Here is a 72,089-nt window from a genome sequence, read left to right as displayed (position 1 = left end):
CCACACTATAATCAATAAAGCAAGTGTAGAGCGGCCATGAGGGGTTTTTGGCAGCTCTAGCGGCCAAGTAGGACAGGGCAATCACGTTGTCCAGTGTTGAGGCATTCGGCATCCCTACCCTTTGGAATCTGTAGAACACCTTGGGCCAGATTTATAATGCCCTAGGGCCACCGGAACGTCACCTTTAGTGATGCTCCAGCAGCACCATTTACCTCACCATATTTACAAGGAGGTGTTAAGCCACTTTTCACTGCTTAACGCCTCCTTGTAAATATGGGCCCCTCTGACGCAGTTTTCTCCAGCAGAGGGCCGTGCAATGGGTGTTGCTGTGGGCGTTCCACCGCAACACCCATTGCTTTTGACACTGCCCTAGATTTATGAGAAATCGTAAATCTGTGGCAGCACCAAAAACTAACACCACCCCAGGGGTGGCGTTAGCATGGCTCAATGAAGAGGAATACTTTTATTCCTTCTCGTTTTTGCTTTAAATATGTGTGCTGCAGTCTGCAGCACACACAGTAAGAGCAAGAGGCCATGAATGATTGTTTATGTGCAGGAAGGCACACATTCCTGCACATAAACAATCACATCCCTCAAGGATGCCTCCATTGGCAGCTAAATTTAGCGCCAGCGCAGGGGAAAACACAGGAGTGCGCCGTATATTTGTAAAAACAGCACATCCCTGCCTTGCAAAACTGGCACAGCGAGGCAAATTTAGTCGCAGCACCGCGCTGCACCAATTTTTTGTAAATCTGAGCCCAAGTATGCTGTTGCCCAGCGTTGTTACTGGAAAGGCGAATGTTAGTAAGGCCTCTGTTCCTGCTGCATGGCATAAAAACATGTAACGAAACTGAAGCCCATGTACGGTAGTATTCACCAAGAGCTTGTGATTTTGTAGCTGTGTTTTTGGTTTTGTTAGAACTCCATTCGACTGCCTCCTTTTCTCTCTGTGGGTTTAAAGGCCTTCCCCACTTTATTGGCCTTGAATTTTAAAGACATCTGTGATCGCTGGTACTGCACATTGCACTTTATGCTGGAAGCATTACTCTAGTAAGAGCATGCATTGCACTGACTTAACTATCTAGCTTTGAGGTTGTCTGCTTTTAACCTGTTCCTAACAAAATACGCTCTTGAGAATTTGCAGACTTCTTTATGCCGCGCCCAGAAGTGCATTGTTTTATTGTTTTTAGAGATACTTTTTTTGCCAGCTACAACATAATTTGGGTACATATTAGGACTGCATGCTGGAATCTGCATCAGCTGTTCACCCCTCAACAGAGTTTTTTAGTACTTGCCCGTTTGCCAAGCACCTTGAACCTCGAAGCACATTAGCGCTTACTTTCTCTTATGTTGCATTTTGTGTGTGTTGACTTTCATTTGCCCTCGCCATTATTGGATCTAAAGGACTTTTTGGGGTTCTTCTAGGACTAAATGTTATGGAAGGGACGTAAGCAGATTTTACTGACAACGCGATCATATGTTTGTGTAGCTGGATTGCAAATGTTTGACTATTATACTATATTATGGTTTTGTAAAGATTTTAATGAATCATACAATAAACACTACTACTAAGTCCCTGCTGATGCCTGTAAAGGGAGACTACAGTACAATTGACTAGCAGACAGAAATTCCAATTCATCGCTTACGTTTTAAATATCCCAGTGTTCAGATTTTCATTGTGCCGGAATTCAGCCACAGCCTTAATCTCTCTCTCCTACTTGACTGGACCGGAACAGATTTGCATAGGTGGGCAAAACTCCCATTCATTGGGATCAGGAGGGTGTCTTTTTAAAAAAAAATGATGGTACTTCCACGCTTCATATATGTTCTACAGAATTCCCCTTCCTGGTTTCAAATGCGTGGTTTACTGGAGAGACAGCTGTAATCCTCCTTTATGGAAAGGCCCGCCACCGCTTATCGCCTTCCGCCTTCGACAAATGCTGTAAATCAGAATATGATGGTGGGATGGTGGCAGCAGATGTTCAGGCTTACTACTGGGCCTCACAACATTTAGCGAACAAGGATTGGTTGAATAGTGGTGGAGAGTCCCGGCATACAGGGTTGAGCTGGACATCCTAGGGTTAGACAATTCTATGAATATACTGCATGGGACAACCATCCTATCCCCTACACTGGAGAGCACTAAGTTTGTATTTCTCGCCTGGTGAGCTGCTAATAGATTCACAAGCTGGAACAAAAACCTGACACTATGGTCTCCTCTGTGGCTTGGCCGATGGTTGAGTTACAGCTGAGCTGGAAGGCTTTTGGAAATGGGATAAAATATGAATTTCCACATTGGGGGAGGTACGGGGTGGTTCATACATGAAATCTCTTAAGGAGCTGCAACAAGACTTTCGCATGGCACGTACCAGTTTCACAAATATTTACAACTCTGGCATGCCTTAGTGAGTCGCCACTCTGTACTCACTGATGTCCCTGAATTCAGCCCTATGGAAACCAAGTTATTCATGGGCAGTTTGGGCAAGGGTGGAATATCTTATATCTGTTGCTCACTTATCTGCAACAGCCCGCTACCCTTAAGCACCTTAGAAGCAAATAGGAAAGTTGGATTGGAGCATTAGAGGTCACGGAATGGCAGGAGGCCTGAATGGTCCCTCAGGAATTTGCCACCTCTTCCCGAATCCGGCTGGTCTAGCTACACTACCAACATATGACCTGTTTCACTTCACAGCGTCTCTGGTGTGTGGGCATAGTTACCAAGCCCAAATGTGCCCAGTGTAGTTACACACCAGCAGATTTCTTTCATATGGTGTGGCAATGCCCCAGCAATGTATATGCTATATATGTTTCATGTGGTATGGCAATGCCCCAGCACTCCAAGTATTGAGGTCGGAGAGCCACAGCCCTTAAGCGGATCATAGAACGATCAGTGGAACTGTCACCTAAATTGGCCTTATTAGGGCTTCTAGGGGATCTCGGGGATAGTAAAGGGGACAGGGTGCTTGTGGGCTTCACAACAATGGTCGCTAAAAGGGACATAGCGTGCAAATGGAAGTCTTCTAATCCACCTACATTAACAGAATGGCATTCAGCAAAGGATTGGTGTGCCAAGCAAGAGGAACCTATCTATGTGGAGCAAGGTTGTCAAAAGAAATTTCATTAGACATGGGGGAGATGGTGGAAATTCTATGGACTGATGAACTAATTGATATATGCAGTATGAAGGATGGATGGAGATCATGATAATTTTTAGAGTAGGGGATGTTCTGTCGATGCCATGTTATTATGTTGGGCTGATGTACACTTGCATACTAAAATAAAAAAATGTGTTTATAAACAAATTTTGTAGTACATTCTTCTGATCATGGCATGTCAGCAATTCTTGACTATCAGATTTACTGTCTCACACAGTTCAGGTCTCAGGGTTAAAGTCCGGTGCCAGCAATGGGTGCCTAGAGCATGTCAGCATGTATCTGTCTTAACTCCCACGTATAGGAGAGACATGCCAGCTACAGGCATGATCCACATTTTCAGCGAGAACCAGAGCTGAACATCAGTGGTTGCCAGCCTCTGGCATCCTGACCTTTAGGTGTCAGTTCCAGCTAGAGAAGGACCTTGTTCCGTGTCACAGGATAGCTGAGGTCAGCAGCCTTCAGAGTCAAAGATCATATCGGCGCAAGGGCAACTCCCACATGGGGCACAGTTGTTCAAAATACAGCAGCCCACCTGGGCACAATCTTTGGAAAGGTAGCATATTCCGTCATGGGCAAAGTAACTTCTTGATGTCAGCAACAACCTCTTTGGGATAACTTCAGGATGAGGGTGAACTCCACCATGACATAAGCTTCCGGTCTGCAGCATTTTTCATCTGGAAACAGATTCCTCCAGGAGTTGTCCTCACACAGACTATATTGTCCACATGCCTCTGGGCACACAGATCACTCACCTCAGCCTTCCCTCGGTTAGTGGACCCACACAGTCAAGTTGTTCTGATGCTTCAGGGTCTCTCAGCAGGGTTGGAAAGTTTCTTCCTTCCGTCAGCAGCAAGCTGGCTTCAAGGTGCCTAAGGTCAAAGGTTCAGCTTCTTCCAGCAAGGCCATTCTCATGGTGATGTCCCTTCGCATCTGGGAAGCTGGCTGCCAGGCAGACCCCAGCTCTGGTTTCACAGCAGCCCTCTAAGTAGTCTACTGAGTACTCCCCTCCTTGTCATACAGAACTTCAACCTGGCCACACTGACAGTGATTAGGGAAAGAGTCAAAAGCTTGCTTCTCCTAAAAGACCCTTCTTACCCTTAACAAAAGAGACTGAATTCATACCCTTCACCCCACATCTATCAAACAGCAGTGCTCTGGAAGATTAATCAGCAGCCCCTATCAACAGAAGGGCTTAACAACATTTCTAAATGAGTTATGTCTCCTCTCCTCACTGTAGGTATCCTCCCTTCAACACTCTGACATAGCACTGATTGAATGAGAAACCAGTGAGAACCATTAGTGCAAAGAAAGGCACATCTCAGTCCCCAAGCACTGATCCAGGCAGGAGAATTACAACTGAAAAGGGAACAATGTCCCAGTATACCTCAAGGAAGGGGGTGTGGTCCCCCAGGCATGGTAAAAGCTAACCCAATTTAAAATTAAGAAACAGTTGTTCTGCTACCGGAGGTGTGTTTGGAGGGATAGCCTCAATTGCACAGAGAGGGGCAGAATGCCCACTTAGATGCCAGGGTTTAAAAAAAAGGAGTGGGGCAACCCACACTAGCATAGGGCCGTGATCCCACACTAAATGGCCGAGTTGTTCTGTTCCCTGAGTAGCAGAGAGGGGGCTGTGCAGTCATCTTGTCCCTCTGGGGCGCCCAAAGCCCACTAGACACCAGGAAAACAATATAAAAAGCAGGGTGTATAGGCAGCTGACCCTGGCATCAGGCCGTGCCCCTATCTCACAACAGCACCAAGGAGGCTTTTTGCCCTCCGTGGGACAGATTGGGGGAATTTACCCAGAACTGCCTCAGAGGTGCGGGAAGCCCACTAGACACTAGGGAAATTTTGTTTTTGAAAGAAATGTGTGGTCCGATGCCACCCAGGCATCGGACCATGCCACACCCCATAATAATGAAACTTAAACCCTTTGTTGTATAGTAATCATGGACACTATTGCTCCAGAAAGGGACCAAGCCTACAAACAGTACTCAATCACATTTGAAGAATACATCTCAACAAGATGTTGTTATTTTACAAAAACGTTTTTAAATTATTTTTGCAATTACTTATGCATGTTACACAAGTACCACTAAGAAAGAAAGCCACAATCACATGAAATAAATCGCAGTAGACATAAAACATTACAAAAGACAAAAAGCATACAGTATAGAACCTTGCAGCTACAATGCAACATGTCTCACTGGACATCCAATCGTATAATCTAACTGTGCATTTTTTTAAATCGGAAGGTTCGGAAAAATGTAGAAGTTTTGGCCCCTTGTAATTTCTTTTCGGAACATTTTCAAGAAAAAATGAGAGAAAGGTCCTGCCACCACCTTTCAAATAACTGTGCCCCCGTGGTAGCTGCCCTTGAGTTGGTGGGATCTCTGACACTGGAGGTTGCCCACTCCCCTGGGTGTCTAGTTTTCAGAAATGTCTGAGGTTAGTAGGTGCCCCTGGGCGATAGTCGAGGCCAGACCTAAATTCTGCAAAAATTCACATTGCTAAAATGGGTCAATTTAGAGGTCTTAATATACCAGAAGCAACTAAGAAAAACTATGCAATTGTGGATGAAGTACTTAAAAACTCTCAAGACAATATGTGAGACGTGGAAGATAACATTGCTGTCTGCACAACGAGGAACTGTTCAAGGGATGCCTCGTCTGTCAGTGGAAAGTGAACATTTTGCATTTTGATCCAGTTACTGGACGGGTGACGGTTTATTTCATTCTGGCGCTATTATGTCTTCGAAATTTACCAGAAATATATACCTACCTGCATCCTCTCACTCATCAATGTAGCCCATATCTTTAGAAGGAATTGCTAGGAGGGGGAGCTAAGGAAGTGCAAGTCGGTCTTTTCTCTACAGCGTTTGTTCTTCTGGAGGTGTAGGACTATCAGGACTAATTTCACATTGTTAAGGGACTGGCTTTGATTCTCTCTTAACTTAGCAGAACTTAGGCTGCCTGGGTGGCTGTTCCAGGGGATCAGCAGTCATTTGGCCCTGACCTGGGTTTTTCACGCAATGGGATGATACATGAGTGAAGGTGCAGGACTCTGTCAGTTTCGCTCCAGTATTTCTGAGAGAAGATAGCTGCCAGTATCAACACATTGTCAGGCTCTAGTGGTGAGAGCACGAACACGCATGTACCAGAGTATAAACGAACACATGCCTACCCCATTTCCTGACTTCTCCAGAGAGACCAATATCCTCCAAGCCCTGGGTCCGCGGCGCTGGTGACCTGGTCTCTGAGGCACCTGAAAAGATGAGAACATAGCCTACCTGTGCTTAATTTGTAAAATAATGAATACCGGTGCCCAAAGCCCTGCTCAAAAGCTGGTGGCACACTCTATTAATGTCAATTAACCAAACTACCATAGGCAGAGCAAGGCACGCACACCTGCTCAGCGCTAGGATACTCTGACGGGTGATAATGTGCTTTACAAATACACATATAGCACAGTGTTGTCTGCAAGTGGGGATAGACATGGTTGGTAATGTGAGTGAATTGCACAATGTTATGCTATGGGGATGAATGTTAGTAAAGAACATATGGGGATCCATGTTAGCTGGTAACACAACGTTATCTTATAGGGTGGTCAATTATTATTATTCACAGAGTTATCCCTTGGCAGTCAATGTTAGTCATTAGTACAGTGTTATCCTACGGAATCCAATGCAAATCAATAGCATGATGTTATCCTGTTGGGGTCAATGTTAGTTTAGTGCACGTTAGCATCCTATGACAGTCAACGTTAGTCAACAGTGGATAAAATCCTAAACAGATTGCCTGAAATGGAGACACCCAGAAGAGGGACAATTGGCATTCTCTGAATGGACATAGAACAGAGTCTAATAGAGTGTAAACTGCTTTGCCTTCCCCACAAGGCAGTGAACCATACTGAGCCAGATTATCTGAAAACGCTGCATCGGAAAATCTTTACTGTTGGAGCTTAGGCATGTGCCTGTCATAAAGCGTGTGGTGTTTACATGTGGTCTACTATGTTAAAAAGTTCACCCAGAGGCGCAAAGCTGAGAAACTTCTTCTTTATCTTGTGGTTAGCTAGGGAACCAAGGGCCATATGTATGAACACTTTTTCCCATAGACACAGAATGGGTAAAAACCTTTGATACATCTGGCCCCAAGACCCTGAAAATCACTAATTAGATAACATTTCAAATCTAAACTCTGCCGGATCCTATTTCCTTTAAATTGCATGTTTATATGCCTTAGTGTATTTTATTGCTTGTATTTGTCGGTGTATGAATTTCTGTCTCTTAAACAGCACAAAACACAGCAGTAACTGCAAAGTCATTTACAACCACATCCTGGGTCCAAGAGACGTTTGACTAACCAACCCTTTATTCAATTAATAGACGAATCTCACAGAGTGGTCATTTGGAAACGAGTAGTATTTGCAATAATATTTGCATTCTGGCTGAGGGCAGGCTTCCTTTCAGAAATATGAAAGTCACAGAGGCTAAGGGCAGTAGCACTTGTAGTTTAACTATTTTTAAGAGTTTTGATTACACAGTAATATGGCCCTAATTCTCCAACAACTGGTGGGTAAAAAGCGGAAACAACAAATTTGCCTACCCTCCTGCAAAACTGTTGAATTCCTAACTCCCTCCACCCAGGCCCAACCATCCTCCACCAAGTCCAAAGCCGTGAGAACATATGGCTACACATTTCACCTCCTTTAGAACTCATAGGGAACGGTGAAAAGCATGAATGGCTGAAGGTCACACATGTCCACTAAGTCGGCACTCTAGGGCCCAGATTTTCACTTTTTCACGCAGAACTGTGCTAACGCAGTTTTGCGTGAAAATGTTTACCGCCAGCTAGTGCCATTCCAAGATGCCAGCCGGGTGCCATATTTATGCAATGAGGGTAGCCGGTGGTAAGGCCCAGCTAGCGTCTTGAAAAAGGATGCTAGCCAGGTGGGGGAGGCGTAGGGAGAACAGGAGGTTGTGCGTCAAAGGATGACGCTAGTCTGGTCAGAGCGCGTGAACCCCAATGAGACTATTGCATTGTCCCCTATGTAAATGTGGCTGTTGTGAGTGGATAATTGTACATCTTTATACCTTGTCTGCTTAGCTAGCTAAGGATCTTCCACAGCAGATATGAATCACCTCTGTTTCTCCACTTGCTTATTGCACCATTTTGTAATAAAGCACAACTTTGCTGCTTGTAACTCTGTTGTTATGAATGCTGAGACTCCAGTCAAGCAGCCAGGTCCTACAACATATTTTGTCCATGTTTACCCGTGTTCTTCTCTTGTATGTAGTGGGTTAGGCCCTGGATGTCTTTGAGCACAGCTTTTTCAGCAAGAAGGCTCTCAAGAAGCCTCCAGTATCTCTGCCATTATTCCAGGTTATCTAGTTTGAGCACCAAGTCAATGTGGATATGATCAGAGAGCGTCATGTGGCTAATATTTGCTGAACAGACAATTGTTGCAAATGTATCTCCCACTAGAAACGTTCTACATGTTTGTGTTTATGTGCAGCAGATTATTTGGTGTAGCCTGTCAAGTCTTTGTGTGTTTCCTCTACATGCCTGTTAACCCTATGAATTTCATCTGCTCCTACCCTTTTATGATAGTGCTCCCATATCTGCTAATCTGGACTGTGGTGTATCTCTTCGCTGTTCTATGGTCAAGTTTACGTCCCCTCCTACAAAGATTTCACCATCTACCAGTTGGATTGTTTCTAAAAAAACCTTGATTTCGAAAAAATGTCCATGTTTGTTGGGACCCTAACTTGTCATGGCTGTGTACATGTGAGTCCCTATCGCTACTATAGTAATGTCAGGATCGGGGACATTACGCAAGTGTCTGGATCCACATGTAGCATTTTGTCGATGAAGCTTGATGCCAACAGAACAACCACTCCCCTGTTTCGTAACAATGCAGGAGGATAAACATTGGTCGAAAATCAATTGAAACAAAGTTCACTCCCAATTTTTCCTACATACGTCACCCTCTGTTTCTCACAGAATGCATTGCATTGCTAACCACTTATCTTGGGCCCTGAGCACTCAAGTGTTGCGATTTCGGAATGCAAATTGTCCCTCCTTTAGAAATAAAAGTGTGTACGTGCATTAGATCCACATGGCTTCACTATTATGAAATGTTTAGTCGGAGCCTGTGACCCGATTGACAACCCTTTCTCCCCACCACTTGAAACTAGACACAGCTCAAAAGACACTCATTCAGGAGAGCTGTGTAAAAGAAATAAAGAACGTTTCTTCTTCCCACTCAGTAAGCGTGATTGAGACTCGTCATCACTTTCAAATGTGTCTGCTTCTACCTCTTCCTTAGCAGTGAATTTCTTTCCGTACTGTAGAGTCTACGCCGCCACCAATCTTTGTCAGAAGGCACACCTCTTTTATGTGCACTTCTGGCTATTTTCTACTGTGCGTACCACCGGCGCTACCACCGCCTATGGCATGTTGCTCCTTCTCATCCCCAGGTTCTCATATGCTTACTTCAAAAATTGCATTCCCCTTGTATTTTTCTCAGGTGAAAGAATATAAGTGTGAAATGGTAGCTCCAAAGGTAAATCATCTTTTTTGCCACAGTTATTCTGCAATGAGGTATACTTTTCTTCTGCAATGTTGAGGACACATCCTGAAAGAGTTGGCATGTGTCCCCGTTCTAGACTATTACTTCCTGAAAGCATGATGTCTTTCCTTCCCATAAATAAGTAGATGTTTGGAGCAAATTTCAGGATGGCGGTCTCCTCAACCCTATGTGATGATACCCCTTTGTGTTTGAACTAGCCAGATTGCAGTTTTATTGGACCGTTCCTAGTCGAATTAAGCACATTTTGGGCACATTTGTGAATATTTTCTCCCTCTGCTTCTCATGGAGCTTTGTGGATTCAAAGGCTATTGCACCACAATACGTTTCCAAGGCCTCCTTGGCATGATTGGAGATCTATGTTCTGTCCTGCCAAAGCTAACATCTTCATCTGCATGTGTATATACTCCTCTGAACTCTTGCCTATAGTAAGACATTACAATCAAAATTAAAGGAAAACGGGTTTACATTCAAGATTCTAACTAAGCGAACACTCGTATGAAAATGCAAAGCATGCCATACTTAACAGGCTGAATGGATACAGATAGTGCAGGAAGAAAACCTGATAACTTAAAAATGAAAAAGTGTCCTATAAAAACTATGGGCCATATACAAGAAAGGACGCACTGCTGCATTACGGTAGTGATGCGTCAAAATTAGTTACGATGCGCAGGAATCCTTTATGACACCATGGATGCTCTGTATTTACAGTAAGGGGCACCATGGTGCAAGGACCCAGGGTGCGTCAGAAATTCTGACGGATCTGTAGGAACACTGCTTTAAAAGTGATGCATTGCTGAAGTTGGCCTCACAGCTGGCGCAACTTCAGCGATGCGTCCAAATTTAGAGGTGCTGTATCGGTTTCAATTGACGCAAGTAGCTTAATGTTCTGAACCCATGTAAAGGACTGTAAAATGGTGGAATATCGCGTTCTACACTTTTACATTGGTCTCGGATGTAGAAGGTTATGTATACAGTATGTCTATGTGTCACATTACAGTGGGCATAGTGTACCTATGTGTATGTAGAGACCTGAGTATGTGTGACATAGTGAGTGACAGTGTAATGTACGTGAATACAAGTATATGGTGGAATGTGTAGTGGCAATACATGTTTGCCTATGTTATGTCTGTACTTACCAGGCCTGGACTTGGGGACCACTTCCTCCAAGGAGAAGAGACAATCCTGGCCTGTCCCTTACAAAATGTATGCAACGTCACATAGTCTTGCTGTAGGGAATGATGAAATCATAGGTGCCATGGTCCCAGCTTGCTCAAGAGGTCCTACAACACGATTGTCAAAAGTGTTGACCCACTAATAATAGAGGGGAAGTCAAATAAACATATATTCCAGTGTATAAAGTGACTTCAGCTGGTCAGATTCCCCTTGAAAAGCCACTGTGTCATTTTTACCCCTGAGTCATGGAGGCGTAGGAATTTTGACATATTTTGGACTGTGTGCGTCATTTGCCAACGATGGGTCACTTTCCTAAAAACTTGTAAGTATAGATGTGTCCGTTCTGCATGGGATATTAAGAGGGAACACCTACCTTACAGTTGATTAACGTAACTTAACAGAGCCGGTTATAGTGTAGGTAAAAAATGGCACAGGACAGAGAAAAGTGACACACTACGGGCCATAATTATACTTTTTTTAGCACCGCATTTGCGTAATTTTTTTAAGCAAAAGCAGCGCAAACTTCCAAAATACATTTGTATTTTGTACGTTTGTGCTGATTTTGCGTCAAAAAACAACCCAAATGCGGCGCTAAAAAAGCATAAATATAGGCCTAAGCATAATGCTTCACTTTGTAAATATGGAGCACTGAATGCACCGTCACTAAAACAAAAAAAATGATGCATTACAAGCTCCTTGTAAATATGCCCCTAAGTGCAATCAAACTAGTATACCTCTTTTATTGAAACAGCTTCAAATGGAGCCAGGAAATGGTTGGAGGATCAAGACCAAATGCAGAAATTTGGGACTTCCTCATACCAACATTTGTGGGTCTCAATGGTTTCAAAAGAAAAGGAAGCTGTCTGTTGGCCTTAGCGGTGGCATAGGATCAAATGTTGGTGCCCTGTGCTGTCAGACCTGGAGCCAGCACATAGTAATTTGAAGTAATAGCTGGCAATCCAGGCTACACATGGGAGCTTGTAATCACTGTATAAAAGCCACATGCCTAATCTAGGGGGAGTTAGTGACTTTACAGCATATTGCAATGTTTCTTTTAGCAATGATCATTGCCAAGTCAGCAAATCTACATACATGTTTCGTTTTCTTTGACCTTGGCATTTGACCCAATAGGCACATCATTGGGGACATCTCAAATTTCCTACCCCTTACACCAAACACCACAATGACAATCTATTTTCAGTAGTCTTTGATGAAATCACAATCTCAGACCATATAAAAAAATCAGCCTGTTTTGACTGAAATCTGGAACACTGATCCCTTACATTTGGAAATATGTGAGCTGACGTAGCAGAAGCGAGATAGGTCTGTTGCAAATAACTGAACTGTGTAAATTTGAACTGCGGTTTCTTGACACCTTTTTAATATATGTCAAAGCCACATTTCATCCACTTCTCATTAATTCTCTACCAATTCCTTCATCCCATTTTATTTTCACTACAACAGTATCCGGGTAAGAGCCAATCACCTGTATAGCATGGTTATTGCATGTTTAGTACTCCCAGATGTTAGGGTTATGTCTCCTATTTATCTGGTCCCCTGTCTTCCATACCCCTTGTGAGCATAGCATTCCTAACACAGATGCTATGGGGCATATTTATGAGCCCCTGAGCGCCGCCTTGTGCCATATTTACATCATTTATTTCGATGCATATGTGGCGTTAAGGTGGCATTTCCCATGTGCCATATTTACAAAGTGGCGCGATGCTTGCAGTGCACCACTTTGTCACCCCTTTCGCCACATAATGCCTATGCCAGGCACACAGTGTGCAAGGGACATTCTGGCACTGGGGGGGGATATAAAAATGGCACAAAGGAATCTATAAGATTCCTTTGCGCCATTTTTATCAGCATTTTTAATGCCTGCTAAGTGCAGGTGTTAAAAAGAGGCTCCCATTGATTACAACGGGCCTCTGGGTGCTTTGCAGGATTAGTGCCATAATTTGTGATGCTAATCCTGCAAAGCGCCAGACTAGCATCACAAATTATGAATCTTTTCATCCTAACTACCGCCATGGTGCGCCGTATTATAAATATGGCGCTACCATGGTCGCGTTGTGGGGGGAGCTAAGGGGCACTTTTCATAAATATGCCCCTATATGTGTTGAAATGCCCTGGTCCCAGCCCGTAATCCTCTCTTGAACGCTGATATCTATAAAGAGACCCATTCTAATAGAGATTTCCAACAGCACTACGCCTGCTTCTTGCCAGATGCTCCTATTTTGTGCAACTGCGATCGGCCGAAAGTTGGGTGGGCATCACAAGAAGGTCTTTGGTGCACATGCCGTCTTCTTAGTGTTCTACTTCAGATAGCTCTGTAAACAATGTCTTGCCACGCGAACAACCCTACGAAATCTTTGCAGCGAGCTCACCGCCCCAAGCAGAACATTATATATTTAGCCGTCTCTAGCCATTGTGAAGCACTGCACACGATCCAGGTCTCCTTCCTTCCCAGCCACCACATTGCCCCGCTGCAGTTGAGTAGCCATGACATACATCTCAAAATTCAGGGCGCCTAATCCTCCTCCCTCCAGAAGCTTCCACGAAGTACAGGATCCACCCATATCAAATATTATAAACGAGAAATCAGACCCTTAAAAAACGATCTCCTAGTTACTAGAAGAAGTGCCATAAAACAGCATAATATTCGAGGCAGAAAGAACATTTTAGCTATTGCCACTCGATCCACAAGAGAAAGCAGACTGCACCCAAAAGGGATGGCTGGCTGGCTGCACAACTGCAGTTGCCCCGCCCAGATTACCAGCCATTCATTTTTCATCCTTACAGCACACCGGCACTCCAGATCCCATTTGAAACATTCAAACGTGTGCTCGGCTAACTTCGGTGTAATTAAAGCGTAATTTAGTAACAAAGGTGCATTATCCACGTACAGTGACACAGCACCGAGGCTGTCTAACCGCTTCATACTCCAGTGGACGCACACCAAGCGCTCCATGGCTATCCTGAATAGGAGGGGTAAAGTGGACAGTCCTGCCTCGCCCCTCTACACATGTCCCGTTTTGTTGGGAGGATTTGTACCGTCCCTAAGGGTTGGGCAAAGAGTATTGCAATCCAGCATCCAGTGCCTAATCAAAGGCGGCAAATATTTCATTAATGTCAGCCTGTACATTAGTGACTACACACTCTGTGTGACGCGTTGAACGGACGGGCTGTTTGGGAGTAGTTGATGCACATCCTGCATACCACTCTGTGGCCCAGCTGCTGTGAGTCCCTTCTTTTTCACTGAAATAATAGACTGTTTGGACTCCAACCTCTGTCCCAAATGGCTCATTATGCAACACCTCCACCTGCAGCCTCCAAATAAGCACCACTGCTCTCACGTAACCACAAACAATTAGTGGTTTTTGATCCGACTCTGTAGTGGTCAGATATGTGGTTTCCTCAGGCTTACTCTGTACTCCCTCACCTACCAAGAACGCGTATGTACGGAGGAGCATTAGGAGCACTCCAATGTGTCAGGATTAAGCATGCAACATATTCCACTGCCTTTGCTGGGTCCACTCTTTAAACGTAAGTGACAGTGCACCACTTGGGATCCTGATGATGGCGAGGCAGATCTATCCCACTGCCCTACCTAGGACTCCAATAAAGTTTCCAACACAGAGCTTGGACCAGTTCTGGACTCCGACCAAAGTGGGTGTGGGGTTATTATGGAAGTCCATTTGATTTCCACTGGGACTCTACCGTCACATTCTCGCTATTCAGTTTCCCCTCGATATGGCATATCTGTCCCCTTCATCTCGATATTTATTCTGGGCCTCGAACGGCACTCCAGAAGCGATCCAGATTAAGTACACCTCTTGAGTAGGTAGTGCCTAGCATCTGCTCCTTCCACTTTCTTCTTAGCTTATCTAATTCTTGTCTGGTCAAATGAGTTTCTTGTAAACACATTAGAGGTATATTTACAAGTTTTTGGCACCAGACAGTGCCACAAGCCTTCTTATTGTGCTGCCCTGCATCAAAAGGAAAGGGCAGGAATGTGCCGTATCTATAAGATATGGCACATTGCTGTCCTTTTCCCATATGTTGGAGCACAATGGCCTGCCATGCGCCAATGCAGCCACCCTTGCACCATGGTGCAAGGGTGCCTGCATTGCTGGAATGATTGTTTTTGTGCAGGGGCACAAAGGGACACCTTCCTGCACAGAAGCAATCACAAGAAGCGTTTGCCTCTTTCTATGTGTGCTACAGAATGCAGAATACATTGAAAAAGCACAAGCATTTGCAATGCAATGGTTCTCACGTTTGCTGGAGTTAGAGCTATTAGCATTGTAAATTCCTAACTGGACTTTCTTGCCACATAAATTGAAAATGAAAAGTAAAACAGTTGACATAAGCAAGCCGCTTCAGAGTGCTATGGCCAACATGAGCGCGAGAGCGAAGGAGAGACAAAAAAAGAAGTTCCTTCCCAGTCAAACATTTTAGCAAACGTGCAATTATTCACATAACAGGGTCGGTCCCAAGGTATTAACCAAACCGTCCCAAGAAGGGACAAACGTAAAGCATTTACCAATGTTATTAAAGGATTTTTGAAAGGCAAGCCCATGAACGAGTGATAGTGATGGGTGTGCAATGGACGTGGTTAAAAGTCCATATAGATACCAACATGTTGGAAAAGCAGAGCTTGCGCACTGCTGTGCTCAATCTAAAAAGCAAGGAGAAATAAACTTATTTTTTCTCGTTGCACCTCCCTTACGCTTCCCCTGGCGAGACGTAGGCATTTGACGCATTCCCAGGTTTATGAAATCTCGTAAATCTAGAAATGTGTCAAATGCCATGGATGTTACGTGGGAACACCCACCATAACGCCTATTGCATGCCTCCCTGCCGCAGGGTGAGTAAAGGCAGCGACTTGCTCTGCATTGACTCAGTCTATATTTACTAGGCCATGAAAAGCCACGCAGGGTGGCTTTATGTGGCCCTGTAAATATGGCCCTAAAAAGTGATGTTCCAGTGGCGCAGAGGGGCTTGTAAGTATGCCCCACTAGATGTATGTTCTAGCACTTCTGCGCAGCTTGCACTCTGTATCGTTTAACAGTATTGCCTTGTCCCCTCACATTCCAGGTCAGGTAGTTGTATTTGGAGGCCATGTATGACAGAAAGAAGTATGCATCCTCTGTCGGAGGCCCACCACCACACCCATGTGCTTCACCACCAGCCTTATTCTCACCAAACATGTACTATCCCTTTGTAAGTATTGCCCTGCTCCATCCCATCCTCTGATTTCAATGGTGCATCACTCTTTGAGATTTTCTCTACCCAACAGGAACTTCGCACCCCAACAACGCAAAAATATTAAATAAATTGCTACATCCTCTTTTTGAATATCTTAATCCATCTGGCCAAGGGGGTTGCATTAAATAATCATTGGTATTCCGGAGGGGGACCATCGCCCTTTCTATATATTTAGTGCATTGCACCAGCACAATCTACATTGATAGCTCCATGTTTAAACCCACTCCCTGATTTTCAAGTGTATACTCATCTCCACTACTGATTTATAAGCAAATATGTGCAAACATTAACTAGGTAGTATTCCAGGTACCGCCTCAGGCGGGGTCGTCTGCAGTCATAGGTGTGACTTCTGGGCTGATGAGAGACTCCTCAGTCTGGCTTCCTGTGTCACAGCTCTCTGCTTTTTTGGTAACATCTGTACCAGCTACATAGTCTTGTTCCTTAGTGTGTCAATATGTGATCACATGTGACAATGCGAGCCATTTCAAGTGCTGCTTTTTCTTTTATTAGCTTCTTGTACACATTCCTTGTGCAGCTGTTGTGATTTTCTTTGAGGTTTTCGCTTAACAGGTTCACTCAGTGTATGGTTTCCTGCATGAATGTAGATTTTCCAAGTCTATGACGGAAAGTCTTAATTTTATCAAAGACACGGAGGCGAGTATTATGCGTTTCTTTTCTTACTTTATTTAAATAGCAGCAGTCAAGAAACATACTACAAATCCCAAGAGGCGTAGGAAAAGAGCCAATGGGAAGAAAAACGTAGTCATACCATGGTAACCTATCAGAATGCAAACATGGTATTATGACATCACTTGACTGCGAACAGCCCTCTTTTCTTGCGAAATAAGTCAAACAGAACTAAATATGGAAAATAGAATAAGAATAGCCAATATAAAGGACAATAAGTCAGAACAAAAGTTCAAAAACCCAGGAAGTTCAGAATGGTCCGGGAAGACAGGATCAGCAGCCAATCCAACTGTTGTAGAAGACGATGAACTTTGGAGTCTGGAATTCCAGGCAAAGGGTGATGGTTTAAGAGGAAGTTTGATTGGTGGACGATGATGCTAAAAAAGGGTGGGAGAAACAATGATTTAACAATGTGGTGGGATAATACTCGCCTCCATGTCTTTAATAAAATTAAGACTTTCCGTCATAGACTAGGAAAATCTGCATTTTATGTCAAGACCGGAGGCTCCTATTATGCGAGTTCAAAGCATATTAATTACATTCAATGTAATGTTATCAACACGTTTGCAATAAAAAACCTTAAATACATTATCATTAGACTAGTCTGCAGATCTAAGAATGTCCTATAGACGGGAACCTACCCAGAAAACTTTAGAAGCCATAGCTCCTCTAGAAGAGTAAGCCCCAAACATGGAGGTGTCAATACCCGCCAAGGACATAATCCATTTGACCCATTAAGCCAGAGTGGTGGCAGAAACAGGATTATGTTTTTTTTTTTAAAGGGAATAAGAAGTTGAGATACAGAGGGCATTCTTAAATCTGCAGTCTTTTGTTCATACACTTTTAAGCATTGTCCAACACATAACTTAGTGTGATCTGGAAAATAAGGGTAGAAAACCGAAGTTAAATTGGTCTTAGTTCGACGAACCACTGTAAACAATACTCCAGATGGAGTAAACTGGCGATTAGAAATGTCTAAAGCTTTAACATCAGAAAGGCGTTTGATAGAAATAAGACATAACAGCATTGTCAACTTAGCAGACAACATTTTCAAGGAAAGCATGATATTATCAGGCCATGACAAGAGAAATTTTAAAACTACATTACCGTCCCATAATTGTCTGTATTTGGGCATTGGAGGATTAGAAAACTTTACTCCCTTCAAAAGACGGCAAACAAGAGGATGTTCTCCCACTGGTTTTCCATTCACATAGGCATGGCTAGAAGAGATAGCTGATCTATATAGGTTAATGGTACGAAAGGCTTTGCCTTTGCTGGCTTTGGCAGCTAGGAAATTGACGATAAAAATCACATCTGCTGTGTTTTCCAAAACACCAGCTGTGCCATAAAGAACAGGCTGATTTGTAAGCCTTCTTGGTCCCTGGAGCCCAGGATTGTGTGATGTATTGTGAAGCTTCTGATGAAATGAGAGGGAGAGACTGGGAGTTCCTGAGATTTTCCATGCTGACAGAGTCAGGAGGTGGTCCAAAATGAGGGTGTGAGGACGGTGAAGCGGATCTAACAAGAGGTTCGGAAAAGAAGGTAGAAGGAAAGGAAAATCCACTGAAAGTTCCAAAAGGGATGGAAACCAGATTTGGGATTGCCAGTATGGAGCTATGAGTAATAAGGTGTCTTGCTGTCGTCTGAGTTGTGCAAGCACCCTGCTGATCATGAGAAAAGGGGGGAAGGCGTAATTCAGGGTGATAGACCAATCCTGTAAAAAGGCATTGGATACCAAGGCCAAGGGATCCGGCCGCCAACTGTAAAATTGAGGAAGCTGAGCATTGAGTCGGGAAGCAAACAGGTCGAATACCTTGTTCAGAATTTTTGGGAAAATTGAGGAATGAAGTTTCCAATCGCTCGAATCTTGAAGATGGCGCGAATGCCAATCTGCTACTGAGTTGAGAGCTCCTGGAAGATACTCTGCATGAACCGAAATATGGTTTGAAAGGCAAAATTCCCAAAAGCTCTTGGCTAGTTCTGCCAAGGGTTTGGATTTTGTGCCCTCGAGGTGATTTATATAACAGACTGCTGAAATGTTGTCCATCCTGAGAAAGATAGCACAATGAACTTTGTTCTTTGCGAGGCTTCTGATTGCAAAGAAGCCGGCAAGCATCTCTAAACAATTGAAATGCAATTTGAACTCCTCTAAAGACCATGCACCTCCAGTCGAGATTGGCCAACATCAGGACCCCAGCCTGTGCGGCTTGCATCTGATTCTAACACTAGATCTGGGGCTGATGCAAAGATAGTTCTTCATGTCCAGGCGTCTAAATGGTCTATCCACGATTGGAGCTCTGTACGCGAATCGAGATCTAGCGGGATAGTGTCTGAATATGATAAGCCTTTCCTTAAATGTTGAATTTTCAATCTCTGGAGAGCCCGATAATGCAGGGGGCCTAGAAATATTGCTTGAATAGAGGAGGAAAGATGACCCACTATTCGAGCCAGCGATCTTAGGGAGATCAATGAGCTGCGTAAGATCTGAAGAATCTCTGATTTTATAGATTTTATTTTGGCAGAAGGGAGAAGGAGGGTGGTCGAAACTGAATTTATTTGGAAGCCTAAGAATTCTATAAGTTGGGTCAGAATCAGAATGGATTTTTGTTTGTTGATGATAAAACCTAGGTCGGATAAGAGAGAAAAAGTCAGTGTTATGTGAGACATAAGAGATTGGAGAGACTGGCTCATTATGAGAATGTCGTCTAAGTAAATGATGAGTCTCACACCTTGAGCTTTGAGAAAAGCTACCACCAGTTTCATGAGCTTGGTGAAACACCATGGAGCCGACGATAGACCAAAGGGTAGACAGGTAAAATGAAATTATTTGTCTAGTCACTGAAATTGGAGAAATTTCATGAAGTCTGGATGAATTGGAACAACTAGATATGCGTCTTGAAGATCTAGACGAACCATCCAATTGTGTTGGAGGAGCGTATCTCTGAGGTGAAGGATGGTTTCCATTTTGAAATGTTGATAGACCACAAACTGATTGAAGTGCTTGAAATTGATTACTGGCCGCATCTTTTTGTTCTTGTTTTGGACCAAGAAAATGGAGCTGGCTCTTACCCAACCCCTTTGGAGGATGCGGTTGGGTAAAAGAAATGGCCTGTTTGATTGGACTTTTAAAGAAATGAGATCGGACATTTCTGTGGAAAAACATGGGAGGAGAGGTAACTCTTTTTGAGTAGGGTTTGAATAAAGATTGATAATAAAACCTTGAACCGTTTTCAGAATCCAAGGGTCTGAAGTGATTGATGACCATTTTGGAAGAAAATAACAAAGGCGACCCCTACAGGGATAGACCCAAAAGGTAGGCTTACCTGATTGATTGGAAGATCTGGATTTCCCTTTAACCCCTGGAATGGAGACCTCTGCCTCTCTGCGGGTAGAATATTGGCCTATATTCCTGATAGGATGCATTGCAGTACCACAGGAACCTTGGTTGGAATAACCACGGCTGGCAAAGCAGTTCCTGCCTCTGCCGGCCCTGGCAGAAACACGTTGTGTAAACATTTTCTTTAAGGATTGTTGAGCCTTATCCAAAGAAGTGAACGTGGCCACATATTTACTCAGTTCTTTGATGAACAATTCTCCAAAGAGTAAACCTTCAGTTTTGACATGAGGATGTACAGTTTCTAAATTGACCAATTTTAGATCAAGTTACAATAAAAGGCCTTTCCTCCTTTCGTGAGTAAGCGCAGAATTAGCATTTCTGAGAAGACAGAAAGTGCGCTGAACCCATAAAGAGAGTTCTTCAGGATCGATAAAGGTACCATCAATTCTGGCTGCCTCCGCCAGATCAAAAATGCATATGAGGGGACCGACCACATCTAAAAGTTTATCTTGACAAGATGACCATGCCTTGTCCACCCCTTTCCGAGGATCTTTGCCAAGTTTTGTAAAAAATGTTAGTGAAGGTTGGTCAATTGAAAGGGTAATTGTGGCTTTTTGAGAAAGGGAAGGGCATTCAGACTTTAACTTGGCCCTGGTCTGTTTGTCTAAAGGGCAATTCAATTTGGCAGATACATATTCGGCCACATGGTCCGCAGGTACCCACTCAGTAGAGTTGGGGTGAAGAATTTGACATGGGTCATACAATGGTAATCCTTCAGATTCCAAGAGAGCCATGGGTTTGGAAGTGTCAAAGGATGATAGTCTGGGGTTTTTTGAAGTGGGGGAAGATAAGGAACTTCTGTCAGATAAATTAATATCTGAATCCATGTCAGGCATGTCATCATCCGTATCAGGGATGGAAGTAATGAGAATAGGAGGTATAATATTTTTTTATTTAGATTTACGTTTTAAAGACATTTTTACATTAATCACATTTTTATTCTCCTTGGAAGGAGCCCTGTGAGGAACCGCGTCCTCTGCCATGTGTGAGGAATCCTCACTCACCTTTAGTGGCACTTTTTGTAATTTCTTGGGTTGTTTAGAGGGTGAAAGGCACTGACTGCTTTCCCCCGTAGCCTGGGCCGAAATTGTCTTGGTGATCATGTTAGAAATTGAAGATTCCAAATTTTTTGATAATTTTTTGATAGAACAGGAAACTGCCTGTCGTACAGAGCTTTGGATAAAAGGGTTAAGCTCTTGTCTGATATCATTAATATCATAAGGGGCATCCTGCCCTAAAGGAGAGCTGTCAATCTCCATACTGTAATGTAAAAATGAAGCTGCACTGAAACCTCTAATGAAACCAGCAAAAAAGGGGTTAAATTTGTGAAGGGAAGGCTGAAAATGAAGACTCCGCCTATGGGCGGTACTTGAGGAAGAAGGGAGGAGGGAATCTCAGAAAGCGAGCGACCAGCAGAGGTAAGGCGAACACAACAATCCCAAAAATATACACACCGTGCGGAATGAAAAAGATGCTCCTCTCGCTTCCTCAGACGCAGTAAAAATGGCGACCGGAGTCTGAGGAAACAAGAGAAACGGTTGGAAAGGGGGCAGCGCTCAGAATAAGCGTGCAGCAACGTGCCGGCTGGGGAGAAAAACGGTAGAAACACACTACCGTATAACCTGTAAATACAAACAAGGCAATAATGCAAAATATATATAAATACAACGAAAAACAAATAAGTGTTAAATAAGGAAAGTGTGAAGGTACTTAACTTGACTGCGAGCAGCAAGAAAAGAGGGCTGTTCGCAGTCAAGTGATGTCATAATACCATGTGTACATTCTGATTGGTTACCATGTTATGGCTACGTTTTTCTTCCCATTGGCTCTTTTTCCTTCGCCTCTTGGGATTTGTAGTATGTTTCTTGACTGCTGCTATTTAAATAAAGTAAGAAAAGAAATGCATAATAGGAGCCTCCGGTCTTGACATAAAATCTCAGTTTCCTCCATCAAGGACCATGTGTCTGTTGGAATGGTGAAGGAACGCATGGATATATTCGTTGGGACTGTCAACGTAGGTGGAAACATTAAATCAAACTTGAAACCTAGTTGACTCAGTTTCTTCTTGGCTTCTTGTAATGGCGTACGTTGTTTCTGCACTATGGTTGTGTAATCCGAGAATATATGTGTTTTATGCGCTTCTAACTGCCATTTCTATGTACCCTTGCCTATTGCAGGAGGTGATCCATGTCTCTAAAATTGAGAAGCCTTGCCACCATAGGACAGTGAGGAGCTTCGACAGGAAGCTGTCATTCTGGAACACTGTGCATCCGAGCCACTGAGAAAAACTTGGATGGAGAGCCATTTTGAATGAATAGATCAGCAGTCTGACTCTCAATTCTGTCCGGTAGCCCAACAATGCAAAGAATATTTCACAGTGACTGCTTTTCAGTATCCTCAGCCCTTTCCTGCAACAGCCACACAGACGCTGAGAGCACCTTCCTTTGGTTGTGAAGTTCTGTTACAGTTGGTTTCTCACTCTCCAGTGTGGATTCAGATTCCGTAACTCACTCTGTCAGTCTTCTGTGATCTCCCCTCAAATTCCTAGACCAATAGCCACAGGATCAATTTTAGTTTCAAGTGGTGAATTTGTCTCCATAGTAGCTTGTGGGACCTTAGCAAACTTTTCAATGTGCTTCACAAGAGTCAATTCTATGGGTTGTCTTTTGTTTTGCCACCAATTAACAGCGATTTCATGGCATCCCTATTTGTCTGCACCTTTGCTCCCTTCACTTTAGCCATCTTCCATAAGGGTGTGCAATCTGCCTCCTTGTCAACACCAGTACCAACTTGAGTCCCCAATACGGCTCATCACCACTTGGTATCATCCAGAGTTAATACCATTCCAGCCCTCAAGACACCTCATACCTCATCACAGTAGCATTGTCATTGTCATTGGAGGTGTCAGCCAGCTGTCGTCTTATTACCTCATCTGCATGTATATTCAGTGGCGTGTCTCCTCACCAATGAGACACAGCTGACCTTGCTTCTCTCAGGAGAGCCTCACCACAGTCCGCCCCACTGGAGGTAACACAAGAGAAGATATTGTGAGAATATAGATACATTCACTCGTGCCAGGGCATCTTCCAAAAGTGCAGCCAGGATAAAGGAAGGGCCAAGTCTTATCAGTCCTACACGGTCCACCCCGTATTCATTACTCGTTAACCTCAATTTGACAGCACGCAAAATAGGGCAAACACTCACCAATAGCTTTCAGCTGTGAGTTTCACATGAAAAACAACTCAGTAGCCCGCCCAGTGCATTCTGGTTAAAGTGGTTCATCTTTTGCTAAGCTGCAGTTCATCCAGTGAAGCAAAGCTTGATAACTTTTCATTTCTTTCAATATTTCATTTTCTTACCTTGTTAACTATTTTCTTCTTCCTATCTGTCATTTCCTTAGCCCCAGACGCATGTTTCCGTCTTAATGAGCTCCTCTGTGGAACACGGCAGGTACTGAGTGCCAAACTTGTTTGCAGCATAACATCGAATGCCCAGTACCTTCCTGACTTTTCATCAAACAGCATATTACTGCATGAGTTATCTCTCTCTGGTGCATAACCAGTGGTCCCAGGAATCATTTATGCAAAAAGCAGAAACCTCCATTTTGCAGCACGCACAACAGGACCGTCACTCACATACAGCTTTCAGCTTTCGGTTTCAAGTGAAACATGACTCAGTAGTCCTCCGGTGCATTCTGGTCAATCTGTTTCATCTTTTGCAAAGCTGCAGTCCATCAAGTGAAGCAAAACTTCATAATTTTTAGGTTCTTCCAATATTTAATTTTCTTAGCTTGATAACTATTTAGTTTTTCTAATCTTTCATTTTCTTAACACCAGAAATGTTTCTTTCTTCATGAACTCTTCAGTGGAGCACAATAGGTACTGAGTGCCAAGTGTGTTTGCAGCATGACATTTAATGACCAGTGCCTTCTGAAGTGTTCATCAAACAGCATATTACTGTCAGGGTCATCTCCCTCTGATGCACAGCCATGGACCCTGGAAACAATTTTATGCAAAAAACAGAAACCTCAATTTGGCAACAATTAAAACATGACTGACACTCACCAATAGCCTTTAGTTGCAGGTTTCAAGAGGAACACAACTCAGTTGCCCTCCCAGTGCATTCTTATCAATGTGGTGCATCTAAAGCAAAGTTTGATAACGTTTCATTTCTTTCAATATTTCATTTTCTTACCTTGATAACTATTCATTTCTTCCAATATGTCATTTTATAGTCCCAGACATGTGCCCCTCTTCATGAGGTCTTTAGTGGAACATAGCAGGTACTGGGTGTCAAGCTTGTTTGCAGCATAACATCCAATGCCTGGTGCCTTCTTAACTTTTAATCAAACAGCATGTTCCTGAAAGGTCCAGCTCCCTCTAGTGCACAGACATAGGCCCCTTGTATCATTTTATGCAAAAAGCAGTAAGCTCTATTTTGCAGCACTCAAAACAGGACCGTCAATTACCAATAGTCTTCAGCTGTGGGTTTCAAATTAAGCACTACTCAATAGCCCGCCCAGTACATTCTAGTCAATGTGTTTAATCTTTTGCAAAGCTGTAGTTCATCCAGTGAAGCACACTCATAGGCAACAATATAGTACATTTTCACAGTATCAACCGGAAGTCAGCAAAATTCTTCAGCCCCTTCATTGATCGTATCATCTGAAGACGAAAGTCCTCCAAGCCAGCACATTGCAGGATGTCAGGCATAGTAGTCACAGGAATCAAGCTGGCCCTGTCACATTTAGCATAGGTTTCAAATTGTAACCAAATCATTTCAAACTTAAACATTTTATCATTCCGTAATGCAGTCAGGAGTTCCATAACACAAATGTGCCACACCTTAGTCCACTACAGTGTAAGGCCCACAGGGAGTGGGTTCTTCCAAACGTGAGCGATCGTGAGGCATGCTGCCAAGAGGAAGAAGGTAAGTAGCTGGCCCCTAGGTGCCATGTATGGGTAGACTGATTTTTCTCCTGCCTCATCCAAAATTAGCACTAGGGGGTCCAGTGGCAGAATCACTGAGCAAATTAGGCAGATCTGCTGGAGCACCTCCCTCCAGAACAGTTTCACCTGCGCGCACTAGCACCACATATGGAAGAATGTGCCCCGCTCTGCGCAGTCCTTCAAGCGAAGGTCAGAAGCCCCCATCATGGCATGTATGCATACTGGAGTAAAGTACCACCTGGTGAGTACTTTGTAAGTGTCAGCTGTGTGTTGAAGGCAAACCGTTATCCATGCCGCCCGCGTCCACATTAGCTGTCAGGTATAATCCAATATTGTTATTCCAAGGTCATGCTCCCAGTGTGATTGATATGCATGGGTATGTGGCTGTGAAAAACTACAAAGGGCTGTGTATAGGTGGGTGATACCCTTCCTCGGAGAACCCTAGATAAATAGTTGCTCAAGAGGTGCCTTAGCCCTGCTTCCCTTTTCTTTAACAGTTTCTATGTTCACCCAGTGAAGGAGTTGGGTAAGGCAGAACTCATCTACGTTGGATAGCTGGAAGCATTGTCTAAAGCATGACTGTCTACTGTCGCCTCCTCACAATATAAGTCATCCAGTAGCAGGGGCACACCCCTCTTCAGTCTTCAAAAGTGGTACCCATCATACTCGGTAGGAACTCCGGGTTCCGCGTGATTCCATGTGATTGGGAAAATGGGGAAGGATATGTCATAGCGACCTGACGCTCATTGATTTTGTCCCAATGGCTTAAATGATTGGCTGTAGCCTAAGGGCCTTAAGTGAGGCTGGAAAACCTATTCCTGGTGCTCATCCAGATGATGCAGTTTAACGGAATGGGGGAACAGCACCCAGGGTTTAGTGTAGGGGAGACAGTGCCAATCTAAGGCCAATTGGAGTTGGACGGCATGAATATAGTGTGCTACATTGGGAAATCTTAGACCCCTATCTACCATGCACTTAAAGAGAGTCCGTCTTAGAAATCTAGTAATGGAGTTTTGCCACACAAACTAGAACAACTGTTTCTGGGTCTGAAGCATGGTCTCAGTGGGCATCAATAGTGGTAGAGTGTGGGTGACATACTGTAGTCCGGGGAGGTAATTCATTTTAAGGTTATTTATGCGGCCAAGCCAGGAGTCCTTGAGCCTCCCCCATTGGTATAAATCTTTGTGAATCGCCTCTAACATTGGTGGGATCTTACTAGCATGAAGAGTGCGGGTGGAATTTGTGAGTGTTATCCCCAGGTAATGCAGGGAGAAGGCATCCTACGAGAAGCCCAGTGCGGTAAATAATTGCTGCGAAACTCCAGTAGGGTTCGACACTCTTATGCTTATGGACTTCGTGTAATTAATACGAAAGACAGAGGCCGCTTCAAGTTGTTTCAGCCCACTCAAGAGGAGTGGAAGGGACGAGGCAGGGCTTGTGAGAATGCACAAAATATCATCAGCGAAGAGTGCTACCTTATATTGTTCACCAAATACCTTCATCTCTCCAAGTACTGGGTTAAATTTTAAATGGTAAATTAGGGGCCCCATGGTGCGTGCAAAAATAAAAGGCGACAAGTAGCACCCTTGTCTCATGTTCCAATGTAGTGGGACGGGGCAGAGAGGATGCCATTGACTCTGAGGTGAGACCTCTGGGCTATATCATTTACCAACAAATACATCGTCACATGTGGTACAGTTCAGTCTTTGAAAAGACTGCCCAGAGGGATTGCCAGTCCACCCGATCAAAAGCCTTCTCCGCATCAAGCTAGAGAAGGATAGTTGTAATATGGGCGCGCTCTGCCATGTCCACAAGATGTACTGCCAATCTGACAGTATCCCTAGCCTGTCAGTTCCTTATAAATCCTGACTGGCAGCTGGATATTAGCAATGGGCAAATTGTGTGTAGTTGGGATACCAAGATAGAGGTGAACATTTTTATATCAAAGTTGAGTAGTGCAATGGGGCGATAGGATGAGCAGAGGGTGGGATACTTACCGGGTTTCAACAGTAGGGTAACTATTGATTCAAGCATGGTTGGTGTCACACGTTTAGTCTGCAGGAAGGAGTTATAGGCCATGGACAATGGTTCAGCGAGTAATTTGCAGTATGTTTTATAGAACAACACTGAGAATCCGTCAGGGTTTGGGCCTTATTGGTTTTCAGTTGCAGAATAGCTGGCCTCACCTCTTCTGGTGTGATGGGGTCTTCTAGCTCTTGAAGGAGTGTGGTGTCAAAGTCCTGTAGATAGTCATCACAAATGTCAGTGGAGGGGGGTTGGGTTTGGTATAGTGTGGAGTAATAAGATGTGAAAGTTAAACAATTTTAGATGTGTCTGTGCAGATGTTAACTTCATCTCTAATGGAGGAAATATAATTCCTCATCTGTTTTAATCACAGCTTACAGGTCAATAACCTGTGAGCCATATCGCCTTATTGATAGTATCTCTGCTTAAAATTAGTGCAGCTTCCCAGCTGCATCAGACATGTATAGCTGTTCCAGTTCTCCACACACCCATTGCAGCTCCCCGTAGACTCTACGAGAGCTTGTAGTTTTGTTTTGGGCCTCGAGCCCAGCAAGGCCCTCTTGGCCTCGACCAATTTGATAAAAGTAGACAGTTGTTTTTTTAACTTCCCACGCAATACTGCCTTGGCTGCATCCCACAGGTTTGCATATGTGATGTCTCCGGTATTGTTTTCTTCAAAATAGAGTTTAAGAGCTTCCCCTATTGAGGTCCTGAGATATACCTTTTGATGCAAACCTGCTTTAGAGCAGGTTTGCGTCAAAAAGTTTACCACCGGCTAGCGCCATTCCTGGACGTCAGCCGGGCGTCATATTAAAGGAATGACGCTAGCCAGCGGTAAGGCCCGATTAGCATCAAAATAAATGACCCTAACCGGGTGGGGGAGGCGTAGGAGAAACAGGAGGTTGTATGTCAAAGAATGGCGCAAGTCGGGTTAGAGTCAGAAAAATGACGCTAACCTGACTAGCGCCATTTTTTGATGCACAACCCCCATGGACATGACTCCTGTCTTAGTAAAGACAGGAGTTATGCCCCCCTGCCCAATGGCCATGCCCAGGGGACTTATGTCCCCTGGGCATGGCCATTGGGCACAGTGCCATGTAGGGGGGCACAAGTTAGGCTCCCCTATGACACTTTTAAAAAAACAAATAAAAAACTTACCTGGACTTACCTGGGATGGGTCCCCCAGGTGTGGGTGGGGGTGTCCCTAGGTGCAGAGAAGGGCACCTGTAGGCTGTTTCCATGGCCTCTAACCATGGAAAATGGCCCACAGTTAATGCCTGCCCTGACCCAGGCGTTAAATAATGGCGCTAAACAGGCTTAGCGCCATTATTTAAGGTCCTCCTCCTCCCGTGTGTGATTTTTGCATGGAAGGATAAATAAGATGCAAAGGCCTTAGAGTAATTTTTTGCCCGGGAACGCCTACCTTGCATCTCATTGACGCAAGGTAGTTTTCCACAGTCAAAAAATAACGTTAACTCCAATATTTTGACGTTAGACGGGTCTAGCATCAAAATATAAATATGGAGTTAAGTTTGTGCTGCATTTGCGTTAAAAAAATGACGCAAATCCGGTACAAAGTATAAATGTGCCCGAGTCTCTCAATGGCGGATCCCGAAAAGCAATTTCATTGACATACCACGGGAGAGGGAATGGCTGGGGAAGGGTGCTCACATCTAACAGGAGGAACACAGGGGCGCGATTGGACAGGGTCTGGGTACCAATAGTAGCTGAAAGAGAACACGATTGGAGGGATTAGGAGATGAAGGAAAAAATCAATATGTGTGTGTTTTATGCACATTAGAATAAAATATATAGCCCCTCTCCCCTTAAGAGTTCCCCTCCATATTTCCATTAAAGGTAAGCTTGACATCCCTTGGGATAAGGATGGAGGAACCAGGTGCACAATGTAACATGCTGAGTGATCGATCTCCAGATTCAAAATCATATTAAAATCGCCACCGATAATGAAATCACCTGTAGCACAGCATGTCATTTGTGGAAGTAAGTAGTCATAAAATTCGTTCCTACATTTAGTAGGGCCATGATTAGAGAAGAAGTTGAAGAGGCAGGTGCCCATACGGGTTCTCATGCTGACCACTCTACCATCTTTGTCCATGTATGTGCCATCTAGAGTGATGAGAAGGTATTGCTGTAACAAGAGGGCCACTCCCTTAGCTTTAGTGTGACTGGATGCATGTAACTGGAGTGTGTACCGGTAGGAATGGAGCTGTCGAACATCCAGTTGAAGTAGATGTCTCTTGGATCATGGCTATGTCCACTTTCTTAGTATGGAGCCATTTTAAAAGTGCCTTTTGTTTTAGTGGAGAATTCTGCCCCTGAATATTCAAAGATACCATATTGAGTTGTTGCATGGTCTAGTGCGGGAGGGGGCAAAGTCTCCACAGCACCAACATCGATTTGTGTATGTAAGCGGGGGTCTAGATTTAGCTAGCCACCCCCACAAGTACACCACTGTCTTGTTATGTTCATGAAGGAAAAGTGCATAGACCCTGGAGGAAACATGAAATGTGAAACAATAACAAGAATAAGAAAACCAACAAGGAAGAAAAAAATGGCATCATGAATAAGGAAAATTACAGCACATTGTGACCGAATAAAAGTCATTGGCCTAGAAAGGCGGGGCAACTCCTGAGATGGTTTCGAGGCCGTTGCCTACCCCAATAACAAATTGGAGGATATCACTGTGCGTCAATAAGAAGCAGACAGCAATTGCCACCGCACCAGCTAGCAAGTGCAGTCCATCAGTTCCAAACACTCATGGGCAGATAGGTACAGTTTGAAGTCACTTTGCCACAGGTCCTGTCAAAATGGCAAAACAGCCTCAGTTGTAATATCAGTCACTGTACCTGGAGGGCAAATCCATTTGTTTATCACGCCATCATCTGATTGACTTGGGCAATCTCCGGGTCGTTGTCTGCAGTGTTTTCCACCATCCGGTTGCATTTGGGGATCTAGGGACCCCAAGTGCAACCCTCTGTCCAAAGCAGAAGGGGCCATGAGCAGCGACTGCTCAAGCACCATCCAGCATCTGTGCATCAACCTGCTTATTGCTGATGGTGAAGATCAGCCGTAATGGGGAGCTCCAGCAGTAGATGACTTTCTTCTCCCGCAGGTAGTGCAACACGTCACCAAAGACGCATTGTTTGGCCAGAGTTTGGATGAAGAGATCTGGGAACAGCGAGATCGTAACCCCTCAATACTTTAGAGTCTAGGGACTTGGCTGCTTTCATGGTTGCCTCTTTGACCTGGTAGAAATGGACATGGTGAGAACATCTGGAGCAAGATGGTTCTGCTGCTGGTAAAGAAAATCAAATATGTGTGGTCGAGGGTGAAATTCTGGCCTGTAGCATCTAAAAGGAGCTGGTGAAACAGGGCTCATAGATATCTTTTAAGTTAGAGAATTCAGAATAGTAGCACTCAAGCCCCAAATCTGAATATTATTGCAGCAGGAGCAGCTTTCATAGTCCTCCAAGGCATCCGATAGTGCATGTTGTTGAGTCTGTAGTGGCTTAACCCTTTCTGCCAAATCGCCGTGCTCCTGATCTCTGTGCACCACTGCCTCTTCCACTGAGTCATGTGTTTCTCCACCTCCTACGCTGACTGGTCAAGCCCCAGGAAGGCGAGTTATAAGGCATTTAGCAAGCAGAAGTCCTAAATCAATAAATCAAGAGATTACCTTGTTCTTCTTTATTCTACGGGGCATGCCCAAGTAACATATCTCTCATGTGTGCAAAGAAGTGCGCCCTGTGCAGTTCATCAGGCAAGAGGTGACACCCTGCCAGTACTGGTGAAGAGGTAGACACACCCAGAACATGTGTAAGAAGTCTGCATCAATTAAATGGCAGCGGGAAGAGGCTGCGTCTGTGCGGTGAAAGTAGTGATTTATCTTGTGGGGAGTGAGGTAGGTCCTCTGTGTTATGTATTATTGTATGAGCCTAAAATGGGAGTTGCAGGACACTAGGATAGGGTATGCCAGTATGGAGCCCCATTCATTGTCTGTGCAGGAACGGTCCTATTTGGTATCTCAGTGGCAACGCAAGGACATGAAGGGCGTCACTGTATGTGTGTGTAAGGAGCTGGCAAGCCAGAGTGTTAAGCGCCGCTTCTGCCCATGAAGTGTAAGTATTGAATGGTGAGGTGCATTTCATGTTCTTGTTGTAGGTCCCCTTAGTGTATGCTTAACACCCCGACAAAAGAATTATAGAGTAGAAATTGGCCCGGAGGTTGCCCACTGTTAGCTATTTGGTTATCCAGGGGAAGGAAAGTGCTGTTGAGGTACAAATCTCGAAGTGTGTGAAGTCCTACCTCGTGACAAGGGGCCACCTCTGTGGAGGAAGTGAATGATATCCCAAATGGTGTACCCAGGATAGGCAGCGTCTGAGCATATGGCACTACTGCCTCAGTGGGGAGAAGGCATCGTCGGTAACAACAGAGCACTCCCCATAAAAGGATGGGAGTAGGCAGTGGAGCTCTTGAATGTTCCCCTTCATGGCAGGGGTGATGAGGTGTGTCACACCAGTCTTATCTCCCACCGGCATCTCTCCTACGTTCTCTGCTGGGCCCCTAGGTTTTGCAGACTTCGTGTTCTGCAGCAGTTCCTTGATCATGGAATGCCCTTTGGTGTTTGCCACAGGAAGACACATTTGGTAACTCATCCTCGGGGATCTCGGCTTGCAGCATTCGAATGGGCCCTCCTCTGCCTATGTGGATCCAGCTTTATGGCAGGCAAATGGGAATGAGAAGCAGGTGGGGGTGCTCCACCACATCACCTGCCAGAGGTTTCCTAGCCTCATGCAGCAGATGAGGTGGTCCTCCAGCCCCAAGGCATCACAGCAGTTAGGCCATGCAACCGCGGACTAGAGTTGGGCCAACAGCTGAGTACGCTTCCTCTGACCCAGGGTACCACAGGCCGGTGTTCAGCAGCACAGATGCAACCGCCACCTGTAAAAGTGACTGCGATGGCTTTGAGGGTCCCCCGTACCTCAGGAAAATATCGCTGCGGCCCTCAGCCACCACGGCATGGGATAAGCTGTGGTATGAGGCAGCGTTAAAGGCCCTCGTCCAGGAGCTCAAGCGAGCTGTACCATCTTGTCTCCTTGTCTCAATCCACCCATAGTATTTATTTTTAATCTGAATTGTAATAATCTGATTTTAATAACTTTTTACAACAAATATCTAACTGCATTTGGTGTGTTTAATTCTGCACTACAGATTCTATTCTTATTCTTCAAGACTGCAACCATGCTACCTCCTTCATATGACGGTGTGGCCACGTATTATAAGCAATAAAGTACCCACACAGCCTACCTCCATGAGCCATATGACAAAACCCTAGTGTGAAAATGTTTATTGTACAGATATTTAAATCCATTACAATTTAAAACCAGGAACCATCAAATACTGCAGTACACAATTGAGAACCCCAAGCTACAGGTAAACATGATATTAAAATCAGACATAAAATACATGATAAATCCTTAATTGATTTATCCATATTGACATCAATTTAAGAACAACCCCATACTAGCAGGGGACCCAGCTGAGAAAGTATAACATTGCACATAACTCTAATTAAATTTACTTCCGTGCCCACTGGCAGGCCTAACGCCCACCTAATAAATAGTGACCATAAAACCAACAATTGTCAAGCCCCTTAAAGTGCTTGCGTGCATTGGTTATTCAGCTATCGGGTGACAGCCAACGGGTATTAAAAGCCACAGTGCAAAGTTAAAACTCAATGGCTACACAAAATTAATTCAAACCCCAGTGGAGCAAGAGCAGAAATGATTTCCGCACATTGTTAATCCCTGCTCGCACTGCCCTGGAAAAATTTGGCCTGAGCAGCCCTAGTGAACTTAATCAACAGGATGCTCAACATTGTGTTCCTAGGATCCAATGACATAGTAACAGCCTGCCGAAAAGAGTGGGTCCCGAGTGCATTCCACTTATTCCACAGCAGGGATCTGCGCTCCTGAAGCAAGGAAGGACACAGGCAAACCACGTGTTCAAGGGATTATTCCCCACTGCCACAGTCACTGCACGTGATGCCCTTCCCTGGGACTAACCGCCAAGAGGGTAAATGCTTCAAAAATGCGCAGTTGCCCATCCTTAAAGCCATGAATTTCTCTTTCAAATGGATGTCATAAGAGCAGGAAAGATAATCGGCTGGGGTACCTGGCTGAAATTAATTATTAATCGCCCAGGCGTGCTTACGTTTAACAAGGAAAGCTCGATCAGAGTGGTAAGACCAGAACTGAGTACTCTTTTTAATACCCAATTTAAAAAGGAGTTGAGAAGGGTTGTTTGTCCAAAGATCGTCAGCACTTAGTAGCAGTCTACAATCAGTCAAAAAGCAGTGGATTGACCCTTTCGCCACGTCCCACTAAGTTCAAGCCACAGGACTGACTCCAAACTACCCGCCTTGGCCCGGCACAACTTATGACAAAGTTTCAGGGAGGCACCTGCACCTACTGTCCACTGGTCTTAAAGACCAAATTCCAACCGCGCCTGCGCAGGAGATGCAGGTTAAGGTAAATGAAAAACCCTCTTGTAGATCTTTATGACCAACCTGTTTAACAGACATGAACCTATGTCCAGCATAACTTCCTGACCGCAAGGCAGTGAGGGAGTGAACTTAGCTCTCATAACTTCCATTAATGGAAGAAGGTTAGGTCCCCTCAAAGTTCTGAATAACATAGAGAAGGCCACCTGCAGAGCTACAGCTTTAAGTAATCTTCCTGTGCCTGACAACGCTACCCCTGGTGTCAAAGAGCACCCCTAAATATTTATTAGACAAATTTGAAGTGAATTAACTGCTCTTATAATACCAGCTGATTCCCAGCTGCTTTTTCCTGCCAAAGGAGACCACTTTAGTTTTGAGCAGATTTACTTCCAAATAGTTCACTGCTGTATAAAGTGCAAGTTGGTTAAGCAACCGTTGAAGGCCAACCCTGGTATAGCTAAACACTGCCAAATCATCAGCCTACAGCAAATGGCTAAATCGAAGTCTTGGGGGGGATGAGATTTAACAGCATAAAGATCAGGTGACAGGTCTGCAATAAACAGATTAAAAAGCAGAGGAGCAAGCACACAGTTCTGCTTTACATCACAAAAGGTGGATATTTTCCTGGAAACTGAGTGGCCGTCTCCTAATTTAATATGGACCCAGGTGTCTGTGTGTAGTTCTATGATGGCTCCCAGGAGCACAGATGAAATTCCCCAATTACGTAGTTTAACCCACAGGGAGCTCCTGGGAACCCGATCAAAAGCTGCCTTAAAGTCAACAAAACAGCAATGTAACACAAAGCCTGATATGTTTGCCTTATCCGTGAAAATAGACAGGGTTAGTAAGTACGTGGGTGTGCCTGATGCAGCAGAAAACCCTGTTTGGGAAATAGGAATTAGGCCCTTCCACTCAGCCCAAGATCAAAGATCTTCTTGCAGATGACTGGCATAAAACATAGCCTCATTGTCGAGGGGAGCTATCAGCCCAAAGTTGGCTGGATCAGACCTTGAGCCACTTTTATGTATTGGGTGAATTATGGCACCACGCCAGGACCCCAGAATCCTTGAGGACAAATCACAATAATCAAAAAGATTCGCAAGGTGATCTGCCCAAAAAGGGATATACTGTTTAAACAGCGTCTGCGGAAGGCCATTGGGGCCCGGTGCTCCATCCCATTTTGCATTGGAAATAATGCAATGGAGACGGGGTGGGTGAAAGATCATAGCTTCTGAGGCCGGGGACAGAGATGGTACAGAATGAGGCTGCTGATTAGCCAAAACTACTGGCTAACTGGAAAGATGAACCCCCATACCTGGCTGATTTCCATCAGACTCATTTACTGAAAAATGTTTGGTCAAAAAGGCAGTCCAATCACCTTCCAAAATATTGGCAGTGCCAAGCATCCACTGGTTCTTTATTAGATTATTGATAAAAGACCAAAACTTTGTTGAGTGTGAGTCCCTACTGACACTTATAAATATTACCCAAAACAAATTGGAACGTCTGTGATTTTCTTCATAAAGAGCCTTCCTATAACCTTTCAGCAAATCTGTAAACTTAATAAGTAATTCCCTAGAGTTGGGACTCTTCCTGATTACCCTAGCACCTTTGTTGTGGGCTTTCTTTAATTTCTGGGTTTCCCTTGAAATAACAGGATGCAAAGGAAAAATAAAAGTACGTACAGGTTGATAAAACCTTGACCATAAGAAGAAAATACATTTGTCCCATAGGTTAACTGGGGACACCTGGCCAGCCACGTCAGACTCAAAAAAGTTAACGCACTCAGCCACTGTTGCGCTGCTAGCAGAGGGGCTCCATTTTATACTTTTGAAAGACTCAAAGCATATACCAACTCTCAAAGCTCAGGCCTCAATATTATAATGAAAATTTGATTTTATAGTTACAGTCAGGGGTCGATGATCACTCTCACACGGGAAGAAATCAAAAACATTTCGATAAAGGGGAAGAATTGCATGTTACAAATAATATAATCCAAATAGGAGTAAGTTCAACCATCAGATCTTGTCCAACACGGAGGGATGGCATGTTGCAGACGGCCATTCAACACTTTGAAGCCCATGCTATTTAAATGCATTACCACATACTCTCCCAGGGCACTGTAAGGGCAGTCCCTGGGTCTCAGCTGATCAGGGACTAACTGGTGGTTGCAAAGACCAGGGCCTTCAAGTGCTTCGGAGGTATCCTGGAACAAGTTTGTATTAAAATCCCCAGTTACCAGGTAGTCAGCAGGTAGATGATCCCCAGCTAAGTCACCCAAGATCTGCATTAGACGGGACAGCTTCCCTCTTTTTTCCTTGGTACCTGGAGCGATATAGACATAAATCACAATAAGGGTTTGCTGTGAACTTAAATTACAGATCATAATCCAATTCGCTTCCCAATCCAGTGGCGTAATATGACCTTTTAATTTGACAGCAACATAAGTAAAAAAAAAAAAACTCCCAGCACAGCCGCTTTTCCTCACTCTATAGGAAGATTTCCAAACTTCCACAAACCCCGACAGCGGACAACTGACCTCAGCCCATGTTTCCTGCAAAGCGATTAGATCGTAACAATTTAAAAAGGACACTAAGTCAGCCGATTCAAACTTGTGAACAACCCTATTAATATTCCAAGGACATAGACAAACGTGCAGACTTTAACACAGAGGGCACCTCCCATATAGAAGAGCACATGGCAACTAGTCCCAGTTAGCCCCCAACTGGGTACCAGCACCAAGCCTTCCTGTGCCGTTAAAGGTACTGATGCTACCCTGAGCACCTTTCAAAATTGAAAATGGCTTCAGCACAGGTAGAGGATTTAGATTAGATAGAAACAAAGGATAACCAGGATTCTCGTGGGGAGTAATTGTCATGCCCCAGGAATGGAATATGTCTTTTCTGCAGAGGATTGACTGTGCTAAAGTAGCAGAAGCCAGTGAAACCAGGGAAGTTTTCCCTGTCTGTGACCCCATTTGTGGGAGAAATTCAATAGAGACGATATCACCAGATCCAATGTCACTCTGCTCTGTGATGACTTTGAAACGTTTTAAAATATTCCCTCTATTCAGAATGTCACGGACATCCCTTGAGCCATATTCAGGTATAAAAAGTAGTTTGGTAGCTATACGGTTAAATGAAGCCCTTGGAGAGCATAGTGGCAACCTTAGGTGAAGCTGGTCCACGGAGCTGGAGGTGCCTAAAGGAATCTCAGGCCCCATCACCAACAACTCAGTAGAAGAGTCCCGATGACAAAATGACGGTGAAGGGGACTGGCTTCCTTGTCTCTTAGAGGGCATCTCAAGAGAAGAGCGGGCTCTCAGACCCACGACATTATGGCCAGTGGGATAAGGGGACACCAAATGGTTTGATGATGTAACTGTAATGCCCACGATGCCATATCGACCCGAGCTTGTAACAGCAGGAACAGCAAGACTGTTGCACCCTGATGATTAGCTGATTTAAATTTTCTAATTTATGGTCAATCCCCACTACATAGGTGGCTAATGTATAAGTCGACTTGCACATCCAGCTTGTCAGAGTGATAATTCAGGGCTAAGACAGTAGATTGCAAAGTTTGAAGAAACTGAGACCAAACAGGGCCAATAGTGGTGGCTGTAGAATTAGGCACAGAGTTAAGTTGACCTTTGATGCAGCTGTTTTTTTTCTTGAGATAGGCCAGCAGAGGGTACTCGTGGAGCTTCAGTAAGTTTGGTTGAGACAGATTAACAACAGGATCGTGGGGGTTCAGGATTGCGGTATTAAACCGTTCTGCATCACGTAAAACAGTCAGGGAGTCGCTGGCACATTGGAACTGTAGGAGGAAGGATGAAACCCCTCACTAAGGACTGGAGATAGCTGGGCTGTTACACTGCGCACTGCATCACCATGACGACACTTCTTGCGTTTTTGAGAGATGACAAGATCTTTTCTTGCTTTGCCAGACCTCATGGTGGGCTCAGTTCTTGTGCCACTCCCTTCAAGTCGGCCAGTAAACTATAAGGGCAATCAACGTATTGTAAGTTTCTCAGTATATTGTTGTACAACACTGCGTCAAACACCGTGTGGAGGGGGTGTGGCAGCTTACAAATATGAGAAAGACTGAAGTAGGAACATGAGAGCAAGGATAGCGTAGGACAGCACAGCCCTTGCAAGTCACACTGGCCTAAGACCAGCCGCCCGACGCTGGTTGCCTGCAGCCTAAGCTTCAGCCTACCTCCCAGTCCCCACATAACCCCACTTGCCTTGAGCTTGACTCACGAATTTCGGCTGCACCCATGTTTTTCCACTAGTGCTTTAGCCTTCTGTTCCCTGACAGAGCCCCAGTGACATAACACCCTCCTTCCCCCATGGATCTTCTCTATATCCCTAGTCCCACTTTGGTCCGGCCCTATTGGAACTGCACGCCCTGATATTGTCATCATCCTACTTCCAACAGTGCCCTGGTCTCCAACCCCATTCCCGATTCCCACCTGCCTTTAAAGCAAGGTCAGTCATGTGGACACTCCTGCAGATATAATGTAATTTTGACCAGTCAAAGTATCTGTTGTTATTTCTTGAAAATATAAATAAGAATACTTGTTGAAAAAAGGCAAAAAGTACCCACAAACGTACATTATAAGGATACTGCAAGTCACCTTGGAGTTCCATGATCTTATAAAAGAACTAGCCATGTTCTTTATGGTTACGGAATACCCTGGTGAACTTCTATGCCTTTTAATGTATGCCACTGGACATTTTCACCTATATATGAAGACACTAGATAGCAGACTGTATCTGTTATGGTATGTTTAGGGCTCCCGGTTTAATGGTATTTATTTTTTCGACAATTGCGTCTGTATTTATCCATATTTATTTATTGGTAATTGTTTCCGTATTTATCCATTTTTATTTTGTATTTACTGTATAATGTAGCAGCAATTGGTATTTTTCTACATTTATTTAACTGATAAATGTATACTCGCAATTGAATGTCTAAAAAGGTTTCAGCGTTATAAAGTGCAATAACATTATCTGAAAACACTTGCATTGTACAATAGCATAAATAACTGTAGATCTACACTTAATTAAGCCTAATTGTCTTTGTTTTTCATCTCCATACCCCTACTGGCCTGGCTTTCATGATTGACCATAGAGAAAATCATCCAAAGAAGGCCTATTTTCCTTTTTTTTCTGTATTTAAATATAAATTAAGATAGGAAAATAAATAGTTTTCTGTCTGTATTTATCTGTAAAATTCAGTAAAAATGGAGAACCAGGAGCCCTAGTTATGTTATATGTTATGCTATGCTATGTATATTTCTAAACTGCACTATCACACGTAAGAGTATCCTGGCACTGAGTAAGTGTGTGTGCCTATCCCTGCCTATGGTAGGCTGGGTAAATGAAAAGTGAGGTCTTCTTGCAGAATTCAAGAGAGAAGGAGGCTCTGAGTAGGAAGCCATTCCATGCTTTAGGATCAATGTAAGAGAACGCCCATTTAGTTATGTTTATGTATGGGATGTGTGTGAGAAGTTCTGCAGAGCGGAGATGTTTGGGTGGTTAGGGGAAAGCAGTGCGACTGTTCAGATAGGCAGGTCTAAGTTGTACATTGCCTTGAGAGTGTGTGTCTGTGTGTGTGTTTTGAGCACATTTGTGTATTGGGAGCCAGTGGAGCTCCCAGAGGTGTGTTGTGATGTTGGTTGTATGTGAGAGGTTCAGGAGGAGTCTGGCTGTAAAGTTCTGAACGGCCTGTAGTCTTTTAGTGAGTTGGTTGGTGATCTCTGCATAGGGGGTGTTCCTGTAGTCCAACTTGGTGGTTATTAAGGCAGGAGTGACAGTTCTTCTAATGTTGCTTGGGAGCCATTTGAAGATGTTCCTCAGCATTTTCAGGGTCTGGAAGTAGGATGCAGTGATGGTGTTGACCTGTGCGGTCATGCTTGGTTTGCTGTTGATGATTCATCCGAGATTGTTGGTGTGGGTGCTGCGTGTGGTTCCAAGTTCGGCTGACCACCGGCTGGAGTCCTATGGTGAGGTATTCTTGCCGAAGATCATTACTTCTGTGATCACTACTTCCGTCTTGTCACCACTGAGCATGAGACAGTTGGCTTTCATCCAGTTAGTGACTTTAGTTAAGCAGGCAGTGAACTTTTTTTGTGTTGGGTGTCCTGTCTGAGGGGGGGGGGGGATGAGTTGCGTATTCTTGACACAGGAGAGGATGTGAATATGTGGATGAAGTTGACCAGAGGGATCATGTTTGCTATGAATAGAAGGGGGCTGAGTGACGAACTTTGAGGCACTCCACAGATAACTTTGAGGGCTTCCAAGGAGTAAGGTGCCAAGCTGACACCTTGTGTTCTATATGTTAAGAAGGAGCCGACCCAGCCAAGGCGTCTGATCAGGATTGGGTGTGAAACTGTGTCAAATGCTGCAGACAGGTCCAGGAGAATGACGGCTGTCCTGTCATACCTGTTAAGAATCATGCAGGTGTCGGTTGTGGTGGAGATGAGTGCTTTTTCTGTATGGTGGTTGAGCCTGAATCCAGATGGCATGGCGTTGAGGAGCTGGTGGTTTCTAAGGTGATTGGTGAGGAGTTAGCTGGCTAGTTTCTCTAAGACTTTAGCCAGGTATGGTGGGGGAGATGGTTTTGTAGTTAGAAAGCATGGCTGGGTCAGTAAATGAGTTATTCAGCTGGAGCATGATGGTGACGTGTTTCTAAGTGCCTGGGAATGCACCTGAATGGATGGAGGCATTGAAAATGGGTGTTAGTGTTTTGCTTGGTGAAGGCATGGAGGGGCAAGGGTCAGATGAGGCCTCCCAAATGAATGATCTAGATGGAGGTAGTGATTTTGACTACAGTGACAGTAGGCCATGAGGTCAGTTTTGTTCTTTCGCCGTGATGGGGAGTTGAGTTGTGACGGTGTCCGGTTCAGGGTCAAAGTTGCAAATATGAAGGTGACTTTGTTACAGAAGAATTCCGGGAGCTTGTTGCAAACTTCTTGTGAGGGGGTGATGTAGCTGGAGATGGCAGGAAGTGCAGTGAAATCTTTAATGATGATGAATATTTTCTTACTGCTCTTAGTGCCATAGTTGATGAGATCTGCAAGAGCTGAGCACTTGGTGTTCCGTATCTGCTCGTAGTAATGAATTTGGGCTGATTTAAAAATGTGGTATCTTGACTTGACCTCCATCTGCTATCCCATTGCTTACAGTCGCGTTTCATCAGCCTGAGTTCCTCTGTGTACCAGCGGGCCTGCGGTCGGGCTCCTACCACTGGATTACACTTGAGGGGAGCCAGGGTATGAAAACATGCAGTGATCCAGCTGTTGAGGGTCTTCATGGCTTTCAGAAAGTTGCTTTTGTGATCTGGCAGTGCACAGAGAGGGTAAAAGCCCACTTCTCTTCTGTAATGTTCTTCCAGCTGTGACAGATTATCTGTCCAGGTCATAGTTGCAGACTTGTCGACTTTGGTGTTGCGAAAATTGGGTCCTACAGACATCCAGTAGTGTGGGTGGATTCTGTTACTTGCTGGGTGAGGTAAAGGTTTGCAGAGTATCTGGAAAAGCTGTTCAGTTTGGGTCAGTATGGTCTTCTAAGTAAAAGTGAAGGTTTATGAGGGGGTTGAAGGTGCTGGCATTGATGATGAGAGGGGATAATGTTGCTAGTGAAATTTGTACGGAGTACTCAGAGTACTGATGGTCTTTTTACCAGAGTTCCATTCAGGGAAAAGTTGACTATGATTCATACCTTGAACATGTGGCGCTCCATGTAGGTGGTGGAGGTGTCCATGCAGGTGGTGCAGCTGATGGTATCTTTGAATATGAATGCGACTCCATCTGGCTTGAGCCGATGGTCCTGCCTGGCCATCTTAAAGCCAATGGGGATAGCTGTAGAGGTTGGGCTCAGCCATGTTTCCATGTGAAAGACCAGGTCCAGCGCATGGCCGTGCAGTAGATCCCTTAATGGTGTGTTTGGTGAGTGAGCAGGTGTTGAGGAGGTTGCAAGCAAGTGTGGCCTGTTGTGTGGGTGATGTTTGGTCTATGTGAGTGTAAGCATGTGGCTGGGTTGTGTGAGTGTGAGCGAGTGGACACTGGGTGCTGTTGGTCTGGGGGTGGTGGGTGTAAGGTGTGGGAGATTGAATGAGAATTTGTAGAAGGTGCATGTTAACTCTCCTTCTCTATTGTGTGGTGCAGTGTGGCAGTAGCACAGTAAGGGGCAGACGAGGTTGAGGTTACAGAGAAGCGTGGCAGGGAAGCCATGAGAAGGGGTGAACTAGGGTTCCTGGTACTGGGCGCAGTCCAGGCATACACGGGCATAGATGGGCTCGCCTTCCGTACGCTTGCCATGGACCTGCTGCATGACCGAACTGTAGCCACCATTAAGAAGGTCCTGGGAGGGGCAGGATCACAGGGTGCTGTGGGCAGTTCCTGTGCAGATGGAAGATGGAGAAACCAGTGATGTCACTTCATCTGCATATGGGTGATGGGATATGAAGTTAAGTTGCTCGGTTTTGACAGAAAACCTGAGAAATCACTTCCTGTGCAGATGGATGATGGGAAATCAGTGATATCACTACCTGTGCAGATGGGTGATGGGAAATATAATCCTCTTGATTGGCTTCCTCTTTGAAAGACAGTTTTGGTGGGAAACCAGGAATGTCCCTTCCGGTGCAGATAGATGATGGAAAATCCAGTGATGTCACTTATTGTGCAGATGAATGATGGGAAATCCAGTGGTACATGCCAATATTATTTCTGCTTCCCCACAAGACAAAAGCCTACAATATGTACCCCTTGTTGTGAGTAGGGATGTTATTTGCTCTTTACCGCACTGGTTGTTCCTGTTAAGCAGAATCTTTAAAAAAAAAAAGTATTGGCAAGGGGTTGCTGAATTACATCAAATGCTAAATGATTCTCCAGCGTCAACTGTTAAAACAAATAAGATACTTTAAAGACTATTTCGGCCACAGAGGGTCAATAGACAGGGTTGGCAGCTGTTCTCCTTAAGAATTGACCGATCAATGGCATGGGCAGTATGGTATGATGTTGCAAGTGAAAGAAGCCTGAATTTATTGCATAAATATCATTATCAACCAGTCTTCAATAAACTTAGAATATAGATCATTTTGTTTCAGCAACTCTACATGATTTTCAGTTCTTAACAGGGCAGACAATTAATTGGAGCAAACCAGAGATATTTCCATAAATGGTAGACATGAATAAGCCAGATCTCACAGTGTCACTGAAATTGGTCCCTCAAGGCTCTACATACATAATGTCACTGAAAATGGCCCCTCATGGCTTGGTTTATGCCTATCACAGCAAAAGAAAGCTCCCTCCTTGATCAATGCAATCACACATTCATAAGCACACTTAGGAGAAAACTACAGGCCCGGAGAAAGTCACCACACAACATAATGTACAAGATTGACATCAGCAAAATGACCACTTCCAAAATGCTTTTATGTCCTCACAAAAAATAGCCTAATTTAAGGGCTGTAAGATTTTCTCTGATTTAGAAGATAGGTTCAGAGGAAAAGGGTGGCATTAGAGGGCGAGCTGGGTAGCGTTGATGACATAAACTGAACTATAGTTCTCCTCTAGAGCAAATAGAGGCAGAAGAGATACCAGACGACAGACAGAGTGTAAAATTACATTTTACATTGTGCCTTTATGTGGGGCGCACATATAGCCAGAACCTTACTTAGGGCACAAGGAATAAAGAAAAAAAACATGACTTAATGACAATGTCCTTTGCTCATGGGCTAACCTGAAGGGACTTTGTTGTAAAAGAACTATGTTATTGGTTCCGCTGAACAATGCAGTACCATCCATGTTACTGTAGCTCACAAATTGTAGGAAACATATTACATGTCTACATGTGATGCATTGGATAGGACCTGGAAGAAACTGGCAACAATATAATGTAAATGAAATGGATCAGAAGTATGGAAAAACTGTCCAGGTTCTGCCAAATGACCAGGTAGGTCTCGAGCAGTGCCAAACACCAGAGGATTCAGTACAAGTATGTACGATGTATATAGTTTACAACAGGCAAGAACAAGAAAATCGACCTCGCTAGCACATGCTAATGTGTGTGGTGCCTGGGGTTAGAGAACAGGTATGAGTTTCTGGTTTGGTAGTGTTAGCCTATGTAACAATTTTGATACAGGGTATGTAAAAAGATATACAGCTTTACAGGGCAAAACGTAGCTGCTGTCTGCGATTGATTAATCTCTGAAGAATCTCTGTGGGGTGAGAGGCCAATCCTATATGTGTGTCTGTGTTGAAATTAGGGGACTGTCCCCATGGGAATATTTTGTAAAGGATCTTTCGTCTTGCAACTTCAAAAACTAACCAATTCTGAATAGGTAGTTGAATGCCTCTTGACTGGCTATTGACAGCGGTGATGACGGGGTCCAATAACCCATATCAGCTATTTTAGTGCTGCCACCTGATGGATCCTAATAGTTCTCATGCTGCAGGGAGTACTGATAGTACCTCAAGCTAGCCTAGTCGAGAATGATGCATTTCCTCATGATGGGTTGATGTGTCGCTTGACAAAAGTTTACATCCTTGAGCCAGGACATGTACATTTCGTCACTTAGAACTTGTATTCTGGATGTCTTGGAGGTTCTATCCTGAGAATGCATCCTTACCTGTTGTCGCTGGTGCCGCATGCTGTCCCAAACCCAGAGTTTAATTTCCCTTACTCCACTAGTGAATCTCCTGGAGCCATATTACTGCGTTCTGTTTTGAGGATTCAGCGGGAATCCCGTGTAGTTAGTGTACAGATGTAGGGTGTTGTATCTTGGGCAATACTTGTAGAAAGATTCTGTTAAGTATGGCATGGGGCAGTGGAGCTAATCTTTCAATTAGGTCGCACTTCTGTGAGGAGGGTGAGTTTGATCGGGGCCTCACCCAGTTTATGCCTTCTTTGCCACTGCCAAATAAGAAGCTCAGTTTTTGGTTAGGTTATATACAAGGGTTACGTGGAATAAGGTTTGTTGGTCTTGTGATTGACATTCAGTCGGTTATATTGAGTTGTAGGGGCAAATGTGTGATCAAGGTGAGCTGATAAAAAATGTGGGCTATGAATTATGGTGAATCAATAGAGGCAAACAGAGGTGTAATCATCAGCGAATTGTAAGATGGTGGCAGATTGGAGTAATGGTGCACTTGGTAGTCCGGGCAGAGGTGAATTTGTTCATTTTTGGATTGGTACTCTGAATACTGGTGTGTGCTGAGTGTGTACGTGACCCACTGTGGTGGCAGTATGATGTGTGAGGAGTCTGGTAGGTAGTAGTTTAATGGTCTGAGGTGTTACCTCGGGGGACGGCAGAGTCGGATGCGATCGTGTGTGAGGTTCGCAAGTTTGGTTTGTGTTAAGGAATTTTTAGTGTTGGGTTCAGTTGAGTCTGCGAGAAAAATTGCCGAATCGAGCATGCCCCTCTTGTGGGAGCTACAGGATTCTCTAGTTCTGTGTGTACAGTAGGGATCCAGTGAAAACCACTGTCACTTTATCAACTGTATAGTTGGTATGAAGCATGTGGGATGCTGAAATGGCGAACTGAAGAGGGAGTAGGGTGACCGGCACGGAGGGTGGTCTCATCTGTGGTGATATTGGTGATTCTAATGAATAAGGTGATATGGGATGAGCATGCGGATGAATAGTCTATAGTGGAGACGTTAATGAGATTTTCTAAGAAAGGTACAAAAATGGACCGTCCGTTTAAAATTACAAAGACTGTGCTGAAGAGGTTGCAGTTGAGTGAGGGGGTTCACTCAAGCAGACAGTAGTGCGGTTTGAGTGACGTGTTGTGTCTAGGTTTTAGGGTCTGTGACGTTCGTAAAACGCAGAAGGTGTTTATGAATTGCTGGGTGGATGCCTACAATGAGAAGTGACATACAGTATAGACTTATTACAATAGGCTGAGCTGTGGAGTGAAGTGTAAGGTAATGAGGGTGGTTTGCGATATAACAGTTGAGATAAAAAGAGATGATATAGTATTGTGCAGCACGTTTGGATTCTGGCATGGAGTCAACTGTGTAAGATTAAAGTTCGTGTTTGCCATTTGTTTTTGCTGTGCGGCGTAGCAATGGATTTTAAAGAGGCACAATCTCCTAAATTGCAGGGAAGGAATGGGGTGCTATGAGGCTCTATGGTTTGAAGACTGTGGAAGAGAGTGCTTCTTGTGTGGAGGGTTCTAGTGTAGTCTGTGGTGGTGTGCTATGAGCACGAATGTAGATTTTCCTAGTAAATTAATGAAGGAAAGTCTTAATTTTATTAAAGACAAGGAGGCGAGTATTATGCATTTGTTTTCCTATTTTATTAAACAGCAGCTACAGTTAAGAACTACAACTCCCATGAGGCAACGAAACGGTGGGAAGCAAACTGTAGTCAAAGTAACCCACCAATCACCAACAGAATTGCCCTATAATACATATCTTGACTGAGAACAGCCCTCTTTTCTTATGCGAGATTAAGAGCTAAACAGTGGAATAATAGACCAACAAATACATAACGCCATGAACACCGACAAAGGTTCTTGAACCACAATTAACAGTCCAGATATGGAATGTGGAAGATCTTGGACCCTGGAATCTTGAAAGTTGGAAACTGACGCCGTAGAAGGAGTGGCACCAGAAACGAGGTGTAGAACGTTGAGATCCTTAAGAGGAAGATTGTGGAGTTGTTGAAGAAGTTGCTGTGAGGGAACAAAAAATAATAAGCATTAGAATTTGTAGAGGCGGGATAATACTCGCCTCCGTGTCTTTAATAAAATTAAGACTTTCCTTCATAAATTTACTAGGAAAATCTACATTTTCTGACAAGACCGGAAGCTCCTACTATGCTATTTCAAAGCAAATCAATAACATCTAGAGAAGCATGGTGAACAGGCTTGCAATAAAACATTTTGAATACATTATCATTAGACCAGTCAGCCGATCTGAGAAACGTCCTCCAGACGGGAGCCAGCCCAAAAAGCTTTGGAAGCCATAGCTCCCCTAGCGGAATGAGCCCCAAAAGCAGACGTATCAATACCTAAAAGGGTCATAATCCATCTGACCCAACGAGCTAGAGTAGGAGAGGATACAGGTTTGTAAGGCTTCCTGAAATAAATCAGGAGTTGTGATGAGGAAGGAGTCCTCAAATCGGCTGTCTGATGTTCATAAACTTTTAAACACTGGCCAACACATAATTTGGGGTGGTCTGGAAAATAAGGATAGAAAACTGAGGAAAGACCAGTTTTTGTACGTCTGAGAATGTTGAATAAAACACCTGTTGGAGTAAAAGACTGTGCTGTAATGTCTAGAGCTTTAACATCAGAAAGACGTTTAAACGAAACCAGGCACAACAACATGGCTAACTTGGCCGATAATCTTTTTAGAGGTAGGGACTCATTGTCCGGCCAAGACGAAAACAAACTAAAGACAACATTTACATCCCATAAAGAACTGTATTTAGGTTTAGGAGGATTAGAAAATGTTACTCCCTTTTATAGGCGACACACCAAAGGATGTTCTCCGATTGGTTTCCCGTTGCTGAAAATGTGTGAAGAAGATATAGCAGACCTATATGAGTTAATAGTACGATAAGTTTGGCCTTTGCTAGCCTCTGCTGCAAGAAAATTGACTACGAAAGTTACATCTGCTGTAACAGGATCAATATGTTTTCCCAGACACCAGCTACTCCAGGGAGACCAAGCTGATTTATACACCTTTTTTGTTCCAGGAGCCCAGGAAAGCTCGATGAGGTTTGAAGCTTCTGCTGAAATAGAAGGGAAAGAGTTGGATTTCCTGAGATTTTCCATACTGAAAGGGTTAGGAGATTGAGGGGACTGGAAAGAAGGGATAAGAAACGGGGGTTCAATTCATAGTTCCAGAAGAGTGGGGAACCACAGTTGTGACTGCCAAAAGGGATCAACTAGGACTAATGTAGCCTGTTGACGACAAACTTGCTCTAGCAAACGCAGAATCAACATGAAAAGAGGGAAAGCGTAGTTGAGGGAGGCTGACCAATCCTGAGAAAAAGAATCGAAGGCTAGCGCTGCGGGATCCGGGCGCCAGCTGAAGAACTGCAGAAGTTGCGCATTGAGGCGGGACGCAAAGAGATCTACACGAAAAGGTCCCCATCTGCGGAAGATGGACTGGAAAACGTTGCGATGAAGTTTCCAGTCGCTTGAGTCTCGAGAATGCCACTCTGCCACTGTATTGAAACTGCCTGGTAAGTATTCTGCTTGGACTGAGATTTTGTTTTGAAGACAAAACTCCCAAAACCCTTTCGCTAATTCCGCTAAAGGCTTGGACTTTGTTCCTCCTAAGCAGTTTATGTAACGAACCGCCGAAATATTGTCCATCCTGAGCAGAACTGAACAACAAACCCTGTCTCTTGCAAGGCTTTTGATCGCAAAGGACCAGGCAAGCATCTCTAAACAATTTATGTGCAACTTTGACTCCTCTAGAGACCATGTGCCCCCAGTCGAGATTGGACCACACCGGGCTCCCCAACCCAGCAGACTTGCATCTGATTCTAATACAAGATCTGGGGCTGAGGCAAAGATAGTCCTGCCGTTCCAAGCGTCTAAATGGTCTATCCACCACTGCAATTCTATGCGCGAATCTTGATCTAAGATAACGGAATCCAAATAAGCGAACCCTTTTTGAAGATGACGAATGTTTAGCCTTTAGAGAGCTCGATAATGTAAAGGGCCTGGGAAGATAGCTTGAATTAAAGAGGATAGGAGGCCTATGATTCTTGCTAGAGATCTGATGGAAAGGCAAGAACTGCGTAAGGTCTGAAGAATTTCCGATTTGATAGACTTTATTTTTGCCGAAGGGAGAAGAAGAACGGCGGACACGGAATCCACAAGGAAACCTAAGAACTCTATTCTTTGGACTGGAAGCAGGGAAGATTTCTCGTTGTTGATGATAAAACCTAGATCAGATAGAAGCGAAGAGGTTAGAATAACATGATGGAGAAGGGTTGAGTGATTTTGGTTCATAAGAAGAATGTCGTCTAGGTAGATAATTAGTCTGACCCCCTGAGCTCTGAGAGAGACTACCACTGGTTTCATGAGTTTTGTGAAACACCAAGGGGCGGATGACAGACCGAACGGAAGGGACGAAAAGTGATACATTTGACCGTGCCATTGGAACTGTAAAAAATGTCTTTAAACTGGATGCATAGGTACGGTGAGATAAGCATCCTGGAGATCTAAACAAACCATCCAAACGCCTTGAAAAAGCGAATCCCTGAGATGAAGGATGGTTTCCATCTTGAAATGACGGTACACTACAAATTGGTTGAACGATTTGAGGTTGATCACCGGACGCATCTTCTTGTTTTTCTTCTGAACTAGAAAAACTGAACTGACAAAGGATTGAGAGAACAAGGGACAATTGCACGCTTTTGGAGAAGAGATTGAACTTCCATGGAAATCATGTTTTCCATTTCCAACGAGAATTGGGGCAGATGAGGGAGGAGCACATGAAAAGGCTCTGAATAAAGCTCTATAGTATAGCCCTGAACTGTGTCCAAAACCCAGGGATCTTCTGTGAGAGACTGCCACTTTGGAAGGAAAAAAGTAATGCCAGCTCCCACCGGAATAGAAAAGGGATGACTAGTTGCTGTATGATCAGCCAGCAAAGCGGTTCCTGACTCTGCCATCCCTGGAGAAAACCCGACTGGAAAAAACCTTTTTTAAAGATTGTTGGGCTTTGTCCAGGGAAGCGAACGTTGCCACATACTTAGTAAGTTCTTTAATAAATGATTCTCCAAATAGGCAACCCTCCGCCTTGACTCCCGGATCTGAGGTTGCCAAACTGACAAGCTTAGGGTCCAACTTGAGTAATAGACCTTTCCTACGCTCATGGGTTATGGCACAATTAGCATTCCCCCAATAAACAAACGGCTCTTTGTGCCCACAATGACAACTCAACAGGAGCCAGGATAGCATAGTCAAAGTGGGCTGCTTCCGCCATATCAAAAATACGGGCTAGGGGGGCCATCATATCCAAAAGCTTATCCCGGCATGTAGACCAGGCTTTGTCAACTCCCTTTCAAGGGTCCTTTCCAAATTTGGAAAAGAAGGTAATGAGGGAGGCGTCTATAACGGGAGTAGTTGTGATCTTTGAAGGAAGAGAGGGACGTGGACACTCCGACCTGAGTTTTGACCTGACCTGTTTGTCAAGGGGAGAGCGTAACTTGGAAGTGAGGTATTCTGCCACATGATCCGCAGGCAACCACTCAGTAGAGAGCGGGTGCTGAATATCATTGGGATCGAACATGGGTTCACCCTCAGAGTAAAAAAAACTCTAGATGTCTTGGAACTCGAAAGAGTTTGAGTTTTTGCTTTCTTAGGAGGAGGGGAAGAAGAGACGGAGTTTCTATTGTCTTTATCGGAAAGATCCGAGTCCGGGTAATTATCATGCGCCTCATCATCATCAGAGTCTAACATTTTTTAAATCACAATGGGTGTAATGTGTTTTGTTTTAGTTGCGCATTTTTTTGACGATGTTTTTGAAAGTATCCCCTCCTTTAAGGGAGGCCTTTGAGGAACCATGTCCTCCGCCTTGTGTGAGGAATCCTCACTGTTCAAAAGCGGCGTCTTATTTTTTAAAATTCCTCGACGCTCTCTGCCTTCCCCCGCAGAGTGGGCCAGCATCGTCTTAGACATTAATTGTACAACTGAATTCTGTAATGTCTTAGATCATTTATCCATAGAAGCAGAGACTGCTTGTTCCACTGAAGACTGGATAAAATCATTGAGCTTTTCCTTAATCATTTCCTCCTCCTCTGTGGCAGCATGGGAAAATGGGGAGCTATCGATAACAAACAGAATTTACAGGTAAAAACTAGCTGGAAAGGTAAAGGAGCTTATGGGGTTAACTTTCTCCTCACAGGCCGGCTGGAGTGACTAACCCCGCCTCTGAGCGGGGAAAGGCACCAGGAAACAAGTTAAGGATTAAATACAGCCCCTTAGAAGCCGTCGGAAGGTCCGGGAGCTCGAAACTGGAGCCGACAACAGAGAAAGGAATAAAAGCGACTTCAAAGTGAGGTGAGGCAGCAAAGAAAACGAAATCCTTTACTTCAGTGCGATCGCCGTATAAAATGGCGGTTGCGCTGAAGAGTTAACGGCAAAAATGAACATTGGACAGCGCGCGCGCGGGGCAATAGAAATGCGGCTACAAGCCGCCTGAAATCAGGGCACGCAGCGCGGTGTGATAACGCGCTTACAATTAACAGCAAAGAAGCAAATGAACACTATTGACAGGTAACATACATACAGTTTACCGTCTGAAGTATAAAGAAAATAAATACTTATCTTGACTGCGAGCAGCAAGAAAAGAAGGCTGTTCTCAGTCAAGATATGTATTATAGGGCTATTCTGTTGGTGATTGGTGGGTTACTTGGACTACAGTTAGCTTCCCATTGGCCACCATTTTGTTGCCTCATGGGAGTTGTAATTCTTGACTGCAGCTGCTGTTTAATAAAATAAGAAAAGAAATGCATAATAGGAGCCCCCGGTCTTGTCATAAAATTAGTGCTGGGCTGTGTTGCGTGGTTGGGGTTTCTGATATGTGTGCTGTGCAGTCGGCTTGTGAACGCTGGTAAGTTAGCAAAGTGTGCTCACGTTTTTGGAGTTGTGCAGTGGTGCAAGATCTATGTTAGTGAAAATGTGTTTATACAAGGAGTGAGCGCAAATTAGTGTATTGTTCAGTTGCTGGGATCCACCTGATGGTGATGTGTACGAGTGGTTTGTTCAAATAATGTTTGAGAATTTGTATGGCAGTGTAATGTTCCATTCCAGTGGAAAATGCGTAAGGGTGAGTCAAAAGCATGACTAGGTGAGCGTGGTGTGTGGGTGTGGGGTTCAGGGATAGATCGGGCGTTGGAGTGGTTAGTTGTATTCAAGTTGAACGATATGTTGAGAGTTGAGCTATTGATTGGAGTAAGTAGCTAAGTTGCATGAAGCATATGGCTGTCTGGGTGAAAACTTCCGTGGTGAGCAGCATTCGTTAAGTTAGGCAAAATTGGTCCTTTTTCGGGTTAAGTTTAATATTTGATATACAAACAGCCTTGGGCACGTATCCAGGGCTTTCTGAATGGCCAAAGTAAGACAACTCAAATTGTACTATATGCAAGATGCAGCCAAAGTAGCGTAATGGCCCATGGACTCAATCAAGTGCATTTAAAAGAATAACAGCTGAAAGGCGCTGACCTAGAACTTCGTTTCTGTACATAAACTGGGGTGCTGGGAGGGGAGGAACACCAGGGTTAGACAGTCATCACCTGGATTTTAACACAGTCCTTGACGCTGTATGATGGCAGGGCAGAAATGCTCGTCATGTGGCAGCTGTCTGAGTTCAAACTCTTTACAAAAAAAATAACCGACAGCCATACGTCCAACACCCCATGCCTTTCACTTCTCTCTCCAACTCTGTCCTCTATAGCAAATGTATTGATTACTGAGTAAGAAAAAAGGAGGCCTGCCTATGTCTTTAGGTAAATGAATAGAACAGCAGGGAGCAGACTCTTTTCTTCACAGGCCTGTGCAACAGACTAAGTCACTAATCCTCAATCAGAACTGTTATTCCTACCTTGCCAGAGACAGATAAGCGACACCCCTACTCTGGCTATAAATCCCTTGCACGGTTTATAGATATTTTGTTCACTGCAGAAACCAAAACCTAATCCTCACCCTTTTCATACAGCAGGACTGCTGCTCACCTGCCGCAAAGGGCATATCCGTTTCATTCTCCGCTGAGCTACCCCTGTAAGGGTGCGTCCCTCTCTCATTATTGGTTTAGCTGTCAACCTATCTACTCTGTTTGCTCTGAAAGGGTGGCAATGCAAGGAATGGGAAAACTTGGAGAAAGAGGACAGCACTGGTGGCAGTAAACCAAAGATAAAGTGAGCATGTGAACTATCACTCAGGGCCAGCCAACATAGGAAATAAGAGTAGAGGCAGACCGAAGAGACACAAAACAATTGTATGAAATGAACGCAAATATGAACCAGGAAGGCAGGATTCCAGTAATGCCAGGGTCAGGAATAATATAACCAAGATAAACAAGCATTGGCAAAGTCAATAGGTTTCACCAATTGTTTTAGCCATTTTGTACACTAGCACGGCTGATGTTCAGCATGACTAAAGGTTTGTGGCATAGAGGAGTCGCGTGTAGTCTCGGAAAGTGGAATGGGAAAGAGTTGAGTGTTGTGTATTGGAGTGGCATACTGTGGGGTCGCATAGAGTTGCATACACTGGTGTGGCATATAGTACAGTGGACTGGTGTGGAGCGCTTGGCATAGAATTTTACAGAGTATAGTTGCGTAGAGTGCAGTGGCATTTAATTCAGCGTTCTATAATGAAGTGGCATAGAGTGGTGCATAGGGCATAGTAGAGTGGCGCAGAGTGGAGTGGCGTAGAGTTGAGTGATGCAGAGGGCAGTGGCGCAGAGTAGAGTGTAGCAGAATGGAGTGACATAGTGTGCAGAGTCGAGTGGCAGGGAGCAGTGACAGAGTGGTACAGAGTAGAAGATAGTGCTGTAGAGTGCAGTAGCACGGAGTACAGTCAAGTACTGTAGAATGGAGTAGAGTTCAGTGGCAGAGTGCAGTGTTGCAGAGTAGGGTGCCGCAGTGGAGTAGAATGGCATAGAGAGCAGTGGCATAGAGTACAGTGATGTAGAGTGCAGTTGGGTAGAATGAATTGGTGCAGAGTGCAGTGGTTAAGAGTAGTGGTGCAGAGTGGAGTAGCTTAGAGTGCAGTGGCAAAGAGCAGAGTAGATTGTTTCAGAGAGAAGTGGTGTGGAGTGGTGCAGGGTAGAAGGCAGTTTTGAAGAGTGGCAGAGTGTAACGGTGTAAAGTGGTGTAGAATGCAGTGGCAGAGTGCAATGGTTCAGAGTAGATTAGATTGGTGTACAGTGCAGGAGCATAGAGTTGAGAGTTACAGAGTTAAGTGCATTGGCACTGAGTATATTGGCAGAGAGTGCAGTAGCATAAAGTGCAGTGTTGCAGAGTGGCGTAGAGTACAGTGGCATAGACTGGAGTTGTGCAGAGTAGACTGATGTGGTGTAGAGTGCATTGGCATAGAGTAGTACATGGTAGAGAAGTGAGGTGTAGTGTGAAGTGGCATAGAGTGCAGTGGCACAGAAATGAGTGGTGCAGAATGCAGTGGAGAGGTGCAGAGTGGAGTGGTGTAGAGCAGAGTATGCATGGTATCGTAGCGCACTGCCATTACGCAGACAACACATTTTCAATTGAAATGACCATTACAGTTGCACAGACAAAGTTTTATTAATAAAACTATACACCACACAAACGAAAGTGTGTGGAAATTCCATCGCCTAGTGTAGTGATTTGCTTTGATCATATTAAACTATTTGTTTCCAGCATACTTCAGAAAAAACATAAAATGTGCTTTATTTGTGTTACTAATTCTGACATATTCTGAAATACTTGCACAGTTTATTTAAATGTTGTTGCATGCTAGAAAAAATACCTCTTTCCTGCCTCCTGTATACAGGAAGATTGTCAAATAAATCCTCACTTTGAAGCCAGAGGAAGAAAAGTAAACAAGCGCCCTCGGAAGACTGCGCCTGACACTTGACCCTGGCCTTTGAATGCAGAGCAAATGTGCCAAAATAAGAACAAGATTTAAAGGCTGGTTAACAGAAAGCGAGTTTGCGGAAGGATACAGTAAACACATTTTAGGCAACAGCAGGGACTAACTGAACCTGGAGAGCCTAAAGCAAATAAAGCCAACAAATAGAATGCCATAAAATGTGAATTACAGACCACAAAGCCAATGGTAATCAACGGACAGAATGCATTCCTGGGTCGACTTTTTGAAAGTCCCCAAGATGTCTTTAGCAAACCAGACAGCTGCGCTGCCTGGTAGGCTGCAACCTAAAAAACACACAGAGGATCCACAAATACTGCAAAAGAAAGACCACGACATACTACAATATATGCTGTGTGGAAGGGCACAAGACCCTTGTCCCCAATGTGACATTACTGACATAATCTAGGTGGAGGGTCTCAAGACAAAACCTCACTTTGAACCACCATGTGTTCAACATTCACATATGCCAGGGTTAAGCTGAAAGTCTGCAAGACCCACTCTCTCCCATTCCCTTTACCAAACAAATCTGTAGGGATAATCCACGCCACCAAACCACCCACACCAATGTAGCTACCCCAGTGAAGAATTTTTCGGTAAACAAATCCCAATCACATATCTAATGTATGCACAAGGAGTCAAGAGACCGAGTAATTGGCGAAAACTGCTATATTGATACTTGTAACATAACATACCATTACTGAGGAATCAATTAAAGATTTGCTGAACTGGTTATGACATTACTAAATGCACCTAAATAAGGCTGCCCCAGTGAGTGTGCGCCAACAGCAGCCATTTTTCAATGTATTTACAATGTTTTAACAAATGCCTTTCGAGAGGGCAGTCTTAGATGATTCTGCAGTAGTCTTCTTTGAATGCATGTTGCCTTATTTGAATAAATAATGTTCACATATGGCCATCATCGATCTTTTAATGGCATTTGATGAAGAAGAAGAAAAAAAAAAAACACACACACACAAAATTCTTTGTAGGTACCCACAGACTGTGCATGCACAGGCCACCACTTCAGGATATGGGGAAAAAGAAGCAAAAAATGTGGCACCTGCTTGTGGCCCTGAAGGAAGGATTTTTTTTTGTTTTTTTTAAACAAAACAAAAATAAAGTCAGTCTGGGGAAAGGGAGGAAAAGAGGTGTTGGGGGGGGGGGCAGAGAGAAAATAGTCCCATTCCACTCTTCTCCGAAGGCACCGCAAACATGTCCTGATATCTGTAAGGATAGATACAACATCCTATCAGAGGACTCGGACCTAAATGCTACTGGGTGGGACAAGAGTAGGGAGGAAAGCCATTGAATTAGGAGCAAGGAAGATAAATAAGCAACAAAGCTACCCAGTCGTGAGCAAAGGGATGACTCAAAGCCCACTGTAAGTATATATAATGTACAGCTGTCTGTAGCAGAGACCTAAAAGGCAGCACAATGTATGCGGTGTGGGGTGGGTTCGACAGGCACCAGTGGGATCACAGGAACACAGTTGGTTGGAGGTTCGAGAAATAACAGATGGACGCACCCTCCCCCCCCCCCCCCCCCCCCAAAATAAAAAAAAATAAAAAAAAAGCAGACAGGCTCAAAGGGTGGGTCTCAAACAGGGTGGTGAGGCAGAAGCTTGGGTACTCGTATGTTGCATCAATGGATAAGGAAGGCCAGAACCTACAGATATTTATTTTATTTATTCTATAAAGAAAACAGTTCAGATGCTTTTCCTAAACAAACAACTGTAAATTAAAAACAAGCACCCATTCATTTCAATACTGGAGTATCAGAACTGTGAGAAGGACTGCAAAAAGACCAAGTCCTGGAATTGTAATATCTAGTTAAAATGCTACAGACACTTTCATTCTCTATTTTTGCAAGTATTTTCTCCCATGTTACAGTCATCCCAGTCATTTTGTACAATCCAGTGCATGTTAAAACGCATCTCCAGGTGTGGCCGAAATTTAGGACTGTTAATGTTAAAGGCAGGTGAGTCTAACATCACCAATCCTTCATCCCCCCAGGCTCTGCCATGGGATAGCCTAAGCGAGGATACACATATACTTACATCAGACTACTGTGAAACACTGTTGCTCCTGTTGGGCATTTGCAATCATAATGCTGTTGCTCGCTACTCGGTGAGCGACTTGTAAACTCTAGTCACCCACAGCAGTCCAAGGTTTGTACACCTCATCAATAAAGACAGGCAGTTACAGCTATCTTGTTTAGCACTACTTTGGGACACGTTAGGCTGAACGTCCATGGGTCCTGCAGTGGATCAGGTCACAAGAATGTTGAATAGTTTTCGTTCAGTGATGCATATCAAAGACTAATACAATGATATATGCCTATTAGTCTCAATCAGTCATGCGACTCTACAGTCAGTGTGCAGTCAGTGAAATGGACAACTGGCACATATTCACCTCATCGAAATACCACTGTGGCTGAAGACATACTTTAGAACTGTCCCGGGGTGAACATATTGACAGTTTAGCAAATGAATTCTAGTAGATAAAATTGCACCATATAAGGAAATAGATTGCAAGGACCAACACGCTATCATTTCAGGTTTTAAAAAGAATCGGATTAATCCAAAAGAAACAGATTTAAAACAATTACAGAATAGTTCAAAGATGCAACTGTAATTTACTTTAGGGACAAGTCCAAAACATTTAGTGACTGCAATGTAATTAAAGAAACAAGTAATGCAATAAAAAATACCATTATGGTAATCAACTGCAGTGTTAAGTTTTTCATTTATTTTAGAATCTCGCAGCTGTACAATTATACATACAGAATGAAATGCCCACTAGTTACACTATGGCATCTGGCTGCATTTTCAATTATAATACAGTAAGTGCAATACCACCTATAATTTACATAATATACAACCTATACATGTTGAAGATTGCTACAATATTTGTGACTGTATAAAGCTCGACAGTGAAATTCTTCCTCGCAACCACTTTCAGGTTAGATGTAAAAAAAAAAAAAAAAAACAACAACAACAAAAAAAAAACTCTTCATCGTTTTAAAATGGCCCTTCTGGAATTTGGCCAGTGTATAAAATAGCTTCCTTATAAAATTGAAAGCATTTGTTAAAAAAGAAAAGGCCATTTGCTTTTTACCAATCACAAAGATACTTCAAATGTAGCAAATGTTCCTAAGTTGCTCATACATTACATACGGCCATTCTTCAAAGGAAATCACATTTACAACTTGGCGCCATACAAACACAAGCGGGCTTCAATGTTTTTTGTTAATTTGCTGAAAAATGGCATATATGCCATACAAATAATGAAATTATGCATTTGATGTAATTGCTGTTCCTCAATCCGATAAGTTATTGATGGTGCAAAATAACACCCAGGTGAACCTTTCAAAAGCCATCCTATTAACTACCTACTTATGGCAAGAACACAAGCAACCAAGTGAAAAAAATATATTCTCATTGCCATCCCTTTTAAAGGAATGGTTTTACTGAACAGTCTTTAAAAAATTACATTTTCCAATATCTGCACCTAAACTAGATAGAACTTAGCAATAAATACAATGGTTTGAATAGGTTATTGTCCATTTGTTCACAGCAAAGTCAGAAGCTACCTGCTGTATGCTCGCTCTTTTTTAGATTTTTCCAATGCCTTGTCCATTGTTTTTTCATTCTCCCCTCGACATTTTGGACAGTACCACTTGCCCTTTGGCTTATGATTAAGTGACACGCAGGAAAAGTGAAACCACTCAATGGGACACTCATCGTTATCACAGCCAATCATTTCTCCATAGGAAACCTGGTTACATAGGCAGTATGTTGGTTCATTTGGGTCAATTGGAAGATCCGCTGGGGAAGCCTCTCTCTCTGCTGCTTTGGCCTTGGACTTCTTCTTCCTCTTTGGCATTTTGGCTCTCTTTTCCTTGGGAGTGCCCAGCGTAAGGTCATCCCGGTCATGATTGTTTGATGTATTTTCTCGGTTTTCATTGTTCCTTGGCCGCCTGGATCGCTTATTACTTGGTTTCTCTGATGAAGCGATTGTGTCATTTTTGGACTTCTCCTGGTGGGATTTGCCACTGTTGCTCGTACTGTCATTTGCTTCCTGACATGTTTCAAAAAAGTCAATATAACTATCCACTTGTCTAGTCCGGTTCTCAACCAGTTCCACCATTTGACTGACAATCTGAATTTTTTCATCACCAAGTTCCTGGCTCCGTATTAAGGCTCTCTGGATGCAATGTAAAAAACGCCTCTTTTGCACAGGGTCCGTCTCCCGCTTGAACTTATCATAATATTCATCAAGCTCCCTTAAGATTTCTGCAACAGCACAAGAAAAGATAAAATTAAGAAAAGTGATAAAGTGAACTAATTATTCTCAGCACACTTTGTGGAGTTATGGTTCAAACAGTAAAACCATAAATTCAACCTGGTGATCAAGCATCAACTTATCATTCACATGGAACAGATTATATTATATTTATTAGCTGTCAACACGGGTCATTCACAAAAAAGTAAGATTACAAAGCATAAAAATAGTATTAAAATGGAATAACAATGTAAAAACATGATAGGGAGAAAAGCTGTGGTTCTTAACTTTTGACTTGTGTGAACACCCACTGAATCATCATTGGGATCCTCAGCCCCCAGCTTTTTAAGCAATTTCTACATTTGGAAGTTCGAAGTAAAATATACAAAACTACAAAAACAAGTATACAATAAACAAACGCACAAATCTTGAAATATCTTTAAGAAAAAAATATACAAAAATTGAAATTTTAATATGAACAGGAAGGTTAAAGTGTTTGTAAGGTGCTTTTGTTTATGAATGAGAAAGCAATATGATAGACTCTAGCATTGCAATTTGTTTTTGTTATACCTAATGCATTCTCAGAGTACAATAGTGCTTCAACTGGGGCCAACGAATGTATACACCTTCTGTATGCTATACTTGCGCTGCTAGCACCAATGTGGCAAAGGCTATGAACTTAACTTGTAGCCCACCCCCCCACACGTCAAATTCCTTCACATTTACAATACATGTTAATATTCTCAATTTTAGGTTTTACATGTATATACTTTATTATTCATCTGCTAATATTACTTTTTTGTTTTTAACGGTTGCAATTCCCCTAGGGGTCAAAGGATCACAGGTTAGGGTCTACTGAATTAAAACCAGATTCTAGAGACCTAATCATCACATAAGTAGGAAAAGAATCGTGGAAAACACACATTGGGCAACTTTATACCGTTTGAAAAACTTTTTGTGCGCTCACCATAGTACAACATTATGATGAAATCAAGGAATTAGTGGTAAACTTCTGTGAGAAAACAGATCTGTGCTCTCCACCCTACTTTATCAACTATAATCTCAAAAGTTATGTGGCCACAGAGCCCAAACATCAAGACAGTGCTACCTTTCCTCTAGGAACTACAAACAGTGGCTGAATAAATTAGATGTCCTAAACTTCATTTCTTTTGGACATAAGATTTAAATAACTTGTGTCAGTGGATGGAGGATCATGAGAATTAGATAAGCGGTCCAGGTTTTTATGTTGTGATCTATATCAGTGGTTTGACTTTTGTGGACCCCCAATGAATCACTGCTGAAATCCAAGCCCCCCACCCCCAGTAGGTCATTACTGGAAGCTGAAGGCCCACCGCCCTAAGCAGTTTCTATGATTTGCACCTCAACATAGCACACAGAAATACAAGAACAGGTATATACCAAGAAATGCTTAAATATTGCTATATATTGTTTAATACACAATCAAATATAGAAAACATGTCCACATTTCTAATTTTGCTTTTTTATGTGTATATACTTTATTAATTTGTATCTTCATTTTGATCATTTTTAATTTTGCAACAGTCGAAAACTTCTTGAGTAGGCCTCGCTGACCCCCAGGGGTCTCCAGACCACATGTTAAGAACCACTGTGTATCCCCATTTTTTTTTTGTGTTAAATTATGTGTGCAAGTCAGTAAAATGCTCAAACTGCTATTTCTTTGTTCCCTTTTGGAAGGGTCCTGGTAGTTAAGAAATGACTGTTATAATGAGCAGTAGAATCAGTACTGACTTGCAGAAGACAGGAATCTGTCTAGAATGGCAAGGTGGGTAAAAAAACAAACAAAAAAAATATATATATGGACTGGAAAGCAGCCTCAAACTATCGCCTGTAGCCGATATGAAGTCAAGCATTCTTTCCATTACCTTGTTTTTGGTTGCAGGTGACCTCTTAAGTTTAAAGGGTATGCCAAGACATATCTTGCACTCTGAGTGCCATAGGACTCATGCTACATTCTAGTGACAAGGTTGAAACCAGTCTTGGGCTTCTTATGTTCCCTTTCGGAGGGGGCATTGAGGTGGACTGCCCCCATAAGGAGTAGGCATAGTAATTAAATGCAAAAATATGGAAATCTGTTCACAGGATGGCATGGTGTGTGAAAAACAATGGACATGATCGCCAGTAGCTGAGATTAATCTAAGCATTGACTTGTTTTCTTCTCCTGTTTGGCTTGCATAGCAAGCCTTAGGTGCAGGAGGTAGATCTTGCTTCTGGCCTTGACTAAGTCAGTGAGAAATAAGAAAGGGGGCGAAGGGGGCGGAGAGTGCTGCAGAACAATCGTTTCTAGGAATAAACGACTACTTTATATAAAAAAAGCACCCTGTGCATGCACCACCACAGAAAATCATGAGGAGAATCCAGACTATGCTAAAGGCAGCAGCAAGACTGATCCTCAACCTGGCAAAGGAGACCCACATCACCCAGCATCTGAGAGACTGCCACTGGCTCTCTATCCAGAAAACATGCCAATTCAAGCTCCTGACCCACACCTACAAAGCCCTTCATGACCTAGGACTGAACCACCGCCCGGAATCAATGCACGCTGAGCTACCACAGTAACTATTGTCATTTATTCACTGTGTAGAATATATGTCGGGAAAGGGTCTGCAGAATACATAGCTGGAAAAGTTCGGTAGCACTGGCTAAAAAACAAACAAAAAAAAAACCATACACACCACCGGTTACTTCCTAATCCAGGCAGATAATATGATGGCAAAATCTGAAGTTCACGTTATGTGCACATTTTTTTCAAGAAACGTAGAGATGAGATCTAGTTTCATAACTATAACTAGATGATTCACGTGCACACATTAGTTAAGTATTTTTTAAAGCAACTACTGTTTTATAATCTAATGAAAAGGACACATAACATTCTTTGTTAACACTGAAGAGGGGCATTTACAACTGAAATGCGTGAGTATTGCGTCGTCCAACTTCACAGAAACGAGCGAGAATTATTGTATGAGAGAGAAAACCTTCGCAAGAACGCTATAAAATAACCATTATTTTTTTTTTTTTTTTAAGTCTCGCCCTTTCCTTTGACAGCTGTCATGACGGCACGGAGGAGTAAAATCTAGGAACAGTTCCCTGCTTAGACCCTGCTGCCAGTCAGCCGGATTCATTCCGCACTGACAGCACCGCCTCCATTTTGTCTCCGGTTGCTGAACAGCCGCCACCAGATGGAGCTGCATCTAAAGAGCGCAGAACACAGAAGAAAAAGCAATGCCCGCACTCTGCAGACATCTTGAAATGGAGCACCAATCTACTAAGTACGGGAAACGGATTAGAAAGACTTTAAACAGGGTACCCATGTACAGGCAAGTAAAAAGGGTCAAATCGCCGGTGGTGGTGAGAACTTACCTCTCAAAAAAGACGTTGAAACCAAGGTAATACGCATTCTAAGTAATAATCCAATTTTCCATTTAATTCGGTTGCCCCTTATAAAGTGCCTCATTTCGTAATCACAGTTGAAAAGGAGTAACTCCCATTACTTCGCCGGCATGCAAATGACAGGAGAGCCGTCCCCACTTTCTCTATGTAGGTAAGCACCCATACTCAAATAACTACGGCAGTGGCACGCATGTTGTAAAACACATTCAAGTATAAACATTTACCTTTTTTTTGCGGCTCCTACATAAGGAACATTCCATATGGATTTAAATTCAATGCGCAAGTACTTCAACGCCCGGTTTCAATCTGACCGCCAAGTCTGCAGATGACAGTGTCCACCAAGAGGAAGCCATTGGCAGCCCGCCCACACGCAGCATTTTTAAGAAAGTGCAACGAGAGCACCGCTGGGCAAGTAGCTGGCGTTCCCTAACAACACAAGCACAGCTGCCAACACTAATCAAGCAACATATTTTTGTCGGACACGAATTCAAATGTATGCCAGCACATATAATGAACGATTGTAACGCACCCGAACGTATTAAAATAGAAACCTAACTGCCAAGGTTTAAAAAAGGAGCTTTATGTGAATTCGTTGATCAAATAGTCGGACCATCCTGTGCGAGTGGAGTTGGGCTGTCAACTAGGGAGGAGGGAAAGTAACCGTGCCACGCGCTCACTTTTCTCGGTAAAGTACCATATATAGACTGAGCTTGCTGACGGAGAATTCTTGTCACAAAACCCATGCCTTCTATTAGCACAGCCACCACGGCAAATCAAGACTCCGAATTGGGATTTAAAAGTGGCTGAAAAAAAACTAAGACCTAACAATGAACACGTGCGTAAGGGGGCTGGGCGCACCGGTCCTGCTTTCAACAGGCTAGTCAGGGAGAAACCACGATAACACACAACACTTAGCAACAGTGAAACGAACAACCGAATATCACGAAAGCAACATTCCAGTCATTGTTCTCAGAGCTTAGGCACCACCGAAACGTCTACATGAACCACCACGTCAATCACAGGAGAAGGCGTGGGGCGGGGCTGATATTTAAATGACTACCGATTGCGGGACAATGGTTGGCAGTAATTGCAATGACAGGCGGAGCAACATGTTTAGTGGTGCCCAATAAGAGCGCCCATGCCAGCAAGGAAGGACGCAGTGGATCGTGTGGGCGGGGCACGAGACAGAGGCCTTGGTATAAAACCCTCCGTGAAACCAACTCGCCTACAAAGCGCGGCTTGCGCTAACGTGAAGAGAAGGGAGGTGTGCTCTAAATTAAAACACTAATGTCATTTGTTTACCTACCTAAGGCTAAATCAATAATCGATGGTAACAATACATTCAAAGGACAAAGACAGTCCCTTCAGGTTAACGAATACGTTTCTGCTTTTTTTGTACGCGGGAAAGACATCACACTGCTTACTTTTTCTCTAAATGGGAATCGGCTGACAGAAAGTAAAATACATCACCCAATTCGCCCTCAAATCCTTACAACCGAGCCTTATGGCTCTTGATCTCACGCTTTGGCGCCGGTCTCTGCCGAAGTCCTGCATTAAAACGGCAGCACTCTCCGCAGACAGCGCCTACCAGTATCATTTTATGAGGGGCAGCTCAATCTGTACAGAAACTGGCGGCATTTCCCAAAAGGTGGAGAAATAATACGTAAGATCGTCTTCAGACGTATCAAACATACATGCGGACGACAGCACAGGCACATTTAGTGTATTCTAGCCTTTCAGCTACAGGCATCGGGCAGACAGTACATTCCTGGACGTTGCTGCGCTGTAATCTGCCAGCCGCTCTAAGCGGCAGCTTCACCTTTCTCCCTGCAGTACACACGCTAGAAGCTTTATCCTGAAAGCACACAATTCTGATAGGAAACACTAATCTCTCACAGCACCCCAGAGTAAGAGCATAAGCACGATGGACTGGGTCTGTCGTAGGAGAGCCTTTTGTTCCGCCCCGCAACATGAAGAAACACCCCGTTAGTCTCGAGTTATATTGCTGCCTTTAAATTATCAGATTCACTGAGGGAACTGACGAACAGACACAGCAGCCCCCGAACAGACACAAGAAGCAGACAAGCGATACGAGAGGAGGGGGCGGTCTCTCACCTTGGTACTTGGAGTCGATCTCCCTCATCAGGGAGACGTTTCTCTGCAGATCTAGGGGCAGCGACTCGACTGAGTCCAGATAGTCCTCCACATAGTTCACGATCTGCAGCTGGTCCACGCCGTTTGCCGGACTCAACATTTTCGCTCTACTTCCTCTCCTCAGCACTGCAGAGTCCGAATCTGCCTCCTGCAATCCCTTCGACTTCTCTTCGGTGTATGTATATATCTATAAACACATATACGAGGGTCTGCTTGGCTGCCCGCTCCTCTGCCGACCCGGGAGACTACATCTGCCCCCCACTTCAGGGTCACGCAACTAGCAGCAAAGGGTGTGTGAGGTAGACCCTGGGCGGGTGGAAGGCTATCCGCCCCAGGACACCCCGCACAGACAGCACAAAATTGCACACAGGGTGCAAGGATCTCTTCCGACTGAATGAATCGCTTCACCGGTACCTAGCTGTCCTTGCTTCTTCCTTTCTCGGTGGCATCTGCTGCGCGCTACGGTTCTCCTATCTTCGCCGCCGCACTTGATCCAACGTGGAAAACCCAAATACCAGTTTCAAACACTTGGGAAACATTCACAGCCCCGCCGCCCAGGGCGCATGCGTATCCCACCCCGTCCCTCCTCAAGAGCAAAGATTAGCATAGAGGGACCAGAGCCCTCCCCTACCCTTCCCTCTACACAGAGTACATCCACCACTACTTTAGAGACGGACGACGGACTGGCTTTCAGAAAACCGCTGACAGGAGCCTGATTGCGGAAGTTCCTTTCATGTATTTCATAGCGATGGCGCCATGTTGAAGTGATAGGTCTTGTATTCAAATACAGTATCACTCCTCATATCAATTAAAGTTCTGGGAAAAAACATACTATTACTTGTCTAAGTAAATCAAATATTTTGAAAGTCCACACAGAAAACCAACGGAAATGTTCACTGCCATTTAAAAAAGTGTAGGTACATCTGTAGAAAACTACGCGTATATCACGTTTTTGGGACGCCTTTCTTTACAGTAACGGATAATGTTCCTTTCTCGGAATGACCGCGACTCGTAAGGCTAAATTTCTCCTGTCCGCTAGTTCGTTGTAGGTAAAAAGTACGATCTTCGATTTACGTACTTATGTCAAACCTCAAACGTGGTTCTATTTATCTTTGTTTAATAAGAAAACGGACGATTTTTCATCTTTAAACCGGTGTAATACATTTTAAAGTTTTTCATAAATGCTGCAGTGCAAATCATGTCTGAATTGCCTTTCTTTCGTTGTGCTGGGGCGTCTTTCATATGTTTACACAGCCCTTCTTCTGTGTCTATTCCTACGCCTTCTACTATAAGCGTTGATGTTTATACACTGGGTAAGTAGTAAAGGCAAGAATAAAAGAGGCCTGATTTTTGTTCTTCTTTGACATCAGGTCAGGAGACAGCATCTGACAAGGGCACATTACGTTTATCTTTTTTTGCACAGCGATTTAATCGCACTTATGCGCGTGCAGAATTTGTCTAGAGTTGCCTTTGCTGCGTCGTTTCTTCAAAAGTCGACCGTGGCGCACCTTTTGGCTACTTAGTCGGTCGACATTTTTAAAGATCTTAGAAACAGTGACGACCCTACCCCGAAACGCTTAATGCAACTTTGTCTTCGTGCCATTAGAACGGCGATTCTCAAGGAATAATTCGCATCTCAAATTTGCTTCCCGTTTGTCTTCTCTTCCCAGAGCACCCACGTACGTGGCCCACAAAGCTACACTTAATTCTTTCTGTCTTTTTTTCTTTCTTTACGCCCACCCCTTCCAGATACGCATCACATGAGCAAGCTGAGGGAATGGTGTGGTTCATGCTGTGATTTGTCCAACGCTTCTGGAGCCCAGTGCAGAGGGAAGAACCTCGGAAGTTGAGTGGTTTCCCTGTCAGCAAACAGGTTTACAAAAGATGCCCGAGCATCTGGCAAATTTTGTACCACAGTTCTGGCATTTTTTTAAGCAATAGCTTATTTTCCCTTTGTTGTGCTCTCAATCTACTTCCAGTTTGTGGTGGAAACCAGTGTGAAACACATGGGTGACTCTGAAAAGCGACATGTTTCTAAAAAGTAGACAAAATTCTGAATTCAGCAATGGGTCATATGTGTGGGTCTGGCTTTTGTGACATTTTCTTCTATAACTTTTTGTCACAATGGCAGATTGACAAAGTCAATACACCATTTCTTCTGTTAGACCCCCCCCCCCCTTGTTGCGGATATATATTTTGTTTGTAGGTTCCCCAAGAACCCAGGGTACCCAGAGCAAACAACTGAGCTGCACTGTACAATGGGTTTTCATTGAGTGCAGAGTATAGACCAATTCTTATAGCGAAACAGGCAGAGTTCAAATGTGTATGAAGAAAGTTTATGTATTTCTTAAATGGGCACACAATCTAAAGTTTAAGAGCAGTGCTTATTTCTACATCTCTGAATTTGTGGGTACCAGTGGCAGCGTATGATTTTGAGGATATTTTTCAAAATGTCATCTTTCTTATACACTGGCTTACATTTGAAAGGCACAAATCCAGGGAAACCAAATTGTTAATAGCAAATGTTCTACTGTTTTATGCTCCCACAAGTCTCCTGGTAAAAAAGGTACCTCACTTGTAACTTTGACCAAAAAAACACATTTTCCTCAAATTTCTGTAGTGGGAAGTTCTAGAATCTCTGGAAAGCCACAAACGCCCTTTTTCCCATCATTCCCCCAAGTTTCCTGATAAAAATGGTACTGCGGTTGTGTGGGTAGACCTAGTGCCCGCAACAGGAAAAGGCCCAAAACGCAATATGGATGCAGGAAATTATTCCACCCAAAACTGACCCTCTTTTTCCAATGTAGGTAGCTCTAGATTTTTGACCCTAACTCAGCTGGAATCCTAGCCAATGTATATATTTTTGAAAACTAGACATCTAGGGGTATCCAGAGTGGACTGACTTGCGTGGCTCTCGCCACTTTTTGATACCCAGAATCCCTTGCAAACTCCAAAACTTTAGTTAAAAAAAACACATTTTCCTTACATTTCTGTGATGGAAAGTTCTAGAATCTGTGGGGAGCCACACATTTCATTCCACCCAGCATTCCCCAAAGTCTCCTTATAAAAATGGTACCTCACTTGTGTGGGTAGACCTAGTGCCCGCAACAGGAAACGTCACAAAGCGCGACATGGACGTAGAACATTTTTCCACCCAAAACTGACCCTCTTTTTCCAGGGTGTGTAGCTCTAGAATTTGGACCCTAGCTCAGCTGGCACCTAGACAACCCTAGACAACCTGTACATTTTTGAAAACTAGACACCTAAGGGTATTTAGGGTAGGCTGACTTGTGTGGCTCTCACCATCTTTTGTTACCCAGAATCCCTTGCAAACCTCAAACTGACTAGAAAAACACATTTTCCTCACATTGCCGTGATGGAAAGTTCTAGAAACCACAGGGAGCCACAAACTTTCTTCCACCTGGCATTCCCTCAAATCTCCTGATAAAAACACTACCTCACTTGGGTACCTGTGACAGGAAATGGCCCAAAACGCAACATGGACGCAGCACATTTTTTCCACTGAAAACTAACTGTAAAGAAGTTGGAATCAAACGAAGTAAAGCAATTGTAGCCGTCTCCAACCTCTCAATGTCGATTCCTAAAATCTCCCCACATTCTTAGGATCCTACATTCTAACACAGCGTTCTAACCATATGGGTACTATCATACACTTAAGATATAACACATTTCCCTTCATAAAATAGAACAATTAAAAGTAATAGGAATACAAATAAAAAGAAAAATATAAGATACCATTTCCCGAGCAAACTAATAAAGTGACAACAAAACAAAAACATGAAAATAGAAAATACAAAACAATATATATACAATATTAAACAGAATTTTCAATTAAACAAAATCTCTAAGTTTGAAAGGTAGACAACGGTTCCTCGCATTGCATTTCACCCTTGAAGCAATAGAATCCCTGTTTATGACATTGTCAGCATAATTCCTTTGATTCCCAGCCAACCCTACTTCCTCAGATGTTTCCGCAGGTACAGACTGTCCATAATCCATTTTGCTTTCTCCACACTTCCCGGGTCGTGCATTTTCCTCACCAAAACCATTCCAACCTGCCACCAGGTGATCAACATAATCTCCTCCATCCAAATGATCATGGTTACCACAGCACTTCGCCACTCTTCTCACATTCCACACTTTCCCATCCTGCGTAACCACACTGTTCCTCAAAACCTTGACCACCTTAAGAGCCCTTCCAAATTTACTTTCAGTCTTTTTTACGATCCCAGGCTTACGTATCTTGACCCAATCTCCAACTGCAAAATCGGGTTCTTTCACATTCCATTTTCTGTCATGAACTTCCTTAATCTTTGTCTGCTTGCACCTGACCCTTTCCCTGACTTCATCCAGAGACACCTCTTCCGATTCTTTGCCTTGCTTTCTCTTGAACCACCATGGACATAATTTTGACACGGGATGTCTTCCCCTCAACAACCTGAAAGGACTCACATTCGTCGTGGACTGCGGAGTAATTCGATAATGCCACAATTTTCTCTCAACTTTTCCTTCCACAATCCCCCAAAACCACGTGCCCAAACAATGCTATCTTTAAGAACACGGTTAAACCTCTCCACCTGTCCATTCCCTTGTGGTTCATACAATGGAGTTGTAACATGTTTAATGTTGCTATACTTAAAAAAACTCTGTGTTTCACTAGCCATCAACTGGACCCCATTATCTGAAATTAAAACTTCTGGATAACCTTCTCTAGCAAACATTTCCTTTAAAAACTCTATGATTACCCCCACTGATACGCACGGACCCATTTTTACTTCTGGCCATTTGGAAAAATAATCAATCAGCAATAAAGCATACCGCGCATCAGCTGGAAGAGAATGGAATGGGCCAGTTATATCAAATCCCAATTTCTGCCAAGGAGAAGCTTTCCAGGAAACAGGTATAAGAGGCGCAGGCATGGTTCTTAACATTTTTTCCGCGTTCACACAAACATCGCACTCTCTGACCACCCTGTCTACCATTTTATCCAATCCTGGCCAACAGAAACACGTGCATACCAAACGTTTCATAGACGACATACCCGGGTGCCCCTCATGGGCTATTCTCAAAATAGTCTGCACCAAGCCTCTAGGAGGAATGCACTTCCCTTTTTTGAACAACATCTCGTTTTCCACCTCCAATTCATCTCTAATCTTCTTAAAAGGTTCTAGCTCTGCCGATACCCTACCTCTGACAGGCCAACCATCTCTCACCTTATTCTCCACCATCTCATGAAATGCATTATCTTCTTTTATCTCATTCTGTGGAAGTCTCGACAGGCAATCCGCCACCGCATTACTCCTTCCCGGCACATATTCAACCTTGAAACAATATTCTTGCAATCTTGACACCAGTCTGGCAATGCGAGCCGTGGCATTCCAACCACCGCCAGGAGAAAGAATTCCCACTAAAGGTTTATGATCAGTTTGAAGGATGAACTTCGCACCCCAAATGTAGTCCCTAAAATGTTCCACAGCCCATGTGCATGCCAACAACTCCTTCTCAATCACGCCTTCTCAATCACGGCGTACTTTCTCTCCGTGTCATTGAGTGTGCGTGAGGCAATAGAGACATTCCACCTGTCCTTACCACATCTTTGAGATAACACACTTCCAATACCATACATGCTCGCATCCACTTTCACCACACGCTGCGCCCCCACACTAAAGGGTCTAAGAGCAGGGGCCCCTACAACCTCTTTTTTAATTCTCTCAAAGGCTTTACTCTGTCTTTCCAACCAATTGTACTGGACTCCTTTCCGTGTGAGTTCCCTCAAAGGCTCCATTTTTGTAGCAAAGTTCCAGATGAACTTACTATAGTACTCACATAGTCCTGTAAATGATAGTAGTTTCCCCCGATTATCTGGGGCAGGAGCATTAGCAATTGCATCCACCAAAGACTGTTTTGGAATTACCCTGTAGGAAGTTGGCTCTGTATGTGCTATTTCAAAGTAAGAAATAGCATGCACAGAGTCCAAGGGTTCCCCTTAGAGGTAAGATAGTGGCAAAAAGAGATCATTCTAATGCTCTATTTTGTGGTAGTGTGGTCGAGCAGTAGGCTTATCAGAGGGTAGTGTTAAGCATTTGTTGTACACACACAGCCAATAAATGAGGAACACACACTCAAAGACAATTCCAGGCCAATAGGTTTTTATATAGAAATATATATTTTCTTAGTTTATTTTGAGAACCACAGGTTCAAGATTTACAAACAATACTTTAAATGAAAGGTATTTCACTTAGGAACTTTAGGAACTTTGAATTAGCAAAATAGCATATACACAAATGGCAATAAGCTATTTTAAAACTGGACACAGTGCAATTTTCATCAGTTCCTGGGGGAGGTAAGTGTTTGTTAGTTTTGCAGGTAAGTAAACCACCTACAGGGTTCAAAGTTGGGTCCAAGGTAGCCCACCGTTGGGGGTTCAGGACAACCCCAAAGTTACCACACCAGCAGCTCAGGGCCGGTCAGGTGCAGAGGTCAAAGTGGTGCCCAAAACACATAGGCTTCAATGGAGAAGGGGGTGCCCCGGTTCCAGTCTGCCAGCAGGTAAGTACCCGCGTCTTCGGAGGGCAGACCAGGGGGGTTTTGTAGGGCACCGGGGGGGACACAAGTCAGCACAAAAAGTACACCCTCAGCGGCACGGGGGCAGCCGGGTGAAGTGTGCAAACAGGCGTCAGGTTTGCAATGTAGTTGATGCAGGCAGGCAGGCAAGGGGGGGCTCCTCGGAGTAGCCACCACCTGGGCAATGGAGAGTGCCACCTCGGGGTCGGTCCTGCACTGGAGGTCGGATCCTTCAGGTCCTGGGGGCTGCGGGTGCAGTGTCCTTACCAGGCGTCGGGTTCTGAGAAGCAGGCAGTCGCGGTCAGGGGGAGCCTCTGGATTCCCTCTGCAGGCGTCGCTGTGGGGGCTCAGGGGGGTCAACTCTGGCTACTCACGGGCTCGCAGTCGCCGGGGAGTCCTCCCTGTAGTGTTGGTTTTCCACAAGTCGAGCCGGGGGCGTCGGGTGCAGAGTGCAAAGTCTCACGCTTCCGGCGGGAAACGTGTGTTCTTTCAAAGTTGCTTCTTTGTTGCAAAGAAGTTTCTTCTTTGGAGCAGAGCCGCTGTCCTCTGGAGTTCTTGGTCCTTTCAGATGCAGGGTAGTCCTCTGAGGCTTCAGAGGTCGCTGGACCCTGTGGAACGCACCGCTGTAGCAGTTCTTTTGAAGTGGGGAGACAGGCCGGTAGAGCTGGGGCCAAAGCAGTTGGTGTCTCTGTCTTCTCTGCAGGTTTTTCAGCTCAGCAGTCCTTCTTCGTATTAGGTTGCAGGAATCTGATTTCCTAGGTTCTGGGGAGCCCCTAAATACTGAATTTAGGGGTGTGTTTAGGTTTGGGAGGGCAGTAGCCAATGGCTACTGTCCTTGAGGGTGGCTACACCCTCTTTGCGCCTCCTCCCTGAGGGGAGGGGGGCACATCCCTATTCCTATTGGGGAATCCTCCAAAATCAAGATGGAGGATTTCTAAAGGCAGGGGTCACCTCAGCTCAGGACACCTTAGGGGCTGTACTGACTGGTGGATGTCTCCTCCTTGTTTTTCTCATGATCTCCCCTGGACTTGCCACCAAAAGTGGGGGATGTGTCCAGGGGGTGGGCATCTCCACTAGCTGGAGTGCCCTGGGTCATTGTAACACAAAGCCTGAGCCTTTGAGGCTCACTGCTAGGTGTTACAGTTCCTGCAGGGGGGAGGTGTGAAGCACCTCCACCCAGAGCTGGCTTTTGTTTCTGTCCTCAGAGAGCACAAAGGCCCTCACCAAGTGGGGTCAGAAACTCGTCTCTCAGCAGCAGGC

At 44.0% G+C, this 72,089-nt stretch overlaps 1 protein-coding gene across 1 annotated transcript; it reads right to left on the bottom strand.

Moving 5' to 3' along the window:
- Positions 1–57,103: 57,103 nt before the first annotated feature.
- On the bottom strand, positions 57,104–64,812 carry ING1 (inhibitor of growth family member 1). The gene is made up of 2 exons (XM_069205124.1): positions 64,206–64,812; positions 57,104–58,672 (listed from the first exon to the last, which is right to left on the bottom strand). The coding sequence occupies exons 1-2, from the start codon at positions 64,342–64,344 to the stop codon at positions 57,966–57,968; spliced, it is 846 nt and encodes a 281-aa protein (XP_069061225.1). The 5' UTR covers positions 64,345–64,812; the 3' UTR covers positions 57,104–57,965.
- Positions 64,813–72,089: the final 7,277 nt, after the last annotated feature.

This window comes from Pleurodeles waltl, chromosome 8 (assembly GCF_031143425.1).
Source record: "Pleurodeles waltl isolate 20211129_DDA chromosome 8, aPleWal1.hap1.20221129, whole genome shotgun sequence".
NCBI lineage: Eukaryota > Metazoa > Chordata > Amphibia > Caudata > Salamandridae > Pleurodeles > Pleurodeles waltl.
The sequence above is the reverse complement of the archived record's forward strand: the minus strand, read 5'-3'. Positions and strand labels throughout refer to the sequence as shown.

Bases quoted from the DNA above. Each gene is read 5' to 3' on its own strand.
- ING1 (XM_069205124.1), bottom strand. From the start codon at position 64,344: ATGTTGAGTCCGGCAAACGGCGTGGACCAGCTGCAGATCGTGAACTAT. The intron at 58,673-64,205 runs GTGAGAGACCGC...GTGCTGTTGCAG, and splicing joins GATCGACTCCAAGTACCAAG to AAATCTTAAGGGAGCTTGAT.